The 72,089-nt window shown below is 38.9% G+C and overlaps 2 long non-coding RNA genes across 3 annotated transcripts in view; both read right to left on the reverse strand.

Annotated features, from left to right (window-relative positions):
- LOC103278553 (uncharacterized) overlaps window positions 1-6,160 on the reverse strand; it is a 16,887-nt gene extending 10,727 nt beyond the window's left edge. The window contains exon 1 of the long non-coding RNA XR_506139.3: window positions 3,510-6,160. This is a non-coding gene — a long non-coding RNA (uncharacterized LOC103278553). The remainder of the gene's footprint in view (window positions 1-3,509) is intronic.
- A 38,394-nt stretch (window positions 6,161-44,554) lies between these two features.
- On the reverse strand, window positions 44,555-59,464 carry LOC134298943 (uncharacterized). Of its 2 annotated transcripts, none has more exons than XR_010006073.1 (4): window positions 59,242-59,464; window positions 53,218-53,387; window positions 51,321-51,426; window positions 44,555-44,835 (listed from the first exon to the last, which is right to left on the reverse strand). It is a non-coding gene; the product is annotated as an uncharacterized LOC134298943 (long non-coding RNA). The 2 variants fall into 2 exon arrangements; XR_010006075.1 differs by having other exon boundaries at window positions 44,555-45,866.
- Window positions 59,465-72,089: the final 12,625 nt, after the last annotated feature.

The raw sequence follows: 72,089 nt of genomic DNA on the forward strand, positions 1-72,089 counted from the left end.
GGGAGCTGTGCAGCCTCATTCTTCACTATCAGACATGAAAGAAATAATTTCAGGTGCCAGAAAGGGAACTCTGATAAAAGAAAACATTTCAGTTTTCATGGCATTGGAGTTTGCCCTGAGGCAACAGCTTTGATAAAGAAAACGTGTGTCTCTCTTTACTTTCACAATTAATCCATGATTATCTACAAGCAATACTTTGGCCTATAGGAGACTGACAGAAAAATGGGAGGGGGGTATTAGAAAAATCTCTTTGTGCATTTCATCTGCCTTCCCCCTCTCAATACATGTACCTACTGTATCAAAATAATCTTATAGACTCCTCTGAAGCTAAATATAGTTCCCTCTTTCACTCAGTGACGTTCCGTAGCTATCAGACGTATTAGCCTAGAACAGCTATAGTGGAGAGAAATTTTATTTAATGTATAATGTTGTTTCAGATGTCCAGTCAGGAAAGATAAGGCAGGAGAGTTAGCGTAGGAGAAACCAAACTCTTCTCCCCCTTCATGGTTTGTCATGTCAAAAAGGAAACATCAGAACTAGGGGAAACAAAGGACTCCTTTCAAAGAGGAGCTGTTGTTCTGCTCTGGCTTAATCCCCTTTCATGTGATATTTGCTGGAGTGACGTTTCTGGTGTTGACAGGATGTTGGGATGCCTCCATTCTTTCTTAGTGACTATGCATGTAGACTGCACCCCTCCCGAGTGTAACCAAATTATGTGGCCTTGGCTTAGGGCAATCTCCCATGGGCATAAATGAATTGTTAGTCTGTATTTTTATAGCTGTTGAAGAGGGGGAATTGTAAATGTTTCTATAACCTTTTACATACCTTAGGCTATATTCATACATCTCTTTCTCCGGGTCTGAGATAATCCCTATCACAATTCCATGGTGAAATGTATAACCTGAATGTGTGTGAGAATATCACAGACCTTTGGCTATGGCCGATTAAGTTAAACAGATGAATTAGGAGTTTATAAAGGAGCATTTATTCATGCTCATTGAAGCTCTCCAGATGAAACTGAGGAATTGATGTTTATTTTGGCAAGGCAAACTCTAGAGGGTTTGATCATACTAAGGTTTCAGCAGGAGGATGACAGCCAATGACTAGGGTCCCTGTGCTTGTCCTTAAAGTAATGTTTCACTGGACCTCAAGATGGTTGTCTGATCATATCAAGTAGAAGATGGTCCGATCAGTTGGGGTGGTTTGGACTCACTAAATCTCTCAAGCTTTAGATGAAGGGCTTCTACAACATCAGAGTCATCTGTGGCGGGTTCAAGCAACCAGGCTGTCTCTAGCACTCTAGAAATTCACCCTCTCCACTGAATTCTTCTTCCATTCCAGACAAAATTGAAAATGCTAGTTTAATTTAGAGAACTCTAAATACTTTGGGATTTATCTATTGTTCAAATATCCCCCTTTCTCTTTCTCTTATGTACATATAAAGCTACCTTAGATGGATATTCAGTATTTGGGTGCAAGCTAATCTCGCTCCTCCCCCCAGCTGACATTTCAGAACTGGAAATGACAAGGTTTTTTTTTTTAAGAACTGAATTGATTAAAATATAATTATTGGACATATTTTTGTAATCCCACCTCACACAAATCCTGAGCCTTTAGCAATAGGATAATAAACAAAACTTAAATTTTTATGTGATTGTGAAATGCATTTATCCAATTCATCTCAGAACATAAGCTGCCCTGATTTGAGCAGCCAGAATAAAATGCACCCAAAGAAAGCTGCATTGTTGTTTTTTTTTAAAGTACAGATTTTGGTCCTATTGTACCAGTGAATATGTACATCATTAGATCCTTCAGATATGTCTAATAGAGCTTTCTTAAGCAGACTTCATGTGTATGGACACAAGCCCATTGTAACTATTGCTACTGGATGATCAGTGAGCTGAGATGTGGATAAGGCTGCTGATGTTACATGGATATACCTTGTCAGGAGTTAATGAACTTCACTGGACGTGTAGGCTCCACCAGGATGAAGGTGTGTAGGATAGTGTGACAGGATTTTCATTCTAATTCCAGTGTATGTTTTAGGTATTGCACTGGTTCTAATTACTTATTGGGAAATGCTGAGAAGCCCCCATACAATTTCTGTAAGTTTATAACTAGTACTGCCAATGCTTAAAACATCTGGGAAGTCACTGTGGTCATATCAATTCTAACAGCTAACACAAATGAATGCCTACAACATTATTGTCAAGATGGAGACACTGTGACAAGAGACACATATCAGTATGTTGGCAGGAACCTGTGTTTGCTGCATGTCAGGAGGAATCTGTATCTGCAGGCACAAGGGGGGCAGAGGAGAAAACCCTTACAGCTGCAACCACTCTGACCCAATCTGTGTTGTGCCCCAATGACAATTGTGGAATTGCATAAATTTTTCAGATACTTTGGATATAGGTTTTTTTGTGTAACACTAAATAGCAGGAAGGCATTGGAACACATATTTTACATGCTATCTAAGATATTGTAAAATGAAGAAAGAACGTATACGTACACATTTTGATTGATAAATCAATTATTTAAATAATAATAATAACAATACAAAATAAAACATGTACAGTAGAGTCTCACTTATCCAAGCTAAACAGGCTGGCAGAAGCTTGGATAAGTGAGTATCTTGGATAATAAGGAGGGATTAAGGAAAAGCCTATTAAACATCAAATTAGGTTATGATTTTACAAATTAAGCACCAAAACATCATGTTATACAACAAATTTGACACAAAAGTAGTTCAATACGCAGTAATGTTATGTTGTAATTACTGTATTTACGAATTTAGCACCAAAATATCACAATATATTGAAAACGTTGACTACAAAAATGGCTTGGATAATCCAGAAACTTGGATAAGCAAGGCTTGGATAAGTGAGACTCTACTGTATAAGTAGATAAAAGGTGTGCAGTAGAGGGATATGTAGTAAAGTTGTAATGGAAAAGTTAAAAACTGATAAGACATATGCTTAAAGATGTTCTTGGGGGTTTTTTTGCTGTCAGATTGTATACAATATGATATTTCTAAGATATTGTAAAATGAGGACAGAATGTGTACTTATATATTTTGATTGATAAATTAATAAAAAAATTAAAAAATCAAGCATGAATACTTTACAGCAGACTTCTCCTTAAGGGCATTAAATTCCTTACTCTCTTATAAGTCAAAGTTTATACACCCAAATGTCTATGAAAAGACAATTCTCTAATAATACTATTGTGTGAAGCTTCCACTTCCTTGTGGAAAATTTCCACATAGAGGATTTCCAGACTATATTAAATCTTCCTCAGGTGGAAAAACACGAAAATTACAAAATGAAGTGGACATCAAGTTCCCCAAAATATAAAGTCTTCCTTGTGTGGAAAAGTATGAAATTACAATGATGAATTGGACCTAAAGGGAATACATACAGGTGGCTAGGAAACGTTCCAAAAAGGTAAGTATGTCCATGTATTGCAAACATATAAGGCATAAAATGTAAAAGAACATAGATACTCACCTCAAGTTCTCCTAAATGATGCTCTGCATTCGTTGGATTCCATAGCAAGCACATGGCCAGCAGGTAGAAGCTCCTACATAAAGTAGAGCATTTAAAGGGGTGATGTTAATGTTGCTCCACAAAAGATGCTTGAAACAGGTATAGCAGGTGATAAAAGTACTGAAGTATTTAAAGAGCTATGCATCAGGGCTTACAAGAAACATTGGTATGAATTGGTGTCATTTACACCATTCAGGTATATAGTTTGAAGGGCAGAAATCCAAAAGCATTTGCGTTGTAACAGTTTGGTACCTTTGTTTGAATAAATGGCAGACGTATCTAGCAATGTTGGTGTGCCAAATTTCCTACCAAGTAGGATTTGACTTTAATAGTATGAGAATGGTAATCTACTATATCCGAATGTATCAGCATGTCTCTGGTGTTCTGTGTTCTTTTGTGGGCAAAAATCAAAATCAGTAATTTTGTAAGATGACAACAAGGAAGTAAAGGTCAGCCACCTGGGCCAAGGAGGAGACCTGCAGTCTAAGGCTCATGTCATCCTGGTCAGTACTGAACTCTGAAAAAAAAAACCTGTTATCTTAACGCACATGTGCCAAACTCAAGGCCCACAGGCCAAATCAGACCCTCCGTGCCATTTTACATGGCCCTTCAAGGTCATAGAATCATAGAATAGTAAAGTTGGAAGAGACCTCATGAGCCATCCAGTCCAACCCCCTGCCAAGAAGCAGGAAATCGCATTCAAAGCACCCCCGACAGATGGCCATCCAGCCTCTGCTTAAAAGCCTCCAAAGAAGGAGCTTTTCTGGACTACAACTCCTGTCTTAGTCATTATTAGACATCCTGACTAGAGCTGATGTGGGTTGGTTGGCATACGGCTTGACCAGGGGAGTGGGATTTGAATTTAAATACAAGGCCTTTGTCTATGATGTCTGACTTTAAAATATCCTTTGATCTTTCCCCAATCTCAGAGCCACAAGTGCTGCTGGGTCACAATTCCCATCATCCCCAGTCTGTATGGCAGATAATCAAAAGGGATGGGAGTTCTTGGTCAATAACATCTGGGGACCCAAATTGGGTGAAAACTAAAAAGCACCAATAACTATGTAAACAAAAATTACATTATGCAACGTGATTTTTGTTCCAGGGTGATAAATGTCATTTCCTAATTGGTTCGATCATAAAAACAAGGGGAAAGTTGCAAAAACTGTCTTTGCAGGAGGGACATTCTGCAGCACATGTTGCAATAACTTTTCAATGAATACCTCATAGTGTTTCAACCAATGCAACATAGTTTCTGGCATGAAAACAAAGTTTCTGCAGTAAAACAACCACTTTCAAAGACAGGACCATGCAATGAAACAGGAAATAACACATTCAAACCAGGAACTTTTTCCCCCAAATTTTCTTAACTAGTGTTATAGTTTCCCTCGATATCCACAAATTATCCATAGAAGCAACAGCCCTTTGAAGGCAACCCTTGGCTGGTTAAGGCTGATGTGGCATCCATGGGAATGAGCTGGACACTCCGGCCTCAATGGATAACTTTAAACCTTTATGGCTTTTTAGGGGGCGTAGAGAGAAAAAGGGCATGGAAGAATGAAGCAACTACATTCACTACCTAGACCAGGCATGGGCCAACTTGGGCCCTCCCTCCAGGTGTTTTGGACTTAAACTCCCACCATTCCTTGCAGCCTCAGGTCCCTTCCTTTCCTTTCCACTTAAGTGGCTGAGAGGTCCAAAACACCTGGAGGGAGGGCCCAAGTTTGGAAGTTCACACTCAAGTCTGAGTCAGTCACAGAGTAACTAATGAATGGCACCTGTAAGCAATAAAGAATAGGCTGCAGCAGGTGATTTGGTTAAAGGAAATTAAGCAAGCAACCATGAGAGAGACTTTGGTGTGTGAAGGTGTTTGGTCTGATTCTGTGAGCCAGTGTGTCAAATACTGCTTTAGAACTGAAGGTACCATGAAAGAGAATACTGTAAGTAGAAGGAGAGACCATATTAGATAGATAGATAGACAGATAGACAGACAGACAGACAGATAGTGTACTAACTGTATATTTTGGATTATGGGTCTATAAAGAGATAAAAAAGCCTTTGTGGTTGGAATGTTTAATGCTTCTAATCTTGAGATTGCCAGCACTCACTTCTGCTGTGTAGCCTGAAGTTGTACAGTAGAGTCTCACTTATCCAACTTTCACTTATCCAACCTTCTGGATTATCCAACGCAGTCTGCCTCCCCCTCTCATCCACAGTTGTTTCTCTAGGCAGCAAGGACTGAACTTAACTTCTGACAAGGTTGTTACTGTAAGTTCATTTTATGCAATTCTATCTTTATTTTAGTCAATTTTTAGTACAGTAGAGTCTCACTTATCCAACACTCGCTTATCCAATTTTCTGGATTATCCAACACATTTTTGTAGTCAATGTTTTCAATACATTGTGATATTTTGGTGCTAAATTCGTAAATACGGTAATTACAACATAACATTACTGCATATTGAACTACTTTTTCTGTCAAATTTGTTGTATAACATGATGTTTTGGTGCTTAATTTGTAAAATCATAACCTAATTTGATGTTTAATAGGCTTTTCTTTAATCCCTCCTTATTATCCAACATATTCACTTATCCAACATTCTGCCGGCCCGTTTATGTTGGACAAGTGAGACTTTACTGTAAATGATTTTGTAGTCAATGTTTTCAATACATTGCAATGTTTTGGTGCTAGATTCGTAAATACAGTAATTACTACATAACATTGAACTGCTTTTTCTGTCGATTTGTTGTAAAACATGATGTTTTGGCACTTAATTTGTAAAATCTTAATGCAATTTGATGTTTAATAGGCTTTTCCTTAATTCCTCCTTATTATCCAACATTTTTGCTTATCTGCCAGCCCGTTTATGTTGGATAAGTAAGAGACTACCAGATAGATAGATAGATAGATAGATAGATAGATAGATAGATACTGTGCAAACTCTATATTTTGGATTATGGAACTGTGCAAAGATAAAAAAGCTTTTGTGGTTGGAATGTTTACTGCTTCTAATCCAGAGGTAGTGAGATTATCAGCACTCACTTCAGCTGCGTAGCTTGAAGTTTGTTAAAGTACTTAAAGGCTAGAAAATTTTTATTATTTTTTGTAGTTATAATGTTTTTAATTGATTTTTCTGTGTTTTAACTTGTGTTGTTGGGCTTGTCCCCATGTGAGCTGCCCTTTGGGGAGATGGAGGTGGGATACAAAAAAAAAAGTTATTATTACAGTAGAGTCTCACTTATCCAAGACTCGCTTATCCAAGGTTCTGGATTATCCAAGCCATTTTTATAGTCAATGTTTTCAATATATCATGCTATTTTGGTGCTAAATTCATAAATACAGTAATTACAACATAACATTACTGCGTATTTTACTACTTTTTCTGTCAAATTTGTTGTATAACATTATGTTTTGGTGCTTAATTTGTAAAATCATAACCTAATTTGATGTTTGATAGGCTTTTCCTTAATCCCTCCTTATTATCCAAGATATTCACTTATGCAAGGTTCTGCTGGCCCATTTAGCTTGGATAATAATAATAATAATAATAATAATAATAATAATTATTATTATTATTATTATTATTATTATTATTATTATTATTTTATTTTTATACCCCGCCCCATCTCCCCAAAGGGACTCAGGCGGCTTACATGGGGCCAAGCCCGGACATCAACAACATAAAAACAAAGCAACAAAACAAGTCAATCAACAACAAAAACAAGTCATAAATGATCACATGCAAAAAATGTAATGATAAAATCTTGGGTTGGCTCCAAAAGAAACTCGGCCGAAAGTGCAAGTGTCGGATAAGTGAGACTTTACTGTATTATTATTATAAAATTATCCAACAGTAGTTTGGTGAGGCACCAGCAATCTTCAGTGTGGAAGGCTAAAGCGTTGAGCCATTGGGATTAAAATGGTGCCAAATTGCATCCATTATTTAGCAGGCATCCCCAAACTTCAGCCTTCCAGGTGTTTGGGCCTCCAACGCCCAGAAGCCATAGGCAGCTTGTTCCCAAACAGCTGGAAGGCCACAGTTTGAGGGCACCTGGTGTAGACGGATCCTGAGTCTATGTCCTCAGAGAAATGTTGTGGTTGCTGTTGTTAGATATTTATCCAATGCTTTTTCTTGGGCAGATTTACTCCCAAGACATGTTGCCCTGGTCTTCTGCTAAAGCTGAAAGGGGGTGAGGTGCCCCAGGTCCTGCAGGGGAATTTCCTTCTGGTTTGAACCTCTTCCAATCCTCAAATATCTGTACTGGCTCTCTGCATATTGAACTACCTTTTCTATCAAATTTGTTGTATAACAATGTTTTGGTGCTTAATTTGTAAAATCATAACCTAATTTGATGTTTAATAGGCTTTTCCTTAATCCCTCCATATTATCCAACATACACGCTTATCCAACATTCTGATCTGTTATTCCCAGTAAGAAATACTCGGGTTTAAATTCAAATTTTATCTGTAGGATTTCTCCCAAATTATTGTATATTTTATGCCAGAAGTTGTTGTTTTTTTTTACAGTTTTGCAATCCCACCACATGTGTACCCATGTTTTTCCCACATTTCCAACATTTTCCGCTAATCCTTACTATACTTAGCCAGTTTTTCTGGTGTCAGATACCACATGTAGAACATCTTAAACCAATTTTCTTTGATTTCTGTTGCATATGCATACTTTAATTTCCTTATCCAAATTTCCTCCCACTTTGCCATACTAATTGTATGACTTACTTGCCTTTGCCCATTTTACCATTACCTCCTTCGCCTGTTCTTCCTCTGTTGCCCACATTAATAGTTGTTGATATATTGTTTTTATATGTTTAGCATCTATCTTTAGAATTTTATCCCAAAACGTTTCATTTATTTCGAATCCTTTTCTTTTATCTTCCTTGCAGTTTTCATTAATTTGCCAGTACTGAAACCATATGATCTTAGGTTCTATTGCTTGGATCTCTTCCTGTGATTTTAATTTAACTTCATTATTTTTTATTTTTAATAATTGTTTATAGGTTAGCCACTTTTCTCTGGGCATTTCTCTCCTATGGTTTGCCTCGTTTGGCAAGAACCACATTGGGGTTTTGGTGTAAAATCTCTCCCTGTATTTATTCCATGTTTTAATTAATGAGGCCCTTATAAAGCGATTTTAAAAATTATTTTCTATATTTGCTTTCCCTCTCCAAAGGTAGCTATGCCATCCTCTGCATAAGATTTCTCCTTCCAGGGCCAGTATCTTCTTATCGAACACAGCTCAATCTTTTACCTAGGTTAGTCTAGCTGCATGTCTGGGAGACCTACTCCCCTTCTTTTCTTATCATCCCTTAGATTTTGTAAGTTTATTCTCGCTTTCTTGCTTTACCATAAAAATTTCCTTACATCTTTCTGCCAATTGTTAAGTGTCACTTCAGACCTGATTATCGGAAAGGTTTGAAATAGATATACAGTAGAGTCTCACTTATCCAAGACTCACTTATCCAAGTTTCTGGATTATCCAAGCCATTTTTGTAGTCAATGTTTTCAATATATCGTGATATTTTGGTGCTAAATTCGTAAATACAATAATTATAACATAACATTACTGCGTATTGAACTACTTTTTCTGCCAAATTTGTTGTATAACATGATGTTTTGGTGCTTAATTTGTAAAATCATAACCTAATTTGATGTTTCATAGGCTTTTCCTTAATCCTTCCTTATTATCCAAGATATTCGCTTATCCAAGCTTCTGCCGGCCCATTTAGCTTGGATAAGTGAGACTCTACTGTAATACCTTTGTCAGGATGTTCAGTTTCACTACAGCTACTTTTCCCGTTAGAGAAAGTTTTAGTTTTTCCCATTGTTTCATTTTTTCATTTTTATGCTTAAAAGCCTCCAAAGAAGGAGCCTCCACCACACTCTGGGGCAGAGAGTTCCACTGCCGAACAGCTCTCACAGTGAGGAAGTTCTTCCTCATGTTCAGGTGGAATCTCCTTTCCTGTAGTTTGAAGCCATTGTTCCGTGTCCTAGTCTGCGGGACAGCAGAAAACAAGCTTGCTCCCTCCTCCCTATGACTTCTTCTCACATATCTATACATGGCTATCATGTCTCCTCTCAGCCTTCTCTTTTGCAGGCTAAACATGCCCGCTCTTTGAGCCGCTCCTCATAGGGCTTGTTCTCCAGACCCTTAATCATTTTAGTCTCCCTCCTCTGGACACTTTCCAGCTTGTCAACATCTCCCTTCAACTGTGGTGCTCAGAACTGGACCCAGTATTCCAGGTGTGGTCTGACCAAGTTACTAGTAGTAATTTCTATTCCCAAATATTTTATTTTTGTTACTGTCTCGAGCAGTCTTTTTCTTTTCTTAGCCTCACATCCACCTATGTCTAATTTATAGGTGGTCAAATAAATCCAAATGGTAAGGAACTTTTACAACTAAACAAAATAGTATGCAGTTTCTTTAACTTGCCTCCACTTGTGTCCAATATAAAGACAATTTAAAGGGATTTGCAAAACTAAACAAATCAACATGCAGTTCCACTCATCACATAGCCCTTCCTACAATGCAGTTCCACTTATTGGCCTCTAATTTGCATTTTATCCTAGGGGGTCTTTAAGATTCCTTACTTTCAGTGCATACGGAACTCATTTTCTGGCACCTTCATTACAAATTGTGGGATAATTTGATGCTATTACCCTGTGGTCTCTTATCCCTTGGTGAAATGTCTCACCTCTTAAGGCAAGGAGTAAAAGGGAGGCTAACCTTGAGAGAGATAGTGACGTCCTCTGATGTTTTTGTGGGTCCGGATTTCCGCTTCACCAAAGTTCTTTTTTACGTGTGTCACTTTTCCTTCTATTTCTGCCCTTCCACCTCTCTCATCTGTTCTCTGCCTACACTCTCTTGCATTTATTAATTATGTTAATTACATTAATTACGTTGCTTACGTTGCTGGCGTTTCTATGTTGCGTACTCTTCCCACTTCTGCTTCCTTGTCTTCACTCCACCTCTTATTTTCTTCTTATATTTATTTATTTTATATTGGATATATAGTCCATAGTTACTTAGCTTACTTGGCTTTCTTCGAGTCACTCCCCTTCCCTCCGCGTCACCAGCAGCTCAGCAAGAGGTAGGATCAAAATGCCTTTCATTTCCTTTCCTCATTTTCCAGCTGGTTCCCCAGGCCACCCTTACTCTCCTGCAATAACTTGGTAACAGAGCTTCTCCTGTCACTCCATGTCTCTTTTTTATTCTGTTACCTTCTTCCCTCTGTCATCTTTTTCGTTTAAAATAGAGGCTGGCGTTCTAGCCCAAGCCAGTGCCGGGCATACTTTGCAACCCGGCGGGATGGATTGGCTGCACCGCTTCGACCCCTAATGCAAGGTCGACTATGGCAGATACCAATCCTCTACCCTGTGGGTTTTGGCACCACATAGACTTCTCTCCGTCAGTGTGGGGGAGCTTAACGCTCACTCTAAGCACCAGGCAAGGTTGGTTTGCCGAGAGCAACTCAGCGTTCCGTGGAGTCCGCCATTTTGCCTCTACCAGGTCATCTGCTTTTTATTTAACCCTGGCTCTTGTGTCTTCCTCTCTCAGCCATGTTTTCCTCAAGCTAAATATTGCCAACACACTATGCTATTTCTACTGATGGCTTGGCTTCCAGACTTTTGATTCTTTTGGTAGCACCATTGCCCAGTTCTCTTATTATTTTAATTTGCTGTTTTCCTTTTATGTGACAGGTTTTATTTAATTACTACATTATTACTCAAAATGGTGTTTTAGTTTGTTTAAATTTTCTTGTTGATGATGCTTGTTTTGTTCTGTGTGTATTTTATCCTGCTTTATTGTGGTTATTTGGGCTTGGCCCCATGTTAGCCACCCCGAGTCCCTGCGGAGAGATGGAGGCAGGGTACAAAAATAAAGTTGTTTTTGTTGTTATAATAATATATTGCTTTTTCTCTTCCAGCTTGTCAATATCTTCCTTGAATTGCGGATACAGTATTCCAGGCGAGGTCTGACAAAAGGAGACTACAGAGGGATTATGGCTTCCCTCAGTCTTGTCACTATACCTGCCTTGATGCAGCCTAGAATAGCACTGGCTTTTTGTTCACTTGTGCATGGTATTGTTCAGCTTATGATCTACTTGAGAATCCCAGATCTCCTTCATAGAATCATAGAATAATTGTTGGAAGAGACCACGTGGGCCATCTAGTACAACCCCCTGCCATGCAGGAAAAGCACAATGAAAGTATCCCTGACAGATGCTTATTTAGCCTCTGTTTAAAAGTTTCCAAGGAAGGAACTTCCACCTTTTACATACACAGCTTTCAAGCCAAGTGTTGCATAAACTCTGCATTTCATTTCTTGCCTTGCCTAAGTATCACACTTTTCCTGTTGACCTCTGGCGTCAGGAGAGTTGGACAGGGCAGAATCCCATTTGTTAGCAGTTCAAGCCTTATTTAATTGTTTACTCTGCATGTGCATGCAGCTACAGCCTGGCACCCAGTGTCAGTGGTCAATCTTGCAACATCTTGCAAACTCCATCTCACTAATTTACTGTTTGTACTCTTCACTAGGAAACAATGCCTGGCTGCTCACTGGAGGGAAAGATGAAGTACTTTGGCCACATCATGAGAAGACAGGAAAGCTTGGAGAAGAGAATGATGCTGGGAAAATAGAAGGAAAAAGGAAGAGGGGCCGACCAAGGGAAAGGTGGATGGACGGTATCCTTGAAGTGACTGGCTTGACCTTGAGAGAACCGGGGGCAGCGACGGCCGACAGGAAGCTCTGGCATGGGCTGGTCCATGAGGTCACCAAGAGTGGTAAGTAACTGAAAGAATAAACAACAACAAACTCTTCACCTGATTTAACCATCTTAGAGGTGAATGGTCTGTATAAATAGAGAATTCTGTCCCCCATGAATATGGTTTCAGCTTACTGATGGCCCATGTAATAACCAAACATTCTCTCTCTATTACTGCTAAATGTTGCTCGCTCTCTAATAATTTTCTACTTGGGTAGAATATGGGTTGTAAATGCAACACCTGTATCTTCTTAATTCAATACTGCCCCTATTCCTGTCTTTGATGAATCTCCTGTATTTATTTTATTTAAAAAAATAATTTTTAATAAACACATATTTTCCAATATAATAAAAATGTGAAATACCTACATACAAACAAAACAATAGTAGTAATAAAAAAACAACACCAAACCATAAAAAACAACACCAAACTGACCCTACACCAACAACAAACAACAATATATTCACTTCCGATTATCTTTAGAGTGATCTTGTCTCTTCTCCCTCACAAAACCGATAATTGACATACTTCTCCTCTTCCCTTAATACCTGATGGAGTAATTTATGTTATGCTTCTTCTACTGCAGTGCTGTTTTCTTCTTATTTCTCATCATGTAATCTTTTACTTTCAACCAATCCATCTCCTTTATTGGTTTCTCTTAGCATTTCGTCATTAAATATGTCAGCCTGTCCATATTTCTTTTCTCCCAGAGTTTTGAAATCCATTGTTCCTTTTAAGGTTTTATATTAAGCCTCCATACTTTTGCGAAGACCATTCTTGCCACAATCACTAAATAGTTCAGTAATATTTCTTCATTCTTTTCTAATTTTATGTCTGTCATACCAAGTAAATAAAGCTCTGGTTTCATTTGGTATCTTTCCCCTATTATTTTTTGACATTCTTCATGTATTTCCTTCCAGAAATTTTTAGGTTTCTTACAAGACCACCACATGTGGTAGAAGGACCCGTGCTCACTTTGATCATATTTCCAACATCTCGTTTGTAATTTCTTGTTGTATTTGCCTAGTTTTTGTGGTGTGATGTACCACCTATAGATCATCTTCAGACAATTTTCCTTCAAATCATAGGCATATGTGAACTTCATTTTCCTATTCCATATACTTTCCTATTCTTCATATTTTATTGGTCTCCCTATATTTTGGGCCCATTGTACCATACATTCTTTTATTTGTTCAGTTTCTGTGTTCCACTCTAGTAATTTCTTATATAGTTTTGTGATTTTTTTTCTCTGTCAGAAAGACTTTGTCACAGTAAGTTTTTTCCCCATAAATCCTCTTTGCCGATCAATATTATATTTCTCTTTTATTTGTCTATATTGGAACCAAGAAATATTTTCAAAGGTTTTGCCAATCTCTTCCTGTGATTTTATCTCATATTCCTTTCTCTGTTTTCTTAAGATGTCTTCATAGGTAAGCCATCTCGTTCCACTTGTTGTCCTCCTTTGCAAAGCTTCCAAGGGCGAGACCCAGAGAGGAATTTTAGGAAACATTCGCATTTTGTACTTCTCCCATATTTTAATCAATGAAGATCTAACAAAATGGTTCTTGAAATGTTTTTCTATTTTCTTTTTGTCGTACCAAACATGCGAATGCCAACCCAATCTGAGATTAAATCCTTCTAGATTTAAGGTCTTTTCTCTGTTCAACAGGAGCCAGTCTCTTGTCCAAGTAAGTGCACAGGCTTCATAATATAATTGGAGGTCTGGTAAAGCCATTCCTCTTTTGTCATTTGTTAGGTTTTTGTACTTGATCCTTGGTTTTTCCCCAAGTCAAATGAATTTTGTCAATTCTCTTTTCCAGTCTGTGAAAGCTTTCTGGTTCTGTAATATGGGCAGATTTTGAAATAGGTAGAGTAACTTCAGGAAGACATTCATTTTGATGGCAAAGATCCTTCCTGTGATGTCTCATGGGCCATGTAGTCCCATTCCTAGTACTATGGTGACAGACGAAGAGGAAAACTTGGGTTTCCCACCGATTCAGTCAGAATCGGAGCCCTTGCACCTGGAGGATGTTTGCCCTCAAGAAGTCAGCCAAACAAGCCTTGGGCAGAATTCTCCCCCGTTTTCTTGAAGAGACAATTATAATAGAGATAGAGGAAATAGGGAGGCGAATCGCCGGAGCGCCGGAATCGCAGCCAAACAATTAGCTGATTAAGTCTGCTTCCCTTGGGAAATTCTAAGGAGTCTTGCATCTGGACTAAGTTGAGTTTCACTTCTAGTTCTCCAGGGAAAGTGTTCTTCTGGCGGGAAACGAGACCCTTTTTAGGTGTTTGCCGCAAGGGAAACTTTGCAGAGTCAATTCGTCAGCTGGAGGAGTGAGATCGTGTGTAGACTTCGTACTCCAGTTCCCTGTTTCCCGGATCAAGTTTCCAGCCTTGCCTTGTCCCGCGTTTGCCACGGATCTTGTTTTTGCTCTTGTTGCCTTGTTTCAAGTCTTGTTCTAGCCAAGTATCAAGTTTGCTTTCCAGCCTAATTGCCAAGTTTCTATGGACTTACGGACCTTGTCTTCTCCCCACACTTTGCTTGGCAAAGTGTGTGTTTCGGTTATTGGATTATAACTTTGGACTCTAATATCACATATTGGACATTATTTTCCTGGACTATATTTGACCTTTCCTGAAAGGTCTACTTCTGAACTATATTCTACACTTGTTTTATTGACTTTATATATATTCCTTAATAAAGATATTAGATAGATTCTGGTCTCTGCGCATGGTTATTGGTGCTCTGCAGCCTGGGTCCTGACACTTCCTATAGTGACAATTTCAGATATCTCCAATTATTCAATTCCATCTTAATCTCCTTCCAAATTCTTTCATAATTTTTTTAACAGTTGAGAGTTTTTTGCCTTATGAACATGCCTAAATATTTAATTTTGGTGGTAATTTTTAGTCCTGTTCTTTCACTTAATAGCTCTTGTCTCTTCTTTGTGACTTTTTTTGTCAATGCTTGTGTCTTATCCATATTTATCTTGAGACCTGCTCCATCCAATTTTTAAAATTATCCATTGGCAAATTACGTCATCAACAAAAACTCATCTTGTATGTTTGTCCTTGTATGTTAGTTCTTTTTAGATTTGTTTCCTCCCTTATACTGTTCAATATGATTTCTAGGGCCATTATGAATAGTAACGGTGAGAGGTGGGCATCCTTCTCTCATACCCTTTTGTATCTTTATCTTGTCAGCCTCCAGTCCATTTACAATTATTTTAGCCTCTTGTTCACCATATATGGCCTCTATCGTGTTTCTTTGTATCATCACTATGCTTCTTCTCTATCTCTATTGTATCTCCTGCCTTCTGTATCATGCTAACATTTTTTTCTGAGGTAAATTGACTTTCTTTTCAGGATTTAACTTTGGACATTTGCATCTGGCATGCCCCGGTTCTAAGGCCATTCATTGTTTAAATTGTTTGAATGTCGTAACCTGGCTTCCTTCTATCCACTGATCCAACGCCTTATCCAATCTTGCTCCTAATTGAGTGTATGTTTCTCTCATTTTCCTCTTTATTTCTCTAAAATTCTGGTGCTATGCTGAATCTTACCTTCACCCTTTCTTCCAGTAATTGGTAATCTGTTATCTCTTCATCTCTCATATCAGCATATACTTGGTTTAACTCTCCAGAGATCAATGGTTTAATATACGACATCTTACTCTCCTCAGAAATCTCTAGTTCCACACACGTCCGTTCAACAGAAGTCAGAAAGGCTTCTATGTCATCTCCTTTTTGGAATTTTTAAAATCTCTTCAGCTTGGCTGAGAACTCACTAAAAATATGTGGATTAAGCATTTCACCAACTGTGCCTCTCTCTTGCAATCTCATTTGATATATCATTCTTCCATGTTCTCTTTGCTCTCTTTCTCTCTCCCTGTCAGCCTCCATTTTGGCTAACTGCAACTCCTTCTCTTTATCAGCCTCCATTTTGGCTAGTTGAATTTCTCTCTCCATTTCCATCCTCTTCATCTCTAATTTCAATCTCAAGATTTCAACTGACTGTTTTTGTGATTCTTCTTCCTTATCTCCAGTCTGTACATCTCCCTTTTTAGTAACATTTTCAGCACTCATCTGCCTTATATTAGGAGGTGCCATTACTCTTTTTCTGGGGTAAACTTTAGCACTGGACTAGATTTTATTACTTCATATCCCGTAGCTGCCACCAATTGTAACTTAAGGTCATGGGGAGATAAGCACACAATACACACGAGAGGTATGAGAGAGAGGTATACGAGGTCTTTCAGGCAGTGGGGGGGGGGCTTTATTATTTTTGATATCCCACCCTCTGCCGCCGACAAACATACAGTAGAGTCTCACTTATCCAATGTTCTGGATTATCCAACACATTTTTGTAGTCAGTGTTTTCAATACATCGTGATATTTTGGTACTGCATATTGAACTACTTTTTCTGTCAAATGTGTTGTCTAACATGATGTTTTGGTGCTTGATTTGTAAAATCATAATCTAACTTGATGTTTAATAGGTTTAATAGGTTTAATAGGTTTTTCCTTAATCCCTCCTTATTATCCAACATATTCGCTTATCCAACATTCTGCCGGCCCGTTTATGTTGGATAAGTGAGACTCTACTGTATATGTATACATGTGTGTGTGTGTGCATGTGAGGCAATGAGGCCAATAAGGGGAGAAAGAAGTAACTTCCACAAACTCAGTGATTTGCAGGACACGCCTGGAAATACATTATCCCTGTCTCAGTGTCACCTTTCTTTATATGTGTTCGTTACAGGATTCACTTTTAAATATCTATGTGTGTTCCTTCAAGGGGTTCTGGAGCCAATATGTAGCTTCCAACTTCTCCTCACAGGTTACATCAATACAATCTCCAGCTGGCTTTCAGATATGTAGCCCCAGTCCTGTAACTTGACACAAGACTCTCATATACAAGTTGAAACAAAGAAATACTTATTCATGAATTCTTTTGCACATTAAGCGTATTTGTTACAAAGCACTTTACTTCTTTTTTTAAAAAAACATTGTTTATTGCTTTATTTACAAACATACATACAGAGAAGGTTAAGGGGGGGATAAGAATGGAAATGGGGGGAAGGGGTTGGTTTGACGGGGAGCAAAAACATTGAGGGGGAATTCCTGGGGGTAAAGGGGGGTGGGAAAAATGAGGTACAAAATTGAGTAAATGAAGGGGTGGAGGGTTGTGGGGGGGGGGGAGGAGTAAAAAGGTGATTAAAATGTTGGTGGTTTGACTTCCACTTCACTTTCGGAGAGGTCTTGCTTTCTCTGATGGGGATTCTTTCTCCTTATCTTCATTCGTTTCTTCCGTTGTATTATCCTTTTTTTTCCTCCTTCATATCTTGAGTGGGGATTTTAACACATTTTTTAATTCTTAATGTTCTATTTAAATTTTCTTAATCAGTCCACATTATTTGGAACTTTTGTTTAATTATCCTTTTTTGCAATTTTGTTTCTACTTAAGTATCTTTCTACTTGTTGCCAATCTGTTTCTTTCCTAGGTCTTCCCTGATTTTTTGCTATTAAATAGGTTAATCTATCCATATTTTTTATTTCGAATAATTTAGTAATCCACTCCTCTTTCTTAGGAGTTTCTTTTTTCCTCCAATGTCTGGCATATATAATTCTAGCTGATGTGGTGAAGTAAGTCATTAGTTTCTCCTCATTTGTGTCCCAGAATTCTTTAAAGATTCCTAATAGATATATTTCTGGGGATTTTTTTAAATTTGGTGTCAAATATTTTTTGAATTGTTTCATGAATCATGTCCCAGTATTCCTTAGCTTTTTTACATTTCCACCAAATATGGTGGTATGTGCCTCCTCCTTCTCCGCATTTCCAACATTTAGTATTCATGCTTTTATTAATCATGCCTAATTTTTTGGAGGTGATATGCCACCTATAAAACATTTTCATCCAATTTTTTTTAATTGGTAAGCATATGTGAATTTGAGTTTCCAGCCCCAGCAGGCTTCCCATTCTTCCATTTGTATTGGTCTTCCTAGATCTTTGGACCATTTGATCATATTATTTTTTACCAATTCCATTTCTGTGTTCCATTCTAGTAGAATTTTATAGATCTTTGAAATTAGTCTTCCTTCTGAAAATAGAATTCTATCCCATAGATTATTTTTCTCCATAAAACCCTTTATCTTGTCTTTCTTATAGTATTCTTTGAGTTGACCATATTGTAGCCATGTAATATTTGGATGTTCTTCCTTTAATTCCTGTTGGGATTTTAGTATAAGTTCCGACCCTTGTGACTTTAGAAGATCTTCATATTTGGGCCAATGAGACCACCCCAGAAGTCTTCTTTGGATGGCCTCTATAGGAGAGACCCATCTTGGGGTTTTATTATACATTCTTAATTTCTATTTATTCCAGGTTTTTATAAGAGCCGATCCGATAAAATTGTTACCATAATTTTTTTCCACTTTAGTTCTTTCATACCAAATGTATGAATGTCAGCCTGCACATAAATCAAACCCTTCCGCCGTCAGAATTTTTCTACTTTTTAATAGAACCCATTTCTTTATCCAAATTAAATTACTAGCCTCGTAATATGTTTTTAGAAAAGGCATGGCAAAGCCTCCTCTTCTTTTATCATCAATTAGATTTTTCATTTTTATTCGTGGTTTCTTCCCCTGCCAGATAAAATTACTCAGATCTTTATTCCATATTGTAAAAAAAAAAATTGGCATCTTAATATTGGTAAACATTGAAATAAAAATAACATTTTGGGGAGTATGTTCATTTTCACAGTGGATATTCTACCCCATAATGAAATATTTAGGTCCTTCCAGGATTCTAAGTCTTTCTTTATGATTTTCCAAATTTTTTCATAATTATTTTTTAATAATTGAGAATTTTTCAGGGATATGGTTATGCCTAAATATTTAATTTTGGAAGTTATCTAAATAGCTAATTTCTTGGCAATTAATTCTTGCTTTTTCTTATTTATATTCTTTGTGAGGGCTTTTGTTTTATTCATATTGATTTTAAATCCAGAGATGTCTCCATACTCCTTAAAAACTGACATCCATTTTTCGCCTTTACTTGCCGGATCTTCTATGAAGCAGATGAGGTCGTCTGCATAAGCTTTCACTTTATATTCTATTCCTTGAATATTGGTCCCTTGTAAATCCTTATTAGATCTAATATTAATTAGTAATGTTTCTAGTGTCATAATGAAAATTAGGGGGGATAAAGGGCAACCCTGACGAGTACCTTTTTGAATTGCTATCAAATCTGTTTCTCTCCCATTAATCATAATTTTTGCCTTTTGATTTTGGTAAATTGCCTCTAATGAATTTTGAAAATAGAATCCCATATCCAATTCTTGTGTTAATAATTTAAAGAAGTCACAATTTACCCTGTCAAATGCTTTCTCAGCATCCACTGCCAAGAATAAAATTTCCCTTTTTTGTGGGCTTCGTAATATTCTATTAGATCTAATCTCTTGAACTGCTCAACTGATGAAGCTGAGGACAGGACAAGACTGGATCTACAGAATCAACACAAACTATGCAAAAAGAAACAAAACACCAAGAGATGTAATAGTGAATTTTGCAAAAAAAGACTTTTAGGGACGAAATCCTAAGAGTTAATAATACAAATTCAATAACATTCAATGGAAAAAAAATGTAATTTTAAAAGAATACCTGACTGAAACACCAAACAGAAGAGGGAAATATCAATTCCTAGTAGATGAACTAAAAAAGCATAAATTAAGATTTAGATGAGAGAAGACAGAGGGACTCATGACAATGTACAAGGGAGAGAAATATTGGATCACCTCCAAAGGGAAAGCGAAAAATTTCTACAAAAAATAAAACAAGAATTAAAGGAGGAAGAAGAATCAGACAAGAAAAGACTGTTTGAGAACAGGAAACCCCAAGCAGGAAACTCCCCAAAAAAGAATGTAGACCAAAAATATTTGGACCACCAAAGGGATATTAGAAAGAATCAAGAAACCCACAAAGGAAAACTAGACGGAAAGACAGAAGAAGAAATAGAGAAAGAGGAAAGCATCATAATATCTTCAGAAGAAGAAGAGAAAGTTGAAAATGGAAAAGGAGAAGAAAAAATATGAAAAGACACCTCAAGATTTATAGCAACAACGTGAACGGCTTGAACTTACCCGAAAAAAGAAATAAAATATTCAACAAACTTAAAAAATTGGACTATGACATAATTTCTCTGCAGGAGACCCACACAAGACAGGACCAAACAAAATATTTAAAACAGCAAAGATTAGGCCAGGAATTCCATTCCTCATACATACAAAAGAAAAGGGGAGTAGTCACATATATTAATCCTAAAATACAAGCCCAACAGACTTTTAAGGATAATGAGGGAAGAATACTGGGAATTACAATTAATATGGAGAATGTTGAGATCTTAGTGATAAATATATATGCACCGAATGTCTCAAAACCATCATTTGTAAAAAAAATTAAAAGATCTAATCATTGATAAGGAATTCAACATTATGATTCTGATGGGCGATTTTAATGGAGTGATGAATAGTGAAATAGATAAAAACCCCAGAAAAAAGAATAGAGATAAAAAATATAAGGGACTACTCCCTAAAGAACTTAGGAGTTTTAAGGACAAAGCACTTTACTTCAATTCCACTTGGATGTTATTGTTATTATCGTCCACTCTTTTGGATACATAAAATGGATATTATACAACTTTCAATACAGTCCAATTTATTTCAACTTTGTTAGGCAACTTTCTTCTCTTTATATTTTTCTCCTCAGTCTTTCTGACTGGAAAACTTATATCTTAAAGGCTCTCTTTTCCATCAATATTTGAACTGAAAACTTAGCTTCAAAGGACTCTGTCTCTCAGCTTCACCTGACTGGGGACTCAAATTAGTCTCTTTTTTTACTTCAATACTACAATTGAAAGCACAATCTTAAACATGGATCCTCTTCCCTCTAGCTCCCCGGCTAGAGACTGAATAATTTTCAAACAGTTCCCCCTTTTTCTTTTCAGGTGGCTCCGCCCCTTCTCTAGCTAGCCACTCTCAACTGGATACATTTCTACTGCAAAACTACGTAACCATGGTGATGTATTGACCAATCAGATATAGCCCACTCCTGCCTGCCTTTGCCATACATCAATCTTAATAAACATAGACAAAAACTCCATTATAAGTAGTTTTTCTATTACAGGATCCTTACTTACTTACTTAGGCAATCCCCCGTAGTTCGAGGATGATGGTCCTCCATTTCTTGGAAGACGCCTGTGCGTGATTTTTTTTAATGTGTGGAGGTCGGTGCACAGCCGGCCAACACACAGTCTTCACAGGTTGAGGTTCCAGCAGTGGTATGATTAACACAATGAGAGTGGCTTCTCAGTCTGTTGCAGCCTTCTTCCACCTTCACAGCCATTGTAACATGTACCATGTTATCCTCCGCCTGCTCCGCCGTTGAGGTCTTGGGTATTTGGATTGTTCTTGGTCTGGATCCTCCCCTGTGGCCACTCCTGGGAGTGTGTGACTCCCATGGTTGTGCCCTCAGGTTCATTGGAACACGCAAGCCCCCTCACCACGTCAAGGTGACAATCCAGCGAGAGGGATCCAAAATGAAGTAACAGGTTAAAGAACTGAGCCAAAACTGATAAAATGAATTTCAACAGGGAGAAATGTATGGTACTCCACTTAGGTAATACAAATGTAATGCACAAATACAGGATGGTTGACACCTGACTTGAAATCAGTCCATTCTAAAGGGGTTTATGAGTCTTGGTGTTGCCGAGGACCCCCGGGTAAAATTATTGTTTCCTTCGTGCCTGTAGCAGAGAGTTCCAAAGGCTGAAGGCACTTGTTTGGCTCTGCGCACGTTCAGACAATCAGGAAACTAGCTACAGACTGCCTATAATTCCTTAATAAAATGGTTACCCTGAACTCTGTGCTTCTCTTGCCTTTCCTTGCTATAATGTATTTTTCCCAGCCATCATGTATCTCTCCTTGCTGCAAAGCAGCCTTTCCTCACTTTCTTTCTGGAGAACAGAGCTGAGCCGAGCCGAGCCAAGCCGAGCTAAGCCCTGTGCCGGGCTGGGCCTGTGCCGAGCCGAGTGCCGTGCCGTGCCGAGCGCCGTGCCGAGCCGAGCGCTGAGCCGAGCACCGTGCCAAGTGCCGAGCCGACTGCCATGTGCCATGTGCCGAGTGCTGAGTGCCGAGCCAAGTGCCAAGTGCCGTGCTGAGCCGAGTGCCGAGCTGAGCGCCATGTCGCGCCATGCCATGCCAAGTGCTAAACCAAGCAAGTGCCGTGCCGAGCTGCGCGCCATGCTGAGCGCCAAGCCGAGCCGAGCGCTGTGCTGAGCCGAGCGCCGTGCCGAGCCGAGCGCCGTGCCGAGTCGAGCACCGTGCCGTGCCGAGCCCCGTGCCGTGTCGTGCATCATGCCGAGCTGAGTGCCGTGCCGTGCCGTGCTTGTTCTTCCTCTATCATTTCTTTCCCATTTAACCAGACTAGGTAGGCCACAGCACTGCTTCTGATTAGATAATCTCCTAGATAACTTGTCTTTAATTAGGACATAAAATCCTGTCATTGCACTTTACTATTGTTCTCTACCCAAAGACCAAGGAAGAATAGAGGAGGAGCATGATTTCCCTGGATCTAGGCACTAGACTTCTATTGATGCAGGCCAAAATCCCAATGACTTTTTGAGCCACAGCATGGCATTGTTGGCTCATTTTCCCCTTCCTCCCCATAAGGACTCCAAGATCTTTTTCACACGTACTGCTTCAAGCCAGGAATCGTCCACATTCTGTCTCTTAGCATTTCCTTTTTTCTGCCTAAGTGGAGTCTCTTGCATTTGTCCCTGTTGAACTTCATTGTGTTAGTTTTGGCCAATCATCTCTCTAATCTGTGAAGATCACTGTGAATTCTGCTCCTGTCTTAGGGAGTCTTGGCTCTGCCTCCCAGTTTGGTCCCGTCTGCAAACTTAATGATTGTGCCTTCTAATCCTTCATCTAAATCATGAATAAAGATCCCGAAAAGAACCAGGCCCAGGGCCGAACCCTGCTTCTGGCCCTCCACTCCTCACTTATTTCCAGGATTGTCACCTTGTCGTGGTGAGGGGGATCGCATGTTCCAATGAGCCTATGCATATTAGCTGCCCCAAGTCCTTTTGGGGAGATAGAGGCAGGATAGAAAAATAAAATTATTATTATTATTATTATTATTATTATTATTATTATTATTATTATTATTATTATTATGGTTTGATGAAAATGACAAAGAGATCCAACAGTTAATTGATTAAAAAAGGAAAGTTTTCCAAATATGGCAGGGAGACACCAACTGTGCTGCTAAGAGAAAGATCTATGATAATGCAAAATCTGAGGTCCAAAGAAGGACCAGAAAACTCATCTAACACTTCGTGGATAATCATGATGCTCAGGGATTTTTTAAAGCCACAAAGATCCTCTATGGACCAAGAAACCATGACATACACACTCTACGCTCATCATATGGCACCAAATTTCTGAAGGATAAAAGATCAATTACACTACGTTGGAAAGAGCACTACCAGAACCTTCTGAATCGCAGCTTCAATGTGGCCAAAGAGCCCCTCTCACAAATCCCGCAACAACAAACCAGGGATGAGCTTGCAGCACAGCCTAGTTTGGAGGAAATCAGCAATGCCATCAGGCAACAAAAAAATAACAAAGCCAGTGGGCCTGTTGGGATCCCTGCTGAAATCTTTTTTTAAATCGTTTTTATTAAGGGTTTGAAAACAACCTTTGATCCAATTACATCTGTTTTTGAGAATTCTTTCTTTTTCTGATACATTAAAAGTAGGTGAAGAATGCGTCTTAAGGGAAATGAAAAAACATAGAAACAAGCCCAAAGGGAAAAACAAGCAAAAAGCAAAAGACCAAAAGAAAAAAGAAAAAAAGAAAAAAATTAAAGCCCACCCCTATACAGAATATAGGTGGATAAAAAGTTGCTATAGTTATCTGTAACTTCCAGATCACTCGAGCGACTCCTTTTATTTATTTATTTTCCACATGTCCCTTGTTTTTGTATAGTTAACTATATCCTTCTTAATATTCACCTTGGGGCTCTCTTTAATCTAGTTTTACAACTATAGTTTTTTCTTTCTTTTTGTAAGTAGTCCATCAATATTCTCCAGTCCGTTCTGTTAGTTGGTGCTCTGTTTTGGGCCAGTTTTTGCATTAGAATGTCCATATTCATTATATCTAGTTCTTTTGTAATCCATTTTTCTATAGTGGGTATCTCTTTCATTTTCCATATCTGAGCGAGAGTTATTCTTGCTGCTGTGGTGAGATAAAATATGATCCTATCTGCATTTTGGTCTAACTGTAGATCATTCATTCCCAGCAGCAGGTATTCAGGTTTAAATTCTAATTGTTTTTGTAAGATTTGTTTCCATTTTTTATTTTGTACCAGTATTTCTTCACTTTTTTTGCATTCCCACCACATATGCATGAATGTGCCAATGTTTTTTCCACATTTCCAGCACATTCCATCTGTCTTGCCTTTGTTGTATTTAGCAATTTTATTTGGAGTCAGGTACGACATATAAAAGATTTTATACTAATTCTCTCTAATTTCAGGTACATATGCATACTTAACCTTTTTGGTCCAAACTTCCTCCCACTGTCTCATCCTGATTGTATGGCTTACCAACTTGGCCCATTTTATCATAACTTCTTTTACTTGTTCTTCCTCCGTTGCCCAATTGAGTAATTGCTTGTATAACATTTTTATTGATTTGCTGTCTATTTTCAATATTTTGTCTCAGAATGTCTCTTCTATTTGAAATCCTTTCTTCTTGTTTTCTTTATATTCTTCATTAATTTGCCAATATCTACGCCAATTTATTGTGGGTCTAAATCTCTTATCTGTTCTTGTCACTTTAATTTTATCTCTTGGTTCCTAATTATTAACAGTTGTTTATAAGTTATCCACTTATCGTTGGGGAGTTCTCTTCTGTGGTTTGCTTCGCTCGGTGAAAACCACATAAGGGTTTTTGTGTAAAATCTATCTTTATATTTGTCCCATATCTTGATTAATGAGGCCCTTATCACATGATTTCTAAAGTTTTTTTCTATTGTTCATTTTCCTTTCCATAAGTAACCACGCCACCCCCGTCTTAGATCTTCCCCTTCCAAGGCAAACATTTTCTTCTTGTCTAATAAAATCCAATCCTTTACCCATGTTAGAGTGGTGGCCTCATAATACAATTGTAGGTCTGGCAGATCTAGACCCCCTCGTCTTTTATCATCTTTTAGATTTTGATATTTTATTCTTGCTTTTTTGTTACTCCATATGAACCTTTTCTTTCTCCCACTTGTTAAAAGTAACTTTAGATCTTATTATTGGAATTGTCTGAAATAAATAAAGTACTTCTAAGATTTTCATTTTTACTATGGCTTTTCTGCCTAAGAGGGAGAGATTTAGATTTCCCCACCACTTCATTCTTTCCTTAATTTCTGTCCATTTTTTTAATAGTTGTGCATTTCTTGTTGTTATCTCTATTCCCAGGTGTTTTACTTTTCTTACAATCTGAATTCCTGTCTTTTTCACAAGTTCTTCTTACTTTTCCTTTGGTATGTTTTTTGTTAACATTTTAGTTTTTTCCTTTTTAATTTTGAAACCCGCTACTTCTCCAAATGTCTCCAAATTGCTCCACCATTTGTTCCACTGGTTTAATGGATCTTCAATTATACATACTATGTCATCAGCAAACGCACATACTTTGTAACTATTCTTTTTTACCTTCAATCCTTTTAAGTTTTCACTTTGTCACATTCTTGTTAATATAATTTCCAAAATCATAATAAAGATCAGCGGTGATAAGGAGCATCCCTGCATTGTTCCTTTGTGTAAATCAATTTCTTTAGTTGTTTGACCATTGATTATAATATTTGCAATTTGATGAGAGTAGAATTCTTTAATAGCGTTTATAAAGTAATATCCAGTGTCCATCTCCTTCCAATTGATCTTATCGAAGGCTTTCTTCACATCAAGAAAGAGAAAGCCAACTTCTTTTTGTGTGTTTCTATCATGATATTCAATTGCATTTAAAATGGTCCTAATGTTGTCTTTTATCTGGCATCCCGGTAAAAATCCTGACTGCTCCTGATCTATACTTTCTATTAGTATTTCTTTTAATCCAGTTGCCAGAATGCTCGTGAAGATTTTATAATCAGTATTAAGAAGAGATATTGGTCTGAAGTCCTTAATCTTTGTATTGTCCATGTTTTCTTTTGGTATTAGTGTTATATTTGCACATTTTCATGAGTTAGGTGTTTTTCTTTCCTCCAATGCCCTGTCCATTACTTTCTTTAAAGGTATTGTTAATATATCTATAAAGACATCATAGTATGTTGATGTAAAGCCATCTGGTCCTGGTGTTTTATTATTGGGTAAGTTTTTGATTGCTCTGTGTATTCCCTCTGTCATAATTTTCTTGTTTAATAGTTCCCTTTGCTCTTCTGTGATTTTGTTTATCTCTTATTTCCATATATATATATATATATATATATATTTACAAATTTTTATTTTTTAAAACACAAAAAATACATACCGTACACATACAAAACGTTTACAATTCCCACCCCCAACACGAGGATTGTTTACTTTTTACATATTCATTTCTTTGTGAGACAATCTTTATATCTTTATCTTTATCCATTTTCATCCTATATACTATATAACATTTATTTATTTATTTATTTACATCATTTATATTCCGCCCTTCTCACCCCGAAGGGGACTCAGGGCGGATCACATTACACATATTAGGCAAACATTCAATGCCTTTTTAACACAGGACAAAGACGAACAACAACATAGCTCCGAGCGGGCCTCGAACTTATGACCTCCTGGTCAGTGACTCATTGCTCTCCCATCTGCGCCACAGCCCCGGGATTTGTATCTTATTTCTTATGGCTTGATCTCCAGATTGATTCATGATATAGTTCTTTACCCTTGTCCATCTTTCTTCCATTTCTCTTGTTCTATTTTCATTAGTTTTTACAACATTTAATTTCACATTCATAATTTGAAATTTCATTTGCTCCACCATATATTGGTACCATTTACTTACTGACCATTTTAATTTATCTTTCCACCCTAATACTAATACTGCTTGTGCACATTCAATTATTGCTTCTTTTATTTCCCTTATATTTTCCATTTCCTCTCTTTTCCCTAATACCGCTATTTCCTTTGTTATGACCCACTCATTTCCTAGTATTTGATTTGACTCATTTTGTATAATCTGCCAAAAATATTGTACATATTCACATTCCCACATCATGTACATAAACCGCCCTTTCTGATGACATCCATGCCAGCACTGACTACTCCCCTTTTTATAGAAGTATGCTAATTGGCAGGGTGTACAATACCATTTGTGCAATATTTTCCTTCTCATTTCTCGTACTCTGGTATTCCTTTTCATCCCTATTGTCTCTACCACATTTCTCATCTCTTGTTCCGTGATTTGTAACTCCGTTTCCCACATACTTTTCAGATCCAGTATTGTACATCCATCAGCCTCTACCAGCATTGTATATATTTTGCTGGCCTATGCCTTCTTTCCTTCCCCCTTTTCTCTTATTATCTTTTCAAAGGCGTTATCTTCTCTCTTGACCATATTAATATTTTCTTTTATTTTGCAATATGCACAGTTTGATCTTATCTGTAACCAATTTTCTTGTCCAAGCCATTGTTTAATTTTATTTTCTCTTACCGTTCCCTCTCTGTCATATAGTTGTTCTACTCTCTCTATTCCTTTTTCCTTCAATATTTGAATATTTCTATTCATATTTGATTCCTTATCCTTATTAATTATCCATACTGCTGACATTTTAGATTTTAAGCAACTTATTCTCCCTTGCCATTTCTTCCACACTTGCATTGTTCCTTTCATTGGTCCTACTAATTTATCTATATTTCTCTTATCACATTTTCTAAAGATTATTTCCTCACAATTAACTCCATTCATTTCCTTTTCAAATCTTACCCATTTTTTATTTGTCACTTGTAATTCTATCACTCTCTCAATTTGGAAGGCATCACTATATAGCTTTAGGCATGGACAGCCCCATCCCCCTTTCATTTCTTTTGCAATTATCAATTTTTTCCTTACTCTTGGTCTTTTCCCCCCTTCAACCCAATAATTTATTTTCCTATCCCATTCCTTTAATTTTGCCATGGGAGGAATTCCTGGGAGAGCCTGAAATAAATATATCATTTTTGGAATTATCAATATTTTCAATGCCCTTATCCTAGATATCTGTCTCAAATTTTTATTCTTGCACCTACTCATTTGTTTTAACATTGTCTTCCATGCCATTCTATAATTTCCATCTATTATTTTATCAAGTGTCTTATATATCCAAATTCCCAAATACTTTATCTTTTTAATACCCAATTTTAATCCTGATTCCTTCTTTATCTCTAATTGTTCCTTCGGGGGCGTATTGATAAATAATATCTCTGATTTCTCCATATTAACTGATAGCCCTGATTCTTTTTTAAATTCCCTCAATATTATTTTCATTGATTTTATCATTTCCCTTGGTCTCTGTGTTAACATTATTGCATTGTCCGCGTACAGGTTCAATTTCAACTCCTCCTTCCTCCCAATCTTATACCTTTCCCATGTTTCATCCATCCTTATTTTATATGCTAAGGGTTCTGTTACCAGAGCAAATAACATTGGAGTTAACGGACACCCTTGTTTGGTCCCATCCTCAATTTGAAGATTTTCCGTTCTTTGTCCATTCACTCTAATACAAGCCGTATTTTCCCTATATACATTTTTAATCATTTCACAAAAATTATTCCCCAAATTTAGTTCTTTACATAAACTATACAGATATTCATGGTTTACTTTGTCGAAAGCTGTATACACATCTAACTTTAGAATTGACAATTTTCTTTTTGTTTTTGTCGCATGGCAAATCGCATTAACCACAATTCTTATTGGTTCACTGATACTCCGCCCTTTAACAAACCCATATTGGTCTTCTCCTATAATCTTTGGTAGAATAACTTCCAATCTATTTGCTATAATTTGCATGAATATCTTATAATCTTGGTTTGCTAAACTGATCGGACGATATGATTCTGGGAGCTCAGGTTGTCTATCTGGCTTGAGAACTGGAGTAATTTTGGCAAGTTTCCATGTTTCCAGGACAATACCTCTCATATATACCTCATTAAACATTTCAGCCATATATGGTACCAGCTCATGTATAAAGGTCTTATAAAATTCTGCTGTATATCCATCTATATCGGGTGCCTTATATTGTTTCAGTCCTTTAATTACCTGAATTACTTCTTCCAGTGTTATTTCTTCATTTAGCATGTTTTTTCCTCCTCATTTACTTTATTCCCAATTTTTATTTCTTCATTACTCACTTGTTCTTTTTTGGTACAACTCCCTGTAAAAATCTCTAATTATTTCTTCTAGTTCCTTTCTCCCATCTTTCACCAATCCATTTTTATCTTTAAATTTTGTTATACATAATAATAATAATAATAAAACTTTATTTATACCCCGCCACCATCTCCCCAATGGGGACTCGGGGCGGCTTACATGGGGCCATGCCCAGACACCATACAATATAACAAAATAAAACAACATATCATAACACAATATAACAGTGCAAAATAATCATATACATTACAGCACAAATCAGAGAAAACAGTAAAAAACAGGGCGGGCCACATGAACACTTAATTAAAAACTCGGGAGAGAGAGACATAGGAATAGGGGGAAACAGGGAAATAAAATGGTGGAGCAGTCTAAAGGATAAAAACCAAGGGGAATGGCCAGAGCAATATATTACATTTACTCCCCAAAGGCACATCGGAAAAGCCATGTTTTTAGATCTTTCTTAAAGGCTAACAAGGTGGGGGCTTGCCTAATCTCAGTGGGCAAAGAATTCCACAGTCGGGGGGCCACAGCAGAAAAAGCCCTCTCCCTCGTTCCCACAAGACTTTTCCTTTCTCCTCTTTAAATATCTCACCATTTGTTTCATTGATTTTGTACCTCATCCATTAATTCATTGCTTCACACTCTGTCTCATTTTGTTCTATTGCACCTCATCCATTAATTCCAATTCTTTCTTTTTCTGCCTTAATATACTCTTTATATTTCTTCTCCTTGTTATTCTCAATTGTTCCTGTATTGATTCAATTTCTTTTATACATTTTTCTCTTTTCTCTCTCCTACCTTTCCTTTTGTAGGACTCAATGCTAATACACTGACCTCGTAATACACTTTTAAATGAGTCCCACACCACAATTTTAGATAACTCTCCAATATCATTTATTCTATAATATTCTTTTATCTCCTCCTGAAACTTCAATTTATATTCATCTTTTTCTGTTACCACCGAATTATATATCCAAATTCTTTGTCTAATCTCATTACTCAATCCCAAGGTTGCAATCAGAGGACTGAGGTCTGACAAAAATAATGGTTTCCTTTCTACCTTCTTTATTTGGGCTTTGCTTGCTTTGTTAAATAAGATATAATCTATACAGCTAAATTTATTATGTCTTGCAGAATAAAAAGTATCCCTAATACTTTGATTTGCATGTGCATCCACCATATTAAGCTTATTTACATTTATTGCTTTTTTATTTTTTTTTAGTTAAGTCCAAATTGAAATCGCCTGCCCAAATCAATATCCCTTCCACATAATTATCCAGCTTCTTTTTTGTATTCAATATATACTGTTTTGTGTTTCTATTAGGTGCATATACCACAGCTAATGTTATTTTAACCTGATTTATCTTCCCTTTCACAAAAACTGTTCTTCCTTCCCTATCTTTTTGAACATCAAGCTCCTGAAATGGAACGTTTTCATTGATTAGAATTGCTACCCTTTGTGAGTTCCCTGTCCCTCGAGATTCAAAAATTTTATTCCATGTTTTATCCTTAATCAATTTATTCCTTCCCGTCTTTTTATGAGTTTCCGATAACATTATCACATTTATCCTACAGTCCTTTGCCAATTTCAACATGCTATAAATCTTGAGATCTGCCATTCCATTTATATTCAGTGCCAATATAGTTAAATCACCCATTTGTTTTGTTTAATTCTATTTTATATCTCCCCCTTGTCTCTTCAGCTTCTTTTCTGCTCCTCTCCCCCTTATTGCCTCCTCCCTGGATCCCCATCGTGCCCCCTTCCCCTCAGAGTCCAGTCCTTTCCCTTTTCTCATCAGAGAAGGACTCGAAAGAGTTCTATTCTCTTCCCTTCCCAGATTTCTCTTGGTGGCTGCATTGACCTTCTCCAGTTCCCCCTCCTGCAATTTTTTTTAACCCAGTTTATCAAAGTGGTTTTCCCCCCTTACATCTTGGATCTTGTTTCCATTCTCCTTGTTTCCTCTTTTAGCTTTTGCTTTTTTAGTTCTCTCAATTGTTTTTTCAAAGTTCGTATTTGATCTATGTCCATTTGCTTCAAATTTCTTAAGTCTATAGTCTCTTGTAAATCTTGTCCCTGCTCTCCTTCCCTATTCATCGAGTCTCCAATAACAAATATACTCTGAGTCGAGCATGATTCTATTTGCCCACCTCTGTCTGCAGTTCCCACTCTGTTGATCTTATCTGTCCAGCTGCCTGAAGAGTGTCCTTGGACTTTTTACTCCCCTTCTTTCTTTTGAAACTTCTATGGACCTCTTCATTATCTGATTCCTCTGTCTCATCCGACACTCCCCCTTCTGTACAAAATCTCAGAAGTCTAAGCATGGTCTTTCCACTAGCCAAATTAGTAGCTTTATATAATCTACCATCTTTAAAGACGATCAAAGTAGCAGGAAAAGCCCAAGTATATCGCTGGTTCTTCCCCTCCAGGACTTTTGTAATTTCCTTCATCTGTGCTCTTTTATCCAATGTCTCTGATGAAAGATCCAAGAGAGGCCAGACCTTTTTACCTGTCAAGGTAAGGTCTTTTATTTTCCGAAGCTGATTATACACTTTTTCCTTCGTTGCCTCCCTTGAAAATCGGATCAAAATGTCTCTGGGTTTTTTTCTACCTCCATAAGCCCAGTGCGCTTGTTCTATATTGTCTGGTAAAATTTGGGTCAAAGTCTGTAGCCAACTGACAATATTTTGTTTTAAATTGTCACTCATCTGAAAGTCCTGCCCTGCTATTCTCAGGCGTATATTTGCCCTTAGTGACCGATCTTCCTGGTCAGCAATCTTGTTTAGGAGTTTTTGGTTTGAGCTTTCTAAAAAAAATTTTAAGTTGGCTATCTCCTCTTTCTGTTTTCTAGTCTCCTCTTGCACCTCCATAAATTTCCCTTCATACTGTTGCACCTTTGACTTCATTGATCCCAGCCGGGTGTTAATCATTTCAACTTGTTCTTTTAATTCATCACTCCCCTTCTTTAAGCTTTCAGTGCTTATCTTTAGTTCATTCAATGTTTGTAATATTTGGTCCAGCTTCCACCCCATTCCACTCCCTCCGCCGTTATGGAACTCACGTTCAGTTCTTTCCTTCACCCGGTCTTCTGATTTATTTTCTGAAGTTTCAAGTTTCAATCACTCAAACCGCGATCTGCTTTGCTTCCTCTTTTTTCACAACCGGGGCCAGGTTGGAGAGAGAGATTTATGATCTTCCTGGGCTTTAAAAAGAAGCTTTATTTCTTTTGCAGTTAGGGAGCTCTCTTAGGCACGTCTATCTTATCTGACGCATATTGTATTATTTTTTCTTTTGGAATTTTCTCATCAGCATATAAATGCTTATATTTGGTAAACTATTTCTCTTTGTTTTCCCATCTTCTTCTATTCTGTTGATGTATTGTTTTTGTTTCTTTTTTGCTACCTTCCAAGCTAACCATCTGCCTATCTTGTTTGCATTCTCAAAGTGTTGTTGCTTTATATATTTGAGTTTTTTCTCTATTTCTTCTAGCTGTATAGTATTTATTTGTTTTTGAGTATATCTAGCTGTAGTTGTATTTTTTTATCTTTAGGGTTTCTCTTTAGTTTTGTTTCCATTTCTATGATTTCCTTTTCTAACTGTTTCGACTCTACTTTCCTTCTTTTCATTCTTATGGTATTTTGCTGTATGAGAAGGCCTCTCATGTAAGTCTTACTCGCATCCCAGATTACACCCATCGATGTATCCTTTTCTGTGTTGAGTCTAAAGTATTCCTCCAATATTCTGCTATTTTTCTTTTGATCTTCTTGCCCTTTTAAAAGGTTATCATTTAATCGCCATCTAAATGTCTTATTTCTGTTTCCTGAGTTTTCTATTGTAATTTCTATTGAGGCATGATTGGAATTTATTCTTGGTAATATTCTTGATTTGGTCACCTTCATCACTAAGTCTTTTGTCTCTGATGCAATGTCTATTCGAGACCATGACTGGTGTCTTTCAGAGAAGAATGTGTAATCTCTCATCTTTATGGTGATGTCTCCAAATGTCGCATAGACAAAATTCCTCCTTAAGTATTTTGAAATTTCTTGGAAGTTCTTCCATTGATATACCTTAGTCCTTTTAGTTTTATTTGTTCTGTCTAAACCTCCATCCAGTACCCCAAGGAAGTTTCCCGATATGACTAGTTCATCATACTGTTGTTCCATTATTTTTATGTGTAGTTGGTTAATGAATTTGGTCTTTGTCCCATTTTGTGCATAAATATTGCAGAGTAATATTTTCTTGCCACCCATTCTAAACTAATTCCCAACATTCTTTCTTGCTGTTGTTTAAAAGTGGTGATTGTTTTCTCTATTGTGTGTATTATTTTATCCATTTCCGTTTGTCGTTTTTGAAGTGGTTTATTTCTTTGACATTATCCTTGTTACCTTGTTTTAGTGTTTTGATATCTTTTTGCACAGTTTTTAGTTCTTCTTTAATAATCAATTGCAATTCCGCTTTTATTTTTCTTCATTTCTGACATTTCTTCTTTAATTGTATTGTATTATCTGTCTTGCTTTTCTTGCATTGTTTGTACTTCTGTTTGTATTTTTAGGATTTGCCCCATTATGTCTTTCATATTAAGTTCTTTTGATTCTTTCCTCCCTTGCATTCGTTTCTCCCTTTCTTTATCGTTGTCTTTTGATTGTTGAAGTTGTTCTTCTCTTTCTCTCTATTTATTCGTTTCCCTTCTCCTCAACTAATATTAATCATACATTACTTGTCAATTGTTAACAGATATCCAACAGTAGCCCATTAAATCCAAATGGTAAGGAGTTTTAAAACAAAACAAAAAAACACCAAATCAAGCAATTAACAATCAATATTAATCATACATTAGTTTTCATCCGTATTCAGCAGTAGCCCATTAAATCCAAATAGTCCAGTACTGTATGCAGTTAAATCCGAATGGTAAGGAGTTTTAAAACAAAAACAAAACCATCAAACAATTAACAATTAGTATAGCAGATAAGATCTTAAATGTCCTCTATTCCTTATCTTATTGTGTATACTTTAACCCACTCCACTTTACCTTCTTCTACTATTAAACAGAAAGATCTTTGATTTAGTACATCTGCCTTATCAACAGTCCTCTTACAAGCTTATATATCACCTCTCTTTAAGATTGCCAGTGTTATATAATGGCCTATCTCTATGTAATTAGTACTTGCAATTACATTGCTTCTATTATATGGTCCAATAGTATATAGTAACATAGTCCAACATCCTGCCTTTAATACCCCTTCCCTTGTATATACTTCTACGAATATGGAGGCTTATATTTTTATTTGTCCTTTTAATAATTCCTAGCTTTTGTGTTTGCGGTTTAGGCTTAGATATCGGTCAGTGAGGTTGCAAAAGTATGGAGTTTTGACAGTTTTGGGGGCTTGGGCTGACTGACCTTTCGCCCCTTCGTCTGTAATCCTTCTTGGCACTCTTTTTTAGTGCTTATTTCTCTCATGTTCTTAGTTCCTCCTTGCTTCTCCTCTTCTTAATATTGTTTTAGTTTTAATTGCTGCAGTTTCGCTATTCTCTCTCCTTCACCATTGTAACACTTCCGTGTTGTGCTGTTCCCATCCCTCTGGTCACATCACTTCCACCCCCTCTCTCGCCCTTCCTGTTTCATCAGACAGCTTGTTCTTTGTTTATTTACTTTATTGTTTTCAAAGCTCTTTAAGTAAGTGATGAAGTGAATGGACAGTCTTTCTGCTTCCCCCAGCCCCCTAACGAGACAAACCTTCATCAGAGGTAGGTTGCAGCATTGGCTTTTACCACTCCTCTTTACTCCCCTGGCTTTCTCTCTCGCAGTTCCTTCTTTCTCAACACCTCTGCCGCTCTTGGTCTCTTTCTTGTTTTGTTTTGTCAATTCTTCCCTCTAGCTTCTTTAGTTTTAAAATAGTGGCTGGCGTTCTATATCCAGCTTCAGCTGGGCATCCTTTGCTGCACCCCGCACCCTGTGGAGGTTAGGCTGCTCGCATTAGTTCAGTCCCTTGGGCAGGAATGACCTTGCTATCCACAGCCTGCTGTCCGTTTGTGTTTGGCATCACAGCGACCTCAGTCCATCACTGAGGGGAGCCCTTCTAGCTTGCCTTAGGCGAAAAACAAGGTCAGAACCCTGAGAGCACCTCAGCGTCCGCGTGCGTTTGCCATGTTGCCACTACTGGAAGTCTCCTGCTGAAATCTTCAAAGAGGGTAGACGTGAGCTGATACAACAACTCCACCAGCTCATTGAAAAGATGTGGGTGACCAAGAAAACCCCAGAAGACTTCAGGGATGCCACCACCATCATCCTTTTCAAGAAAGGGGATAGAACAGACTGCGGAAACTAACACGGCATCTCCCTTCTAACCTCCGTTGGGAAAATCCTCACAAGAATCCTTGAAAACTGCCTTCTACCTGTCTCAGAAGACACCCTCATAGAATCCCAGAACGGCTTCCGCCCTTCCAGAGGAACAGTGGACATAATCTTCACTGCACAACAGCTCCAAGAAAAATGCAGGGAACAAAACCAACCTCTGTACATGGCATTCATTGACCTCGCAAAGGCATTCGACACAGTGAATCACAGTTCTCTCTGGACCATTTTCTAAAAGATCGGGTGCCCTGACAAATTTGTGAACATCCTGCAGCTCCTCCATGATGGAATGATGGCAACAGTCTTGGAAAGCAGTGGCTCCCAAAGTGACCCATTTAAGGTGGAATCAAGTGTCAAACAGGGATGTGTTATTGCCCCTACCTTATTTTCCATCGCTATGATACTTCATCTTGTTGATGGGAAGCTTCCCACCGGAGTGGGAATCATCTATTGGACAGATGGCAAGCTATTTAATATCAGCAGCCTGAAAGCCAAAACCAAGGTCACCACAACATCTATTGTAGAACTCCAATATGCCAATGACATCGTAGTCTGTGCGCATTCAAAAGACCTACAAGCCACTCTCAACACCTTTGAAGAAGCATATGAGAAGCTCGGCCTCTAATTGAACATCGAGAAAACCAAAGTGCTCTTCCAACAGGCACCAGCCAATCCCTCTGCACGGCCAGAAATACAGCTTAATGGCGTAACATTAGAAAATGTTGACCATTTCCGCTCCCTTGGCATCCACCTCTTCACAAAAGTCAACATTGAGACTGAAATACAAACCCCGCCTGAGCTCTGCGAGTGCAACTTTCTTTAGAATGAATCAGAGAGTGTTGAGGATCTGGACATCTGTAGGGAGACCAAGGTGCTTGTTTATAAAGTTATTCCTCATCCCAACCCTATTATACACCTGCGAAACATGGACGTCACACTCAACTCTTGGAAAGATTCCATCAGCATTACATCCAAAAAATCCTGCAAATCTCTTGGGAAGACAAGCAGACAAATATCAGTGTTCTGGAAGAAGCAAAGGCCACCAGCATTGAAGCAATGCTCTTACGTCATCGACTCCGCTAGACTAGCCAGGTTATCCAAATGCCCGATCACCATCTCCCAAAGCAGTTACTCTACTCCCAACACAAGAATGGAAAATGTAATGTTGGTGGACAGGAAAAGAGATTGAAAGACGGGCTCAAAGCCAACCTTAAAAACTGTAGCAGACACACTGAGAACTGGGAAGCCCTGGCCCTTGAGCGGTCTAGCTGGAGGTCAGCTGTGACCAGCAGTGCTGTAGAATTTGAATATGCACGAATGGAGGGCTTAAGGGAGAAACATGCCAAGAGGAAGAAAGCACATCAAGCCAACACTCACCGGGACCGCCTTCCACCTGGAAACTGATGTCTTCACTGCGGGAGAACATGCAGATCAAGAATAGGTTTCTTCAGCCACTTACGGACCCACCCCCAAGACCCCACAATTGGAGGACCATCATCCTCAGTCTAGGAGGTGTTGCCTAAATAAAGTACTTTCCAGGATGAAGAAGAGGAAGCCTTGGGGAGAATCACCCTCTAGGTTTGTGGGCTTAACCAACTATAGATCCACCTCACCATAGTTTTGCCCAGTATGGATGCAGACTTGGGGTCTTCTGTTTCAGGGAACCAATGGGCTATGAAGCAGGGGGACACACAGATCACCAAACCCCTTGGGCACTCTGTATGTTCTCAGGAACTTATCTCCACCAGGTGAAGAGGAACTCCATTGCGGGAGGGAGGGAAGGAGGCATGGTGGGGACATCTGGAATGTAGCCATTGAGGGCTATAACCTCTTTTGCAAAAACAGAACAAAGAGGAGAGGAGGGGGAGCAGCCTTATATGTCAAAAACATTTACGTTGCAGAAGAGATGCAAGTGCAATCCAGGTAACCAGCATCTAGATAAGAATCAAGGGAATTGGGACTCAAAAAGATCTCATCGTGGGTGTCTACTACAGACCTCCGAGCCAGGATGAAGAACTCAATGAAACCTTCTGTCAGGAGCTGACCAAACAGGCACAAAGAAGAGATATAGTAGTCATGGGCGATTTCAACTTTCCTGATATCTGCTGGAAAACAAACTTGTCCAAGAATACATAGTCCAACAAATTCTTCACTTGCCTTGCAGACAATTTTATGGTCCAGAAGGTAGAAAAGGCAACAGGGGGATCGGCTACTCTTGATCTCATCTTAACAAATGTGGAAGGCCTGAACAATGCAGTTGAAGTGGTCGGATCTTTAGGGGCAAGCGACCATGTGCTCCTGCAGTTCGCCATACAAAGGAAGGCTGAAACTAAGACAAGTCAAATCTGCATTCTGGACTTTAGGAAAGCTGACTTCCAAAAAATGAAAGGAAATACTGAGCGGCATTCCATGGATACCAATACTAAAAGACAAGGAAGTTAAGGATGGATGGGAGTTTTTTAAAAGTGAAATACTCAAGGCGCAAATGCAAACAGTGCCAGCAAAGAATAAAAACAAGACAAGTGCAAAGAAGCCAGAATGGATGTCCAAAGAATTTCTAACTGGGCTAAGACTCAAAAGAGACATGCACAAGAAGTGGAAAAGGGGAGAAATCACCAAAGAAGAATGCAGACGAATAACCGACAAGTGTAGGGAAAAGGTTCGTAAGACTAAAGCGCAAAACATGCTCAGGCTTGCCAGAGACATTAAAAACAACAAAAAGGGCTTCTTTGCTTACGGCGGTAGGAAAAGGAAGAACAAGGAGGCAATAGGGCCTCTACGAGGAGAAGATGGGGTGATGGTGACAAGGGACAGGGAAATTTACTTATTTATTTATTTACAGCATTTTTACCCTGCCTTTCTCACCTGAGGGGACTCAAGGCGGCTTACAATAAATAGGCAAAAATTCAGTGCCTGCAAACAGCACATTAAACAACAATTCAAATAATAACAACATTGCAGAATAAAAACACATTATACAAAATTTAAAACATATCCAAGTTAAAATCCATTCATCCAAAATCCTTAAGTCTGCCTACTTAATGCCTTCTTTGCCTCAGTCTTCTCACAAAAAGAAATCCGTCTTCAACCTCAGCAACATGGAATGGATGAAGGATTAGGGGAAATCCAACCACAAATAAGGAAACAAGTTGTCCAGGAACACCTGGCCTCTCTAAACGAATTCAAGTCCCCAGGGCCGGATCAACTACACCCAAGAGTATTGAAGGAACTAGCGGAAGTTATTTCAGAACCACTAGCAATCATCTTTGAGAATTCTTGGAGAATGGGAGAAGTGCCAGCAGATTGGAGGAGGGCAAATGTGGTCCCTATCTTCAAGAAGGGAAAAAAGAATGACCTAGTGTTCGGTCAGCTTCACGTCGATACCAGGCAAGATTCTGGAAAAGATCATTAAGAAAGTGGTCTGCGAACACTTAGAAACAAATGCAGTCATCGCTAATAGTCAACATAGATTTACCAAAACAAGTCATGCCAGACTAATCTGATCTCTTTTTTCGATAGAGTTACAAGCTGGGTTGATACAGGGAATGCAGACTAACTTAACCAGAGAAGTCAGCTATAGCAGAGCACTTGATGAACCAGCCTGGACACAGTATATTATTTGAGAAAATCTGGCTCCCAGTATAAAAAAAATTCTAAAATCAGAAAAGCAAACAAGGCACAACACTCTAAAAACAGAGGAATTCCAGACATACATCAATCAGAGGCAGCTAATGACTCAGAACAAGGGATTCCCCCAGGCAGGAAGAAGCCAAGAGATGAAGCTATTCAATGATTAATTGGCCCCACACTGGCCTCCAACTGACAAGATTTCTTCTCCCACCCTGAACCTTCCACAGATATATAATCCTTCCTTGCTTAGTTTCTCCATATACCTCACAACCTCTGAGGATGCCTGCCATAGATGTGGGTGAAATATCAGGAGAGAATGCTTCTGGAACATGGCCATACAGCCCGAAAAAAACACAACAACCCTACTGCAGAATTCTCAACTCATCCAGTCCTATCCTTTTCTTCTATACAGGAACACCCAGACAAAACTTTCTCAACAGATGGTCAGCAATTCAACCTCTGCCTAAAAACTTCCAGAGAAGAGGACTCTACTGAACTCCCAAGAAGCAACAAATTCCACATTTTTACCATTAGGAAGTTCTTCCTATTATGACGTTTCTCCTGCATCTTTGGCTGGCATCTTCAGAGGTTCTGTTGGCAGTGAAGCAGTAGGGGGGAATATATTAGGTATGTCCAAAAATCGTTTTGAATCTTATATGGGATTTGTATCGGATTGTTCTCACCCCTCTCTAAAATGCCACAGGGATATATGATGGATTAAATTTTTTTACGAGGAAATGGTCCAAATAAAGGGTTCAAAATAATCGAATGCAGTCAGTCAGTGGGCAACATACCTCAGTAACCAATCCCCATCCACATAGGTAGCACAATGGTCTTCTTCATAATGACAGCTATTGAAAGAAAGGGCTACAAAGAGTACCCTAAATGAACAAACAAAACAACGAGAAATACTATGAATGCAGTAGAGTCTCACTTAACCAACCAAAACGGGCCAGAATAACATTGCATTAGGAAATATGATGGATAACATGAGGGGCATGGGGAAAAGCCTATTAAACATATAATTAGGTTATGCTTTTACAAAGTAAGCCCCAAAACATCATGTAATTCCATAGACAGCGAAGGCAGAGAAAAAAATACACTAAAGGCCTGGTCCAGGGACATCTATTGTTCCACATCCCATTTCCAGAAAAACGGTTTTGATGGATTCTGCAGTGTCAGACATTTATGATTGAAGATATCCTTTGTCCAAACAAACATTAGTTTGTCAAGAAGCAAAGAAAACTGCTTTCATGGGCATCCGGTATCCCACCAGGTTTCAAACACCACTTATGAAGAGAAGGGGTGATTTAAATTGGAACCAGCTTTCATAACTTTCTAAATGTGGTTCCATTACTTATGGCGATGCTTGCCCGGGTATCCTTGGGGCAAATTGGCTGTCCAACTGGGGCAGACGGGGGTTGGAGGTTTGGGTCATGTGTTCCCATAGAGGATCTTTGCCGGATTAATAACTCTTCTGAGTTATCTGTGGTTAGAAGTCAGCCGACTTCTTGCAATCATGTTAGGTGCCTGCTTCACAGATGAAGCTATAATCCCCATTCACGCAGGCTAGGTCGTGGGATACGGGCAAGAGTTAAAAGAGCCTTTCCAGTACCTATTCCAGTCCTCGCCCATCTCCCTCTCCCCCCCGTCCTTCAATTTATCGATCTTTCTACGTAACCGGTTGAAAAGGGTGGGCGTCGACGAGCTCGAGGTGGACGTTTGCCCGGCAGCGAGTGTGCCTTTGTGGTTCTTGCTTGTCTGAAAGTAGGACGAGGGAAGACGGTGGAATGGGACCCACCCTGGGGATTTTCCCCAGTATTTCATCGTCCGATGAGAGGGTGGAGCACGGCCTGCCTGCGGGCTGGCTGCTTGATGGTGCCCGTCATGTGAGGCTGCGTCCGAGGACATTGACGTTTTCCCGGCAGGGAATGTGCCTTTGTGGTGGCTACAGACATTGGTGCCCAGGTCCTCATGATGCTGAAGTGGTTCTTGCTTGTCTGAAAGTGGGATGAGGGAAGACGGTGGAATGGAACCCACCCTGGGGATTTTCTCAAATGCCCCCAAAGAACCACCACCCGCCCCGCTTATCATTAGATAGGGGCGGGGTGTGTGGTGTGGGGCCGGCCAATGGTGGCCAGCCCCCCTGGGCAGTGGGACTCAGGCCCCCATGTCTGTAGCTGTCCCAAAGGCTACACCCCCTGCCCCCCATATTATTAAATAGGTATGGGGGTTGTGGTGTGGGGCTGCCCAATGGTGGCTGGCCCCCCTAGGCATTGTGACCCGAGCCCCCATTTTTCTTGCTGCCCCTAAAGTACCACCCCCGCCCACCTTATTAGATGGGGCAGGGGGTGGTGTGGGGCTAGCCAACGGTGGCCGGCCCCCCTGGGCAGTGTGACCCGAGCCCCCGTTTTTCTTGCTGCCCCCAAAGAACCACCCCTGCCCCGCTTATTATTAGATAGGGGAGGGGTGTGTGGCGTGGGGCCGCCCAACGGTGGCCGGCCCCCCTGGGCAGTGGGACCCAAGCCACCCCTTTTCCTGGCTGCCCCAAGAAAACCACCCCCAGGCAGCACTTTTTATTAGATAGGAGCGGGGTCTGTGGTGTGGGGCCGGCCAATGGTGGCCGGTCCCCCAAGGGAGTGGGACACGAGCTCCCATGTCCTAGGAAGCTGAAATATCACCGCCCCACCCTGCTTAATTTTAGATAGGAGCGGGGGGGGGGTTTCCAGTGTCTGCAAATGTCCACCATTTTCATGGATTTCTGGCCACAGAAACAAAGATAGACAAGTAGAAGACTTTCACAGTGATAAGAACCCAATTGAACAGGAAATAAGACTTTCAAACCAGGAACAGGTTTCTTCAAATATTAAAAAATAGTTTATTATAAAAAATTATGAAAATTCGCCAAAAATCATAGGAGACAGGAAACGTTCTGCAATTTGTTGAGCAAAGAGTGTTGAATGTGTTCTCACACTGTACCAAATTTGATGAGGATAGCTCAGGGAATGAGGGCGGGAGAGCCCTGTAAAAGTCCCCCCGGGGTTCCTTTTTTTTTGCAATTGCGCATGCGCGTCCGCCATTTTAGAAACATTTAGAATCATTACGAATTTTTGGAAATATCTGAAATTTTTGGGTGAAAAATTCGAAAATACTTTCTATATCGAAGCGCCAGCGTCCCCTACTTTAGAAACGAGAATTGAAACATTTTTTTATCGATCGATGCCTACTATCTAGAATGTATTCAACCAAAATTTCACTCTATAGCAATCTCTGTATTGATTATTGTTTCCATTCCACCTTGTTTCAAGTGGCACTTTCTGCTTAATTTGGTAATAAGGAATGCCTATATTTTTGGTGACATATGCTGTTTGAAAATGGCCAGTCAATGGCAACTCTCGATGGATTGTCACCTTGACATGGTGAGGGGACTTGCATGTTCCAATGAACCTGTGGGCACAACCACAGGAGTCACACACTCCCAGGAGTGGCCACAGGGAAGGATCCAGACCAGGAACAATTTGAAGACCCAAAGACCTCAACGGCGGAGCAGGTGGAGGATAACATGGTACATGTTACAACGGCTGTGAAGGCAGAAGAAGACTGCAACAGACTGAGAAGCCACTCTCGTTGTGTTAACCACACCACTGCTGGGACCTCAATCTGTGAAGACTGTGTGTTGACCGGCCGTACACCGACCTCCACACATTAAAAAAAAATCACGCACAGGCGTCTTCCAAGAAATGGAGGACCATCATCCTCAAACTACGAGGGATTGCCTAAGTAAGTAATTAAGACAGTCAGAAATAATACATTTTCAGAAATGAAGACTATTCTGTAAAAAGCTGGGGTTTGTAATTTGTAATGCCCATACATGGGGAGTGGTGGTTGGCCATCTCAGCAAACACATACAACTACATACGTACAAGTAAATAACAGCACTTATACTACATACAAGTACTTGCTTTTGGCATACTGGCTTATGTTAGTTCCTTTCTTCTTTGTTAAGACTTGATCTCCCAACCGTAAGAATGTGTCTTGTATTTGAGCTATATCCTACTAATTTGAAAAGGGAGGGGGATGATAGCAAAGCATGCTCTCTTCCAACTGAAATGACTTTTGGCAGTGCAACCTACCTCCTGGGGTACAAATAATGGAGCAGTTTGTGGAAAGAATGGAAACGAAGCCAAAAAGGAGAAAGGGGGGGGGGGGGGGGGAGAGCCAGGGACAGCATTACTTTCAGCCCTTTTAAGAGAAACATGTTATGGGGGGGGGGGGGAGGCAATTTTAGCTATTCTAAACGTGGTAACATTTTCTCTTTTTCAGCCTTCTTTTCCCTCCCTGTTCTTTGTCTCTGCACATCTCTTCCTGTGAATGGATGTCTCTTTTGGTTTATGGCTCTCCTTCTCTCCACAACCCCCTCACTTCCTCTTTTGCATCAGCATGCATTTTTGTCCCTTCATATGCAACTGCCTACAGATTAACCAACCAGCACTGCTTTCAGGAGGAAAAAAGGGCTGAGCAATAGAAGAGAATAAAAACAATCCCAAGGATTATAAGGCACTAGTCTGGAAGATATGAAAGAATTATAAAGGAGTAAACCATTAGCATGCTCTTGCAAAGTTAGCTACTGATGGCTCACTTTCACTAATAAACAGCTGTGATAGAGCTAGTAGGGAGAGAAGCTCCCACTCCCCGCTTTTCCATCCATAAGACAAAGCGAGGCAAAATAACAAAGCAAAGCTTGAGTGTATGTTTGTATGTGTTTCAAGGAGAGGGGAAAAAAATCAGGACATTGTGAGCAAACTGGCTCTGGAATGGATCGACAAGGGTTTATTATTCTGAGCAGCACTCAATCAAGTGTGGCCCCTATGAACAGAGAGTAATGTTGGCGAATCATCCTAGGGGCTTTTTTTCTGTGTGTGAGTGGTATCCATCTGTCAGCTGTCAGTGCCAGTGAGAGATATACAGAGCTGTCACTTCTCGTCAGCCAGCATTTGTGAGGCCTTGTTGCAGCTGCTACACAACACATACTGTCCTTATTGAAGGCCAGCGAGGAGAGTCTGGGAGCAGGATTATTCCGGGCATGGTGCTGAAAAGGAGGGGGAGAAGAGAGATGTGAGAGCTCCTCTAAGATAGTTTGATCCCCACAAAGACTTTTAGGGGGGGGAAACACAAAATAAAAAGCTTGTGCTTCTGTTCTTTGTTGAATCAGACTGATGCTAAACGGAAGGTTGGAAGTGGAGGGGACATCTGTCTATTTTGAACATATTAGGTGGGGTTGGTCAATACAATTAATTAATTGACTAATTAATATCTCAGCTTTCTCCCAACAAAGGATCCAACATTTTAAAAGCACACATTAAAAAAAAAACTCATACAAAATTATATTATATTGATGTGAGTTGTTACAAGAAATGATATTTATACAATTATAAAGTGTCATTTGTTAACAAAGAAGATGGGCTGTTTAGTGCTGTAAAATGAAATGAGATAACAATCAATTTAAAGAAAAAAACCAAAAACTATTGCAACTAGAATAGGTATCTTTTGTAAGGGATGATAGGCTTTCACTTTGGGAAGAGGAAATTCTATATTCTTGTTCAGTTCAGGCATGGAGGGTATGAAAAAAGGATAGCAAGAGATAATGTAAGCGGGTAATGCACAAATATCTATAACAACACAGAACAATAATGTATGTGTATATACACTCTTGTGTAACTCACAAGGAATATAACACAAATCTGGTTTCTACAACTTTACCTGAGAGTAAGTTACTTCAAACTATATTACATATAACGAAATACTTTCAGAATATCAAAAGTAAAGTTACAATTTCCATGTCATAATCCAACAAAGGGTATAATGTTCAAGGAGTAAATAACAGACATAAAGAGACAACCAAGTCCATATAATTCCTGGAGCTGTGCGAAATCTTGGGCCAATGTCAATTGTAGTAAAGAAATTCAGTCTCCAAGATAACAGCTTCTATATTTAAAGAAATTCTTCGTATGATATGCAACGCCAAGACTGGTACACAACAAGGTCTCCTGGGTTGTTCCCCTTGTTTCGTTGTCACTTCTTCGGGTGTTATGCCTGTCTATCTTATTATGCTTTAAAACGCTAGATAAAGGAGTGAAACAACATACAAACAATAGATTATATGAAATTCCCCAAATTAACATTGCTAAGGAAAAGTTTAACAAATGATAGAGATAATGGAAGCACAGAAAAAACTGATATCTGTATTTCTAAGTACTACCTTGTTTTCCCCAAAATAAGAACTACCCTAAAAATAAGACATATTATTTCTGAGGATGCTCAAAATATAAGCCCTATTTCAAAAATAAGTCCTAGATATAGTTCATTTAAAAAATCAAATTGGAAAAAATAAGACTGCCCCTGAAAATAAGGCCTAACACATCTTTTGGAGTAAAAATTAATATAAGACCCTGTCTTATTTTGGGGAAAACATGGTATCTCTCCAGCTATTGTTTCATTGAATGGTTGATTGACATTTTGATTTAGATATCTATATGCCTCCCTACATCCAAGGATCTTGGGGCAGTATATACTAAAATCAGTTTAGAATAGTTTAAAATAATGAAAAGAATTTTTAATTACCTAAAGCATATTAAACCATTTAACACTTAAAACAACCAACGAAAACAATTTGAAATAACAGAAACTGTAACACAAGTTCAAATAGGATACAATCAACTGGGCTTTGAAAACTTTAATAAGAAACCATGTTTTGATTCAATGATAGAAAGTTATCAGCATTGGAGGCAATTGGACTCTAAGGAGAGAATATGTAATGTTGGCCTTCAAAAAAATTCCGCATATATATTGCCTCAACTAAGGTGAGTCAGCCAGCCAGACATGGAATAAGAAAATAGATCTGCCACATCCTTTCTCACAGATCTCTCTGAAAATTACTCTTATATGGCTTATTCATTTGTGTTATAAATTATATATTGAATACTCATAGGACAGGGATCTTATGGAAACTCTATTATAAGTGCCGCACCCAAAGGATAGAAATCTTATAGAACACTGCTAGCTGAAGTGTATTTGTTGACTATTGTTCAAACAAAATGGAAGATGATGTCCGGATATTTCTTGTCAAAGTTAAGGCTATGCACCAAAATCCAAGGCCTTAGGAATAAATCCTTCAGATTGACCCCTCTGGAGGTTGTATGGCTCTATGGCCTCAGTTCACCAAAGTATAATTGACAGGATTACGACAGATGGTCTTATAAACACCATTCTTTCCTGGGGGAGGACAAGAAAAATGCCCTGCTTCAGAGATATGGGATTCTGATCAGAGTTATCATGATTAAGAAGGCCAGGAGCCGGGGGATCTTTATAAACTTAGTTATTCTCAGGGACGGGAAGTGACAAACCTGAAGTAAATTGGGAGGTGAAACTTGTTTATAGCTACTTGCTGCCTAACAGGCTGTTCTGCTGGAAATAAAGACACTGCCAATTTTTACAGAGAAGAAAGGCCAGAAAAAGTTGACAAAATTGTTGAATGTCCTTAGGTGTTAGTCTTCCTATCCTTATATGTCTCATTTTAAGAAAGTGAAACAAACAGGTCAGCCTTCCACTACGTGTCAACCCATGCAAAACTAGCTTGTCAAAAGCTCGGCATATCTTTTATCACTGGGTTTAAGAGTATTTCCTTGTTTGTTCATCATGCCATATTTGCAAAGTTCTTTAGTTAACTTAGAATGGATTGCCCTCCATATATTGGTAGATTGCAACTCCCAGAATGATGGCAGCATTTGCAGTCCAACAATCGCTACGAAAGGTAAGAAGAAATAAAATAAGAATTTGTATAACAATTTCAAGGGGATCTTTGCTAGGGTAGAAGCACATGTCCTGTATATAATTCTTAGCAGTTTCTGATTTATATTATATTTACATTTTATAGAGATTTATACTGGAGGAATAGTTCTAGCAAAAGACATGAACACAACCTTGGAAAATTAGTTAGGAGAGGCTACAGTTTCCAGTATCTTTTAACTGGTATGATCCGGATAACATCCAAAAGTAAAAAAAAATAAAAAAAATCCTTATGATATGGTGTGCCTCATCCTCACAACAGCTGCTGCAGTGTGTCCCTATAAATTAATGTGGGACTTTGTATCACTAGCACTGTATGGTTCTGTGTACCGCTATCCTGGAAATCACTGTTGCTAAATCCAGAGTTCAGTCTACTCAGAAAATGGATTTCAGCATTATTTCTAGCCTTTTGTTCATAAACAAAGCATGATTATCAAGTTTGCAGATGACACCAAACTGGGAGGGACAGCTAACACTCCAGAAGACAGGAGCAGATCTAGATCTAGAGAGATGGGCTGAAACTAACAAAATGAAGTTCAATGGGGACAAATGCAAGAAAAAATGGAAATCAAAGATACAGAATGGGGGACACCTGGCTCGACAGCAGTATGTGTGAAATAGACCTTGGAGTCCTCATGGACAACAAGTTAAACGTGAGCCAACAATGTGATGCGGCTGCTAAAAAAAACAACAGGATTTTGGCCTGCATCAATAGGAGTATAATGTCTAGATCTAGGGAAGTCATGCTACTACTCTATTCTGCCTTGGTCAGACCACACTTGGAATACTGTGTCAAATTCTGGGCACCGCAGTTGAAGGGAGATGTTGACAAGCTGGAATGTGTCCAGAGGAGGGCAACTAAAATGATCAAGGGTCTGGAGAACAAGCCCTATGAGGAGCGGCTTAAAGAACTGGTCATGTTTAGCCTGCAGAAGAGAAGGCTGAGAGGAGACATGATAGCCATATACAAATATGTGAGGGGAAGTCATAGGGAGGAGAGAGCAAGCTTGTTTTCTGCTGCCCTGGAGACTAGGATGCGGAATTATGGCTTCAAACTACAGGAAAGGAGATTTCACCTGAACATCAATCAGGAAGAACTTCCTCACTGTGAGGGCTGTTCGGCAGTGGAACTCTCTCCCCTGGACTGTGGTGGAGGCTCCTTCTTTGGAGGCTTTTAAGCAGAGGCTGGATGGCCATCTGTCGGGGGTGCTTTGAATGCGATTTCCTGCTTCTTGGCAGGGGGTTGGACTGGATGGCCCATGAGGTCTCTTCCAATTCTACTATTCTATGATTCTAACAGCATTTATTGGCTCCAGAGACAGTTCCTCACTTCTTCCTTCCATAAACATTAATCCAAAACCAGTTAAATGTTGACTAAAAAGGATTGCCTTTGATTCCATCTCAGCCCGCTCCCCTCAATGGGAATCCAAGTTTCGTGGTCCTTTTTACATGTGGCCTGTGCCTCAGTTTAGTTTCATCTTTGATCCAATATCAGGATTTTTCTATGGGTTGAGTTAATGTTTCTTTTTCACATAACATGGTTTTTCTTGCAAGTCTTGAAGTATGAATAGACATATAGAGCATCACTGCATAGTATTTACCCAAGGGTGAAGTTTGTATAGGAGGTGATTGGGGCAAGTTGAGGAGAGCATGTTACCCAAGGGGGAAAAAAACAAAACAAATGGAAGGCAAATACAAAACCTTTCTCAAAGAAAGAAAGAAAAAGGTTGGAGCAGGTTCAGAGAATGACAAGAAGGATATGGAGAACAAAACCTAAGAGGAAAGATTGAAGGAGGTGGTCATGAAGAGAAGACTGAGAGGTGATATGAGTTTACACTTTTAATACTTCAAGGACTGTCACAGAGCGGGAAGGGGGGTAGGTCTGTTTTCTGCTGTCACAGAGGGAAATACCAGATCTAATAGTATTGAGTTAAAGCAGAGTAGATTTCAGTTGAACATTTGAAGGGACTTCTTGATAGAAATAATGGTTTGGCAACAGAGCCAATGATGTATGGAGTTGGTGGGTGATCTATCTCAGGGTGTCTTCAGAAGGAGGCTAAACAGCTACTTGCTGGGGATAATTTCTCTGCTTTTTTTTTTTTTTTTGCATGGATTAAGAAATTAGAAGCAATGGCCTATGGTTTCCGTTCCAACTGTATAATTCTACGAGTTATTTAGTAATGTACAATTTTAATATGGCAAGGTTATTTTAGCTTTTGTGGGGACAAACAAGCAACCCTGTGTTTCTATAAATCCTGGCTTCTGGCAGACCTGAGAGCAGTGGTTCCCAACCTTTGGTCCTCCAGGTGTTTTGGACTTCAACTCTCAGAAATCCCAGCCATCTTACCAGCTGATGGGAATTGTGGGAGCTGAAGTCCAAAGCACCGGGAGCATCAAAGGTTGGGAACCACTACCAAAGGCCCCTTCCACACACCTGAATAAAATCCCACATTTTCTGCTTTGAACTGGAATATATGACAGTGTGGACTCATATTAGCCAGTTCAAAGCAGATATTGTGGGATTTTCTGCATTGATATTCTGGGTTACATAGCTGTGTGAAAGGGCCCTTAGAGAGTTATGTATAAGTCACTAATGAAAAATCCAAGATTCTTTTAAAAAGGTCCACATTTCCTACATCAATTCTTTATTTAAGAATGTAAATAATATTTTGCAAATATTGCCGTCTTTAAAGAGAAAGGGAGTCTTGACATATCAAGATACCCTGCTGAAAGAAATTCTTTCCCCATACAAATTCCCTTGCTCCTGGATGAAAGTAAAAAGAAAAGCACTTTTTCTTCATCATCATCATCATCATCATCATCATCATCATCATCATCATCATCATCAGTAAGACAGAAAATATGTCAGAGTTTGAACCCCACTCTCATATTTTGAGCAAAAAACCAAACCTTCACAAAATTATTTTTTAAAATAACTTCAAAACTCTCATATTCTCATCCATCAAAGGGGAAACTATGGAAAATTTTAATCCAAACACATGCAAGGAGAAATAGATTAATGTTTCCTACTATGTACTCAACACTACTATATCTAATGATGAAGACATACGCACTTTTCTCCCATTTTATGTATGACACAGTAGACAGATAGGACAAATGTTGGGAACTGTCCCAATCAGGATTGGTAAATGTGACATTTTCAGCAGCACACAGCTAAAAGGCTTCTTTCTTATTCATTAAACTCTCTGGCCAGAGTCAGAAGGTTTGCACATGGGGTCTAAGACACTCCATTGGCTTAGTTTGCCAAGAGGAATTGTTCTAATGGGCAGCACTCCCATAGACAAGCCAGTGAAATGCTCTGAAGTGCTTATGAAAGCGATTTTGCCCTTTTCAAACTGAGGACTCTGCACTTCTCGAGCCTCTTGAAATGTTGGCAGCAGGTAGGCAATTAGTTAAATAAATCTACAAAACATTTGGTGTGTTTCTTTCTACTTCTCTGCCCCATTTGTCGGTTACTCCCTGTGGATATCACCAGGAAAGAAATGCTAATATATCATAAAATAAAAATAGTAATGTACTTCTCTCTCTGCTGCCCTAGAATTGCTGGTTGTCTTTTAGTATGATGTAACACCTTCCAGAGCATAGAAAGTTACTGCTACAAAGAACAAATTCAACAACATGCTGAAGCCATCCATAAATGAATAGTTAGTTATAGCTTGATGTGCTGGGACCTAGAGTTTTATCCAACAACTGCTCAGTTATTGATACCTTCAGTGTGTCAATATTTTGATTCTTCTTAAAAGTATTTTCCCAAGTTCTGCACCTCCTAGTGTGCGTTTCAGTATTGCGACTTAATTCTTCTTTTTCTCAGGCACTAGAAAAAAATAGAAAATATTCTTGAACAGTTCTTCTTTAGCTACTTATTTTTTTTAAAAAAACAATTTGATAATATCTTGTGGTCAATCAAAAATGATGAGTGAAAAATTAATCACAGGTTTAAAGTAGACATGTGTCATCTGTGAGTGGCTATACGATCAAATTGTTCTAGCAAAGAATACTTACTATGAGTGAGCTCTGAGAAATTTGGTCCAGGAATGATTGTGGAGAATCTAGTCATTAACCTATCACAAGAACCTCAGAATTATGGACTTAGGATGTTTTCAAGGTAGTGTAGAGACGGCTCTAAATTCTGTCTCAGCTTAAGGGTGAGCTAAATTTGGCATTCTAACAGCTATGGAATGTTCCAGAAATAGATAGTCTGGGCAGGGATGTTGAAATCCAGGATTGTTTTTGATATGTATTATAACAACATATTTATCTAATGTGGTTTACAAACAACAACATGCCATGAACGGTTCTGGATATGAATACAAATTAATTAAAATAACTTAGGTCAATGTATTTATTGGCAAGGACAACTGGCAGTAGCCTGCATCTCTTGATTGTTGGCTATTGGTTGTTAGGAATTTGCAAATGGAAGACACTTTCAGTTTAGATTTCTAAATTTATTTGTTCCTATTTTCTAAAGACTGGAGATGAAGAAGAATTAATACTAATTTTTGGGTTTACTGGAAATCTTGGCACCCAGAGAAAATGACTGACATGGTTATTATTTATTTGGGAGATTAATCATTATTTTTCACAAAAACATGGGGATGTCTCAACGGAAATATTTTATGTAATCGTTTTTCAGTTAAAAAAAAGAAAGAACTGGGTTTTTTTTTTAAAAAAAAAACTATCATTTAAAGACATGCAATCTTTTAATCTTGCCCAACAAGGAAGAAACATTTGAAGCTCCTTGTTCTTGGACATGAGGATGAAAAAATAACAGATATACTTTCCTAAAATAAACCTTGGAAATAAGGGGATTCCACAGCTCTAACACTCCAAAACCAAAAAGTATTGTTCCTAATGACAATCTTAGTTTTCAAGAAGTGTCTCTAGCAGCAACCCCTCAGTTGATTTTAGTTCTAGTGAAAGGGAAGTTGTATGTTAGAAGGTACTCTCTCCTGAGTGAGAGTCCATATTGAGTAAGATATTACTTTAAACTAGCAATTCAAACAGGTTCTAGAAGTCAGCTGATGAATAACCTATTGTTCTTAAATAATGTTTAATTTCAGAAAATATCTCTTAATGTTCAGCCAAAATTGAACCCCAGCTCCAACATACAAATGATACATTGTAAAGTTTTGTCTAGTCAAATTAAAATATTCCTCTTCTGTAGTATTCACCTTTTTCTTGCAGGACCCTCCTTCTACAGCCATGTAGTTACTGGTGGAAAGGAGAGGGCATCAGAAGGCTGCTATGGTGGGCTTCACAGAGGATGGCAAGTATGGGTGGTGGCATGGGGTGTGTGGCAGGTAGTGATTCCTTCCTCTGAACAACCAAAAAAAAGTCAGTATGTAGGAAAAACGTTTGGTTATGCCAGCATGTACTATAACTAGATGGCAGCCTCTGTTTTCTAGAACAGAACAGATTTGATGTATGTGTTTGGAAGCACACCTGGAGTTTGCTGAACTGTTTTTGAACTATTTTAAATATTTCCATAGATAGAATTCATTACAAAAATCTAGTCTAAAGTACAACAGCAAATAGGAACAACAAAACATGTTTACTTTCTAGCAGTGAAAAAAAAACAAAGCTGAAAAATGTATTCTAAGACTACCTTAAAATCCAGCCTTTTGTTAGAAAATGAGAACCATCTTCAAGTACTGATCTAGTGACCGACATCTCTGGTCATTGGTAGATCAGCTAAATCTGGACTAAGCTTCAGAGGTTTGCTTTCATTCATTCCACCAGTAATTTCTTGCACTGATTGTGGAACATGACCTTGATCTAATAAAATGGAGAATGAAAAATCGTTGGGTTCCATTGCAGTTTTTCAGTTGCATTCTTCAAGTGAATCATGCATGGTTGAAAGCATGAATGCAGTCTACTTAAATGTACTCTATATATCATTTCAGATATCATCTATTAGAGAAGAATGAAAATAGAAAATGCTTAGACCTCTGGACATAACTCAACATACCAACACAAAGAAAAGACGCATCCCAAATCAATTCAATGTATTAAGTTTATAGGGCGTAGGCCAAGCTGAAATATATGGCTGATCTCTAGGACTTCTGAATCATTTGCCATTGTAGCCAGAATGTAAATTTGAAATTAGGAAGTAATTCACACGTGGAAGTTCTCTCTTCACACATTTTATCATTCACATTTTAACAACTAGAAATGTTCATTAGCAAACAGAGGTTTGATTATTTATGCAGCAGAATGCACATTTCATTTGTAGTTGTGTGTATGTGCCTAGATTTGTACATCTTATTTTTTATTTGACCATATCCAACCAAAGATCACCAACTAAGACAATATTAATGCATATAATGAATAAGAGTATATAAATAAATAAATGCATACATCTGGTATTTACTTGAGTAAATTATCGCTCTGAGTCCCTTTGAAGAGATAGGGCGGTATACAAATAAAGTTGTTTATTATTATTATTATTATTATTATTATTATTATTATTATTATATACCTGAGCATGCTAATCTAAGGTTTTGTTTGAGATCACGCTGGCCTCTGACTCAAATTTGAACAAGTCATGGCCCCTTGAGTTAACACAAATATCTCCTGGATTAAATCTTATCTTAAAATTATTTCTATTAACAGAATCATTTCACTGCTAATGATTTCTTTATCAGGTGTTGAAAAGGATATATTTGCAGGTTGGAGTGGTGCTCATATAGGTGTGATTAAGAGATGCCATTTTTATTTTGTGATTGAATCCAGAAAGACAGCCAAAAGGGTCCATAAACAGAGTTGCTGAGGATGATTTTATATTTTATCACGGTGGCAAGCAAGTCCACCTGTAACAAAGTGAGAGAATGCACAAGGAACAAAGATATGGGGGAAACGGGGTGTAATTCATCCTTCATATTGAATACTGCCTGTATCTAGCATGTACCAGTACTGTATTGCAGACTTTCAAAGCCATTATTCAAGGGTTAAATGTCACTCAAATCACCCTCATTATGAACTGAAGGGGTGGATGGGGGAAAAGACTGCTTCCTTATGCATTTCAAATTGAGTTGCTCTGGCCCGGAGATGACCTGCCACACAATTTTTAAAATTATCTCTGTGCGGCTGCTCTGCTTGTTTTGGAAATGCTCTAAATAAAAATAATGGACTGTCTTTTAATAAGTCTCATTGTGAAGATTCCACATATCAAACAATACCGTGCAGCTTGGAGGCAGGCAATGGGCATGTGTGATCTAGCTGGAAGAGAGACAAATGGTGATGGGAGCAACTCCATCTAGGGACTGCTGACAAGAAAATGGCATTTGCAAACTGACACATCTGTCAGGGTGGAGAATATTGGCACCTGTCACGCAATTTCAGTCATGACTTTTAATAAAGCTGCTTTCCCTTAGGTAAAATTGGAACTTGACTGTAATATTAGCTGCGAGCACGTCTTGTTTTCCCCTGCAGAGATCTTTTGTACGTGAGGCATTTCAAATGAATCTTAAAGCTGAAGTAATAATGTTTACTATTTCTTCCTTCCTTCTCCCTCTCCCAGCTTTGAAAGAGATGTTGCATTTGACAGGGTCTCCCCTCCCCAGCCCTTTTACAAAATGTATTCTCTTCATCTACTAAGACCAGATTTTGAAAGTGTATGTTCCTTTACCACATCACTCTTTTATTTTCCCCTCCCTTTTCCCCCTTTACTCAGCCTTACTCTTCCCTCTCAGCTGGGCTGTTGTTTGAGTGAATTTAGCCTGGGGAAGTATGTATATCATAAAAACTAGGTTGGGATTTGTTGGCTGTCAGTCAATAAATCAGTCAGAGTTTAATTACCAGGCATGTGATGGGAAGCGGTGACAGGCACCAGCTCTGTTGAATATTATTTCTTAGGGGGCAGCTGCTACCAAAAACTAACTTAAAGGTGTGTGTGTATAAAGACACTGCATAGAGGAAGCACAGAGAGGACAAACATGAGGAATCCTACAGCTGGTTCCTAAAACAAAAGACTTTGGCAAGTGTTTCAGGAATGACAAAAAAATTCCTCCAAAAAATCCAAAGTATTTCTCATTTCCTTCGAAGGATGTCAACTCTGCTCATGTTTTACATTCTTCAGTATTATTTTATTACAAATAATAACAAATAATGATTTATTTATTTTTCAACAAAAACAAGTGCAAATGTTTTAAACATACATACAAACAAACAAACAAATGCCAACAACAGCAATTGAATTGCTGGCAGATAAATTAACAGTCTAAATCAGTGATTCCCAAAGTGGGCACTACCGCCCCCTGGTGGGTGCTGCAGAGATCCAGGGGGGCGGTGACGGCCACAGGTGCATTTGGGGCTGGAGCCAGGGGGAGGGGCCTCTTCCAAAGTGCTGGAGACAGGGCTGAGCCCCTGAGGTGCCTGTTAGGACACACAGGGTGGAGCTAGAGGAGTGGGCGTGGCTTCTTCCCAAGAGCCCGAAACAGGGCTGAGAATCTATACCTCTCCTGAGGCACTTGTTGGGACACAGAGGGCAGAGCTAGGGAAGGGAGCAGGGCCTCCTTCCAAGTGCCGGAGACAGGGCTGAGCCTCTATACCTCTCCTGAGAGGCCTTTTAGGACTAAAGGGCAGGGCTAGGGGCAGGGGCTGGGCCTCTTCCCAAGAGCCTCTGTATACCTCCTCTGAGGCTCTTGTTAGGACACGGGGATGGGGTATAGAGGTTCAGGCCCCGCCCCCTTCTCTAGACCCGCCCCCTCCTCTAGACCCGCCTCCTGTGTCCTGATAGGCACCGCAAGACAGGGATAGAAGCTCAGCCCTGCCTCGGAGCTTGTAACTCTATCCATCCCAGTCCTGGCCATCCATTTGTGGCCCCGCCCACCTCCCCTCACAGCCCTGCATCTTGGATTATGGGAGGGGCTCAGCCCCACCCTCTTGAGCAGGAGCCATGCCCATCCCTCTAAGCCACATCCCCTTTGCAGGGGGCACTGAGTAATATTTTTTCTGGAAAGGGGGCGGTAGGCCAAATAAGTTTGGGAACCACTGGTCTAAATCGAAATCTTAACAAATACGAATAACATATAACAAATATCAGCTTAACATATAACAACTCCCTTGCTATGGCAGCTCCACTAGATGCCAGTCTACTACCGAGCACAATTCAAAGTGCTGGCTTTAGCCTATAGAGCCCTAAACATTTCCGGCCCAGTTTACTTGTTCGAACGTATCTTCCCCTATGAGCCTCCTCGGAGATTAAGATCATCTGGGGAGGCGCTGCTGTCAGTACCGGCTACTTGCAAGCGCAGCTGGTGGGGACAAGAGACAGGGCCTTCTCAGTGGTGGCCCCTCTGCTATTGAACTCCCTCCTCAGTGACATCAAATCAGCCCCCTCCCTTTTAGGCTTCAGAAGAAAAGTAAAAACTTTGCTCTGGGATCAGGCTTTTGGTAATTAGTACAGTGTAGTAATAGACTTGGAATTATGTACAAGATCAATGACGGAATGGCCTATGGGACTATGATTTTTTGATGATGTGATTTTAATTATTGAATGTAATGTTTTTAAAATGTTTTTAATGTTTAATATGCATTAACTTTAAATTTTAATTGTTTTTAAGTAACTGTCTGTATGTATTTTAAGGCATGTAATGGTTGCCGTATGTAAGCCGCCTTGAGTCCCCTTCAGAGTAGAGAAAGGTAGGTAAATAAATAAATAAAATAAACTTCTTCTGGCATTGCACTTTTACTCTAAAAGGTTTCACTTTGCTTTAACCTTAACATGTTTAAACCAAAATACATTCTAAGGGTTTTAAAAAAAAACAGTTGAAAGAACACTATGAAGGAGAGAACTGAAACAGGATTGATAGGATCATAAAAGATACAAAATGGGATAATGTCTGATTAATCAAATTTGAAATGCAACCAGATACCTCTTCTACACTGCCATATAATGTAGTTTGAAACTATTTTATATGGTCAGTGTTGACTCATATAATGCAGTTAACTGAAAATATTATTCACAAATTCAGAATCAAATTTGGACTACAATTAGAGACCCCATCTACGCTGACCCATATAATGAAGATATAACTCACATTATATGCCAGTGTAGATGGGGCCTGAAAATAGTGTTGTATTTCAGTAGTGAAGTTAATAATGTGTTTTACTCTTTACTCCATATTGCAACTGTAAGAATCATAGGAATGTCTTTTTCCCCAGTGTTGAAGTTACATGCGGTTGTCTTTTTTGGACTAGTGATAAGACATGTCATTTTTTTCCTGTCATATGCCATGAAACATTATGCAGAGATGCTGTGTGATGCTTTGACTGTACAGAATCTCTGTTTTCCTTTTAACTATTCTCCTGTGGTTTGTGTCTCTGTATGTTTCAGAGATTTTTTTTGTCCACTTTAGGGAATTATGGGGAACAGATCAACAAAGTTTTGGATTGAGGTAGTGTAGCTGCTTCTCATTTGGCAGAAAACTTGTTGGGACATGATGAGAACTTCAGATATGTAGGTGCGAGAGTAAATTTCTCGGGATTGTGGGTAACAGAATGAGAAGGCCCAGATCCAAAAAGGATTCATTTCTGCATGACAGAAAGACAAATAAATGTGATTCTCAGAAAATGAAAAAGTACTGTGTTGGAAAGTAAATATTGCTTTATCTGTCATTACCAGCAAGCCACCTTGAACAGCTAGAAGAAAGCGAAGTAAGAAATAGGGAAATAATTATAAAGGTATACCCAAGTAAGAGTTTGACTATGACTTTCTTCTTATTAGAAATATAATATCAAACCTTCTACTTTCTTTTCTTTCTAAACTTTTACTGGATCGCCATCAAAGCATTTACCAAAGTTTGTGACCTTGTGTTCTGTGTGATCATATCCTCCCATTCATTTGTACTATAACACTGAAAGGCATCACTCTCCTTTTTGGAGTTATGATGGGACCAAATGTGCAGACTGCAATACAAAAAACGGAAAAGTATCTCCAACATTGTATAAAAACTCTTTCCTCCATTCTACAATATAGACAGTTATGTTAGGGCAACCCTGGGGCAAAAAGAAGATCGGAGGATTACAGGGGAAGGTAAATGCTGTGAGATGCTTTGACTGTACAAAGACTCTATTTTGTTTGCAAGCACTGGATATTAGAGATGTGTGTGGTATTTTCTCATTCATTTCATTTGTGTTTCTGTTTCGTATCATCCATTCGGCTGGCACAAAACAGAAAGACTCCCAACAAAACAAAAACTGACTCAAAACAAAAGGCAGGCGGGAGCTGATATCGGCTCCAAGGCTGCCTTTCAGATTGATCAGCTGTAGGTCCTGTGGGGCCCGAGTGTGTAGGCCCAAAACCTGCACCTATAGGCCCAAAGCTCCCGGGCCTACAGGTGCAGGCTTTGGGCTAGGCACCCGGGCCTCACAGTACTTACAGTCGAGTGCTGAGTAAGGAGCGATCCTGGGTGCCCGGTCCTACGGGTGCAGGCTTTGGGCCTTCGTGCACAGGCTTGGCAGGGGGGAGTTTGGGGTGGCTGGGTCATCCTGCATCTCCCCCCTCTCCCTTGCCCAGCTCCTTACCGGGGAATTTGAGCGGCACTGTCTGGTGCTGTGGCCTTGGCTGGTGCCTTGCCCCACCCCAAAAAAACCCCAAAAATGAAACAAAACAAAACAAATGTCTCACCTCCTGATTTCTGGAGGTCAGACGAAAATGGATCAGGGCCTCGACGAAAGCTGAGACACGAAACAGAACAAGGTTAGCCCCGAAAGCCTATCTCTAATGGATATCTAGAGTGGTTCCCAAACTTTGGTTCTCCAGTGCTTTGGACTTCAACTTCCAGAAGCCCCTGTGTAATGAAAAGCCTTATTTTATTGGTGATTTTTGGCCTATGTTATTTAATGTTGATTCAGAGATAAAGGTAGGCAGGAGTTAGCTACTGATGATTGGCCATGTGTCACCATGGTAACGTAGCTGCTTCGGTAGAAATGTAACAATTTCTAAGCTAGTGAAAGGGGCGGAGCTAGCTGGAGGAGAAAAGGAGTGAATGTTTTAAAGAAAAGAGTTCAGTTAGGTTTTGTGTTTCTAGTGAGAAAGAGCTGAGGAAAAGGAATATTGTAGAGACAAAGTTTCAGTCAAGTTGTTAATGTTAAAGAACGAAAGATATTGTCTATATTGTGTATAAGTGAAACTGAAGAAGTAAAACATTGCAACAAGTTACGATTTTTGGACTAAAAAAACCATAAATAAATAATTCTTTGTTTTAAATAAAGAAAGTGTTTCTGATTGCTGAATTGCTCTACTTAGAGTCAGCAGAAGATTTGTCTCACATACTTCCCCTCAGTGTCACATCATATCGTACATGCACACGTACAGACTCAAGGGTTTATAGCTGGCAGTGGCTGGGATCCTGAAAGAAGGATTGCCCCCTGCTATATTGAGATTTGAGAGATCCCATATTAAAATAAAGGCGTGGCAAAGGTGTGGGATATTGAGAAGAAGATTCCCTTAGCCTAAATATAAAAAGGGCTTTGGGATGGGTGTCCCACATTTAATGGTGGCAGTGGTTGGGATCTTGAAAGAGAGATTTCCCCCTGCCTGTTTGAGAAGCCACTCGTGTGCCTTTTGTGTGTTGTTTATGAAGCGGGAACCTTGCACCCTGCCTCTGGAAGCTGAAAAGCTTGAGAATCACTGATCCAGAGGAATTGCATTGGCAGCCATCTCTTTTCCCATAGCTTCCCATAGCTAAATCATGTGTTGAATCCCAAAGCACCCTTGTTACCCCATGGATTGGTCCACACACTCATAGTGCCAAAAATATTGCAGGGACAAAGGAATATAAGAATGTGACCCATTATTTTTCAAAGTATTAGATCTAGCAGAGCAATTTTTCAAGTACTAGAGATGGAGGAAAAGGTTAATGTCCCTTATACCATGTTTCCCCAAAAATAAGACAGTGTCTTATATTAATTTTTGCTCCCAAAGATGTGCTAGGTCTTATTTTCAGGGGATGTCTTATTTTTCCATGAAGAAGAATTCACATTTATTGTTGAACAAAAAACATGAACATTTATTATATACCGTACAGTAGTTGTCCTCACAAACCAACATAACCAGACAAACTGTGAATCCTACAACCATTATTTCCATGTACAGCAATCTATGGTACATACAGTTACTGATCCTGCATGCTCTGGTGTTCTGTTCGGCGGGCATGCTTCCAAACAAAAACTTTGCTAGGTCTTACTTTTGGGGAAGGCCTTATATTTGGCAATTCAGCAAAACCTCTACTAGGTCTTATTTTCAGAGGATGTCTTATTTTTGGGGAAACAGGGTAATAGCAGTTGTTACAAAGGGACAGATGTGTTTAGGGAGCAGTAACTAACACAGCAATTCCAGGTAAGAGACCTGGTGCTCATGGATGAGGCACGATAGTTATAAACCAGGGGTCCCCAAACTTTTTAAACAGGGGGCCAGTTCACGGTCCCTCAGGCCATTGGAGGGCCGGACTATAGTTGGAAAAAAACAAACCCTATAAACAAATTCCTATGCACACTGCACATATCTTATTTTGAAGTAAAAAAAAAAAAACCAAACAAACGGGAACAAAAACAGCCTCAATGTTAATCATAATCATAGTAAAAGTAATACAGAGGGTTGGAAGAGACCCCTTGGGCCATTTAGTCCAATCCCCTTCTACCTTTGTGCACCAAAAGCACAAGCAAAGCACCCCTGACAGATGCCACCCAGCTTCAATGTTGATGATGATGATAATAATAATAAAAATAATAAAAATACATCACACAGTCCTAAACGCTGGGGAAGAGTTCAACTTGTGATTTTGTAATACGAAATCCAGCATATATATCTTGTTTGCTGTGTTATGCTGTGTCTTTTTTGTCAATAATAATAATAATAATAATAATATCAAAGAGGGTTGGAAGAGACCCCTTGTGCTATTTAGTCCAACACCCTTCTGCCTTTGGGCACCAAAAGCACTGGCAAAGCACCCCTTAATAATTAATTATTAATTAAATAAAAATTAAAATACCATTATAAACAAGCAAAGCTTTGGAAGACGCACACCAGGTGAGGAATCATAGAATCATAGAGTTGGAAGAGATCTCATGGGCCATCCAGTTCAACCCCCCGCTTAGAAGCAGGAAATCGCATTCAAAGCACCCCCGACAGATGGCCATCCAGCCTCTGCTTAAAAGCCTCCAAAGAAGGAGCCTCCACCACAGCCCGGAGGAGAGAGTTCCACTTTCGAAAAGCTCTCACTGTGAGGAAGTTCTTCCTAATGTTCAGGTAGAATCTCCTTTCCAGTAGTTTGAAGCCATTGTTCCACGTCCTAGTCTCCAGGGCAGCAGAAAACAAGCTTGCTCCCTCCTCCCTATGACTTCCCTTCACGTATTTGTACATGGCCCTCATCATGTCTCCTCTCAGCCTTCTCTTCTGCAGGCTAAACATGCCCAGCTCTTTAAGCCGCTCCTCATAGGGCTTGTTCTCCAAACCTTTAATCATTTTAGTCGCCCTCCTCTGGACGACTCCCTTCTGCTGCACGCACCTTCCTCGGTGGAGGAGGAGGGAGCCACCGCCACCACGGGGGCCGGATAAATGGCTTCGATGGGCCACATGTGGCCCCCGGGCCTTAGTTTGGGGACCCCTGTTATAAACAGTTACTTTCGCTCACTTTCTGCTTGTGTGTGAAGTTTCCAAGCCCTGGATAGTTTTGTATGTGCTATAATTGTTGGCATAAGGCAGAGTACAACTCAACCATTGCTTTCTGCAATCCTTTCTTGCCTGCTCTATGGCTTATACACGTTGCAAGTGTTATAGCACCGCACTGGTGGATGACAAATGGCTTGAGAAGGAGTAAGGTGCCACTGCCAATTGAACTTTGTGGGCATAAAAATGAATCAGATGCTACTGTAATCTGATTAATGTCTATCTATATCTTTCATACCTTTCCTCCAGTAAGTTTTGTATTAAATGCTGAAATAGTGTGATACTTTGTAAAAGCATGGGATCTTTCACACAACTTTTTTTCTCAAGCTGAAGACAGCTTTTTTATTTTGCAAAGAGAAAAACACGTTTCATATATTAGTGAACATGAGAGTGACAAGTCAATGTAATATTAGTACAATTTCCTTTATCTCATTCTTTTTATTCACATATTAAAAGACCCAATGCATAGGCAAAGTAGGTTGTATGTCACTCTAGTTTAAGCTTGCAGTTGCCTCTCATTTCTGTTAGCCAAAAATGTCTCCAAGAAGCTATGATATAGTGAAGGATAGTTGACTGATAATGCTGTCATTTTTTATGCCTGTTCCATAAAGAATCATATTCAGAACAGCAAGCAGTGCTCTGGGTACAGATTTAATTTAACAACATTCTCCAATTGCTCATTAAAAGTGCTAGCATACTCAGTCTTCTCCTGCCTAATAATTTTTGTTTGAACCAGAGCTTTGAATGCAAGATTCATTCCATTCACTGTTTAAATAGTATTTTCCTCATCATTTATTAGCTCAGGAAAAGTTATACCAAGCATAGCTATAGTAAGTGTATTTCTTACTGAACCATTTCACCTGTAAAACTAGCTGAACTTTTAGCATATTGAACATTTACTGTAATCATGCCACCATTGTATTATTTAATCACACATTGTTGGACCTTCTTATCTTTGATTAAAAAAAATCTGACATTCATAACAAATTGTCAGGTAAAGCTGAATATTGGCAGAAGGTTATTGTACACTTGTCCTTCTGTATGGTTCTGTGTGATTTTTGAAATTGTTGTTGGCTGTCCATAAGCTTTGATTTTGTACCTTGTTTTCTTGTTGGGTTTAGCTGCTTGAGCTGCAATACACATTTTTGTATCACTTACTTAAAGAATTCTCCCTGGATTACTGAGTTACCTTTGCAATCCCACATGCCTAATGGTTTCTGCTTCTGATTGCTGTAGCCTCACTTGCTGGAAGGATGTTGGAGATGGAAATACCTTATGCCCCAATCACCAGCATGATGCTCAGTAAAGTAGATTTGAAGGGGAAGTTACAATTGTAGCAGTAGTGTGACAATCATGACTAATAGGGTTGATAATATGAATCAGTTGTGAATCTAGGTTATATGTCTGTAAGTGTCATTTTGAATTCTGGGTATTTTATTTCCATTCTGCTATGATCTTCATATAACTTTAGTGCTAAATCTGTGATCACAAATGCACATCTTCTAAAGGATGTCCACATATAAATCTTCCATGAGAGGTCTATATGTGAATATAATTATAACATTCTATATCATGGAGCCTCCGGTGGCTCAGTGTGTTAAAGCACTAAGCTGCTGAACTTCCAGACCGAAAGGTCCCAGGTTCAAATCCCGGGAGTGGAGTGAGCGCCCGCTGTTGCTCCAGCTTCTGCCAACCTAGCAGTTCGAAAACATGCCAATGTGAGTAGATCAATAGGTACCGCTCCGGCGGGAAGGTAACGGCGTTCCATGCAATCATGCCGGCCATGTCTACAGACAACGCCGGCTCTTCGGCTTAGAAATTGAGATGAGCACCAAACCCCAGAGTCAGACACGACTGGACTTAACATCAGGGGAAACCTTTACCTTATATCATGTCAAGACATCTTCTTATAGTAACTTAAATTAGATTGATGTGGGTTTTTTTAAAAAAAACACCTTCTTTAAATGAGATAATAATGCAACATTTTGGTTCAGAGGCATAAGCTCCAAAAATATTAATAACAATAGTGGTTGAAATGATGGCAAAGGCAAGATAACAGGAGTTAAAAGAATCTTCAAATAAATTGTTAGAATAATAGAATCATAAAATCATAGAGTTGGAAGAGACCACATGGGCCATCCAGTCCAACCTCCTGCCATACAGCAAAAGCACAATCAAAGTTAGTAGTTTTTCAATTTCAGATAGTTGATAAGCAAAATACAGTTCCTAGGACTTCTTTTCCTCTCTGTCCACTGAGCTCTCTGCAAGTGCATTCTAGCAAATAAACTCATGAAGTGACTTGAACAAAATGTTTCCACTAGTGTTACAGTCCATACTGATACTTCCCTGCCTCACGACAATGAGGATGAAGAATGAACTCTTCCCACTCTTCAGTTGGGCCACAGGGCTTAAGAAACGATAACCCTTTGCTTTCGACACCCAGTGTTGTCACAAGTGGAATTATGTGTGGTTTTTATTACTGTTTATAGGCAACCTAGATCTTGCATTTTGGTCCGTGTGTCGTTTTTGAACACATGTCAGGGCTAGCACCTGATCATTAGGTATAGATCAATGCAAACACAATATGTACTATATTCAGTTTTTTCTTGATAAAACCAGCTTGTCCTCAGCTTTTTGAGTTGTCATACCTCCCTCAATATACCCTCTCAAAAAGAAAAACTGTGGCAGGGAGGGTTAGTGTGGAGAATTCCAGCTGTTGTAGTTCTTTCCAGACTGAGGCTCCTGCCTGGATTAGAGTTTGCGGGAGGCAGGGGAGTTGCCTTTTTAAAGTATATTTCCCCAGATCTCCCAGCCAACACAACCAGTTGTTGTCTGAAAGATTTTTGAGCTGTAGTTCAAAGAATAACACACCCAGACTCTGGCCCGTGTTCTGCTAAGCAGCAAATTCTGACTTTCCTCTCCAGCTGTACTTTTTCACCCTTTCTGTGAAATGCAGAGACTGATGAGTATTTATTACAGTCTTTTGTAATGGTTATTGTAACCTTTTCCCAGTAAAAATGTTTTGTTCAGCAGTGAAACAGAGGGAACTATTTGTTCAGCTCAGTAAGTTACTCTGGCAGTGTATGGGACTTTAAGCTTCTGTTTCTGGTTTCTCCCTAAAACAAATATATCAATTTTATATTTATTTAGGTAAGTTTATCATGGCTTCTAGTGATGCTTGGTGGGTTGAGTATACACATATGCACACATTGATATACATGCTGCATCAATTAAAAAGCAAGCTTCACAGGTTGTTGTTTTGTTGAAGTGCTAGGAGCAAGGAGGCATTCTGGCTCTAGCGTGACATCAATATATTGTTATAGTATGAGTAACAAGACAGCCTACTGACAGATGGACCTGTTCCACTTATATCAGTCATACAATTCTCTTTCTTCCTTACTCAGAGGAGGAGGATGCACACCACATGCAGGGAACAAAGGCAGAAACTGATATTTATCCATGACATCTCATGTACACTATACAGACTTCCTGTGAGCATGCCATCATGTTCTTGTGGATGGCATTGGAGAGTGACTTCATTCTCTTTTTATCTACCACTCACACGCACGTGTATACACATTGCTCACCATCTAAACTTTTATAGAAGTGCAACAATGACATAAAAGTCAGTGAACCATGAATATCCAATATTTTTTCCTCTTTTAATATCCATGAAGGATGACAACATGACTATCATGATCAGGAGAAAGATGCATTTACCTTTTCTTCTCAAAGTTAGACAGGCACAAATGTATTTTTGCATGGACCCATCTACAGGCACACGTGTAATGTCCACATGACTGGGAAGAGGAATTCAACCCCGACCTAATGTGACTCCTCATCCCAGCTATATATGATTTTTCGTGTTAGAGACAGAAAGGCTGCTATTAAATTTTTGGACCAAGAGCTCTGATGTTTCCCATTTCCTCAGCAGCAATATGTAATTAAAGAGGAGGAAATGTGCCATCCATTTATGGCATATGCACGCCTATTTATGAAGATACTTAAGCATGGGTTTTAGTAAGTCCAAATCAAAGCTCTAGAGGCCCCTGTCTTTTAAAATCCATTTTCTTCCAAGTGAAATTTGTGGTCCTGATGAATGGCAGAGCAGAGTCATCCATAAAAGGGCAGAGGAAAATCACATTCATTTGCATACAATAATTATTCTCTGAATCAGGCCACCTTTATTGCTGGCAGAAAATCTACTGTCAGCATCGCTCTATAGATCACGTCTGAAAATCTAACAGATGAGGAAAGTAATTGTTTGGAATCCATGTGGTCAGACAATTCTGCCGGGGACATGTCAATTATCATATACCTCTGCAGCCAGAAAAGTTTTCTGATGTCAGTGAGCAAACCTGCATTTCTTTTCTTTGTGTGAGTGTCATACAAATGCATATTCTCCTGGCTAATGTCATCCTAAGAACATGTCCTAATACAGTTGAAATAGGAATGCTTGTCCACATTTAGTAATTGGAATAGGATATGTGAACGGTGCATCATACAGTATAGTTGGAAATGGTGCTTAGATGTTACATTGATTCCTTTGCAGGTTTTTCTGAAGAAAATTATCTAGCAGATGTAACTGAAGGCATGTTCACATTCCTGATGGACACATTAGTCTATCACTGATCCATTTCAGTTGTGTATGTCATCAGTCAAATTCATTTTCAGATTTGTGAATTTATTTCTAACTGTATAAAAAGTTTATTTTTATATGCGGAATTCTTTAATATACAAGGGCTATCCACAAAGTAGATTATGTTTTGGAATTAAAAATGAACGAAGTATAGGAGAAAACATTTACCATATGCAGTTGAAAGCCACACCCAAATACCACATCTCACGCAGTCGCCATTCAAATCTAGGCACTTACCAGAGCGATGAATGAGCTTTGCAAATCCTTCCCCACTAAATTCTGCCACTTGCATCCTCAACCACTTGTTTCCAACAATGGAGGTGTGGCTGGCAACGCAGCATTTTGGCGATGCTGCACATCTGCGGAAAGGGGTGACTGGCTGGTTGAGGATGCAAGTGGCAGAATTTAGTGGGGAAGGATTTGCAAAGCTCATTCATCGCTATGGTAAGTGCCTAGATTTGAATGGCGACTACATGAGTTGTGGTATTTGGGTGTGGCTTTCAACTGCATATGGTAAATGTTTTCTCCTATACTTTGTTCATTTTTAATTCCAAAACGTAATCTACTTTGTGGATAACCCTCGTAGAATGTGCCTTTAAGTTCACTCTGACTTACAGCAATCTTATCATAAGTTTTACCTGACAAGTTTTATTTGGAGAAGGTTTACCATTGTCTTCCTCCAAGGCTCAGAGTGTAAGGCGGCATCTACATCAGACAGATTACTCCAGTGTATATCAGCCTCAGAGCTACACCGGATCTAGCACTTACTTGCTGAATACAGGGCCTTGCCATCCATGTTGGTACTCCCACAGAGCTTTGTGTGACCACCTGGCCATCATGGACATGTCTGCTGATGTCAGAATGCCACACCCGAATTCTATCCTCTTGGGATGTTAGATGATCAACTCAATAGAAGGTGTGGAAGGTTATTGTTATACATGATAACAACAGCAAGAATTATCTATGCTCAAAGATAGAAAGACTCAATGATTCTGACACAAGATGATTTGCTTATGAAAATAAGTGAACTTGTGGAAATGGATAAACTTCCTATATTAATCAAGGGGAGATCTCTAACCAACTTCAGTCACTGGTTTTTTGGACTAGAAGAGTCTTATTATGTGGGGAAAGGCTGTATCAATGGTTTTTTTCATTTGATGTGTGTAGAAAATTGAGAGAATATAACCTTCAGATAGAGAAGGTAAAGCCCTCAAATTAGACAATGTAGAGTGTATGTAGTTATTGTTTTCTGATGTTTTGAATGTAGCAGTAATATGATTTCTTTTATTCTAGAAAAAGTATTTTAACTTTGTTTTTGTTAGTTAGTTAATTTCTACATTTGTATATAGGTTTCGTATTACTTTGTTTAAATAAAAATTAATTAATAAGAATGGCATACTCCTGCAACCAGCAAACAGGGCATAGATTGATACTCTTCTTCCTGCTGGTCCCCATTATGACATCAGCAGATACAGTCCTGAAGGTCCATGGCTGATGGGGAACAATAGCAGCAACATGGGAAAGAGTCACCCCTTTCCCCTGTGCTGATCAGTGCAAGGAAAACGTGATGATGGTCATGTCCACCTAGACAAGTAACTGTCCAAACTGTTGAAAAGCCTGAAAATAATGCAGAATGTTTTTTGTAAACTCCACAGTATTACCCGACTTTGCCTAAAGTGAGGCACAATTGGATAGATGCCAAAAAAATCCTGGGATACTAATTGGAAGTCCCTGGACACCATGGAAACAACCAGTGGTGGATATGAGGTGATCTGGAGATTTGTGTGTATTTGTTTATGCAGATAATCCCTAAGACTTGCCCAAGGTTACTCTGTGGTTTTCATGACTGAGTGGGGATTTGAACTCTGGTAGGGATAAAAAAGGTAAAGGTTTTCCCCTATCGTTAAGTCCAGTCGTGACCGACTCTGAGGGTTGGTGCTCATCTCCATTTCTAAGCCGAAGAGCCAGCATTGTCCGTAGACACCTCCAAGGTCATGTGGCCGGCATGACTGCATTGAGCGCCATTACCTTCCCATTTCTCAAGCTACTTTCCACATCAAAGCCCTTACATATTTTATGAAATGAAGAGGTAATGTACATATGTGGAGTGATGCACTTGGTGGAATTAGACATGAAGACCATTTGTTGTCAGGCTTTGCAATCATGTTAGTTTATTTGTAGATTTTTGTTTATTTTGTTGATTGTGTTTTGTGTTTGTTTTTCTCAAGAAATATTTATTTAAAAAGAACCTAACTCCAAATTTTATAATACATACAGATTTCAACTCAAAAACTCAATACAAATATGCTTTGATTTGGAAACACCATTGAAACTTTTGGAGAAGGGCTCTATTCTACAAAGTAGTCTGTGACCTATAGGGTTCAACTGTTCAGATGAACTAGGGATGCAGATTATTTTATTTAGTCCACCTTTTTAAAGGTGGACTAAATAAAATAATCTGCATCCCCGGTTCATTTGAACAGTTCATTTTAACTCTTTTATTATATGTAGAAAGCCCTGGAAAAAATAAGAATCCAGCTGTGTCCTAACCTACCTATTGGACTTTCTGAGAAAGAGCAACTACTAAAATCATTTTAAATTATAACTATACCTTACAATTTAACATATCAATATACTTTTGTTTCCTGTGGTCATATTATAGCCTGAATCCAGTTACTTGTCTTAACTAATAGCAATCTCACTAATGAAATTTAATGGTGTTTCTTTACCATTTAACAATTATTTCAGTTGGAACTAGAATTTAGATTTAGGTCTCTTTTTTTGCAACTTAGAAAAAACACACAGAGCCCTGCATGTGCAACAACATAATATTGACAACATGGAAGGGCCAGGACTAAGCAAGTAATTAAGATTAAAAGAGACAGCAACATATCCACAGCATACCGTAGTCAACTACGAGAAGATTCTGAGAATCACAGTAAGAAGACAATTAGCATACATCAAAAGACTGTATAAGATCTAGTACAAATATCAACAACCTGAAGAAGGACTCCCCGAAACGAGGCATTGTACCCAGGATTACTTGTTTGTTTGTATCTACACTATATTTGTGGACTGTTTTCCATTTGAGATTGCTTTAAGTGTTACATAATAAGGTTGTATAGTTGTGCTTGTATATACACCACATGTGTGGACTGTTTTTCGTTTGAGATTGATGTATGTTTTGCTTTATGTGTTACATAATAAGATAGTACCCAGTTGGGACTGTAAAGAAAATACTCAACAATACTAGCATACTATAATACACACGTTTAAATCTGTATGAGAACACATACATTTAAGTTTTTTCTATATATACCATTCTTGTAGCATTTTGATATAGATATCTGTGCCTTATTGATATTGGTTAGTCTCAAAACTTACCATTATCTCTTTTATAGTCATCCATATTCATTTCACTATTGTGTCGTGTTGAAAAAAATCATTTAAAAGCTGTTAGGTTTTTTTATTATTCAAAAAGGAACAGGAACATACTCTCCTTTTTAACAAAGCATATCTTAATTCCTGTACAGTTTGTACATGTGAACATTACAGGAGTACAGTCTGTCTTCGCTTTCCTCTATCCCTGACAAACATAAAATACAGCTACTAAACTTACAAAAACATGGTCAAAAATAAATCTGAAAGCCCTATATTTTTATTTTATGGGATTCAGGGCTTCATCACACACAATAAAACTAGCATTTCTACACATTTAAGAATCGGCAACTATGGAGCCCATCACATGATGCAAGCTTCAACTATAGGTTCCAGGCATTTCACCATTTCTAAAGTGTAGGTTTTCCCCATGATTCCTAAGTCGATTGGTAATTGGCTTATTTTTCAATTCCCCATATAGAGACGTGTAAAACGCCCAATTTAACATGTGATGGGAACCCTTGCTTATTTCTAAATAAAACGATGACATCATCATGAGGGGAGGAGCCAAGATGGACAGTATGGAATCCTTTCTTCCACCATAATATTTAGAACTGAGAGATAATTTATATCTTTTTTTAACAATGGTTAATGCTTCTTCAGGCAGTGTGGCTCCCACTGAAATAAGTGTTTCAAAAGGGTGCCGTAACTTAGCTTTATTGGAAGAGTGTTGAGGGCAAACGATCCCAGAAAAAGTGGTTGCTTAAGACTGATGCCTTAACTTTGCTGTAGTTGAAGGATTTTGAGGGGAAACGAGCTCAGAAAAGTGGTTCCTTAAGACTGAAAGTGTAGAAGGAGCTTTAGTTATCTAAAACAGGCTTGAGATCAGATCGAAATTATAGTTTTATAGGTCCTTTAGAGGATTCTATTGAGGTATGAATTTGATCACATGAGCCTTATTCTCATCTGATGTCATGTCAGCAAGAGACTGGAAGAACTATGCTGAAGTCTAAAAAGTAGACTAAATGCAGTCTCTCCCCAGGACTCTGCTGGAGGCTCCTTCCTTGGAGGCTTTTAAGCAGAGGCTGGATGGCCATCTGTCAGGGGTGCTTTGAATGCAATTTCCTGCTTCTTGGCAGGGGGTTGGACTGGATGGCCCATGAGGTCACTTCCAACTCTACTATTCTATGATTCTATGACTAATTCTAGTCCCTGCTCTTAGTCCATGTTGCAAAATTATATTTTATTTTTTAGAACATACATATCTGATAGATTTCCTTCTCACTACCATGAGACTGGAAATGGCTAAGAATTGGAAAATGAGAAATATTAAAATGTTTGTAGAAAAAGTGTGTATTTGGCAAGAAAAATACATATGAAAATTGTTCCTGCTTTCCTGCCTTCCTTTATAAAAAAATTAAAAAGGAAAAGAATGAACTGAAGCCTGAAAAAAATGAAAGAAATATATGCACCCATCTCTGTCTAAAATAATAATAAATCTTATAATTATGATTATTAGTATGTTTTATCCCAAAATTGGGACTCAAAGCAACTTGCAATTACAAAAAACTATAAATAAAAACATAGAAAAATTTGCCATTACAAAGAATTAATCTATTTATGGTATTAAAACAAGTTGCTGAGCTACCGGGGACTTTAATGTTCAAAACCATCACTTTGAACTGTGCCCAGAAACAAACTGGCAGCAGGTAGAGCTGTTTCAGCAGGAGCACAATATGTTATCTGCTCCAGTTAACAGTCTGGATGCAGCTCTTTAGACCAACTGAAG

The sequence above is a fragment of the Anolis carolinensis genome, chromosome 4, assembly GCF_035594765.1.
Source record: "Anolis carolinensis isolate JA03-04 chromosome 4, rAnoCar3.1.pri, whole genome shotgun sequence".
In the NCBI taxonomy this organism is placed as follows: domain Eukaryota; kingdom Metazoa; phylum Chordata; class Lepidosauria; order Squamata; family Dactyloidae; genus Anolis; species Anolis carolinensis.